General features: G+C 35.5%; 1 protein-coding gene across 1 annotated transcript; it reads left to right on the top strand.

Moving 5' to 3' along the window:
- Positions 1-12,792: 12,792 nt before the first annotated feature.
- Positions 12,793-55,856, top strand: LOC131032574 (O-fucosyltransferase 14). The gene is made up of 3 exons (XM_057963583.2): positions 12,793-14,726; positions 39,040-39,289; positions 55,521-55,856. The coding sequence occupies exons 1-3, from the start codon at positions 13,321-13,323 to the stop codon at positions 55,695-55,697; spliced, it is 1,833 nt and encodes a 610-aa protein (XP_057819566.1). The 5' UTR covers positions 12,793-13,320; the 3' UTR covers positions 55,698-55,856.
- The last annotated feature ends 16,233 nt before the right edge of the window (positions 55,857-72,089 follow it).

Genomic DNA, 72,089 nt, shown 5'->3' with positions numbered 1-72,089 from the left:
TTATCAATCGACAATCCATCCTTATCAAGTGATCATTATCTTGTCTTAAATAGAAGAGGATACACTTGAAACCTGACAGATCAGTCTTAAACGGGGTTCGCAACTTTTTGAAACCAGACATTCTCAACTATCACATCAAACAAATCAAAGTAAAGGCACAGTCAGTTTAGTTGTTGAGTTTTGTCTAGTTTGATCTTATCTTTTATCGATTGACGAAGATCATGTTTCTAGCCACTCAAGGATGTCCACAGAAGACTAGAGGAGCCATGATGGACATGATTCTTTTCTTTGTTTGTTGTTTGTGGTATTAACCGATGAAGTTCTGGGGCAATTATTCTAGGGGGTGTCTATGATAAGAGCTTTCAACTTGTGAATGTCGTACGTACCTCGACTCCCAGTATAATTCCCAGAATGAAGGGTTCATTCCTTGTCTGCTATGTGTTTGTTTCTTTGCAATGAGATATATATGCATCGTGGTTCCTTATACCTTGGTGTGCAAAAATTCATTGTTACATAATAAGGCTCAATGATGAATATATGTTGCACTATAAATAAAGACAAGAAGACTATTCATCAATCAAATCTTCATCTCATTTGTTTTTTATCTCATTGTGCTAATTGTATCAACATACTCATTTTCAATTCAGTATCAGTTTGCAAAGATTGAACTATTCTTTCTCTTCCATTCATCATCATCTTTCTATCAATCTCTTACTAATCTTCTTAGTCAAAGGGAAAACAAAAAGAAAACAACTTTTTTAGCACATGGTTATCACAAAAACATGTTAGTTGCATCATAAGTTACGATATACATTATATTATAGCTGCATCACAATTGCATTACATAGTTGCATTCATAATAGTTACATCGTAATCATTACACAATCATTCTCAGTTTCATTTAATCTAGTTGCATGATCATTAAAATCATACACACACACATCATATAGAAAACGTAACATCATATATTAAGCATGAGCACATAGAAATCATCACATCATATAGACTGCACCACATATAAAGCATAAATATCATTAACTAGGATACATGCATAGAACACACACATATAGATCACCACCAAATGCATCTCATATATAAATAAAAAATGATAACATGTCTAAAAATACAACAAATAGTTCAATGACTCTATATCAATAAAAGAGTGTTAGCCAACATTGCCCATATCTTCAAGAGGATCTTGTATGCTCGATCCTGCCCCAGGTGCTCAAGGTGGACCCATAACTCTCGCGGTGCTAGTATCACTACTAGTAGACCTGTTGGATCTCCTACCCGAGATGTATCTCCTATAACTCAGAGCTCTCTGCCCCTCTGACACAACATCCTTGTACTTGTGATGCCAGTATGCGCACTCTTGAGCTAGATGAATCAATCTATCATCCCTCAACCTTGTAGTAGGATCAAGGTACTGCTCCTGAGCATTTTGAATCAACTTAGACCAATGCACGACCACATCTCTATCCTACTAGAGACTATCTCTCTCTTGTTGTAGATGATCCGTCCTTGCTACAATCTGATCCCTCTCAGTGGATAAGGTGGCATAAGATCTCCTAAACTCCTCTCTATCATTCACCCGTCGCTGTCGTATCCTGGCTAGCGCATCCTCCAGACTCCTAAGTCACGCTCTGAGTGCTGGTGGATCCTCTCCATCTCCACCCTCCTCTACAATAACTGCACCTCCTACCTCTGTCATCGCAATATCCTGACCTCCATCACCTCCACCATCCTCATCATTGCTAGATGATCTTGTCTCAGAATCATCTCTCCCGCTCTCACCCTCCTCTAAGTTGCTGAGTGACTCGGTATCGCCACTAATGTCCACATCCTCATCCTCCTCTCCGACCTCTATGGCCACCATATCAGTGATCAGAAAAATCCCCCCTCCATATCGTCCTCCACCTCATCCCCTCCCTCTCCCCCTCTATGCTCTCCTATGCCAGATCTGCTGAGGAGAGATAGGGATAGTAGGATCAGTCAAAGGAACTGGTAACTGATCTACCCACCAAGCATCATATTATGATGTCGTACCAGGATCGACAACCCCCGCAAACCATCCCCACTACACAGGCCAAAGTGAATCAAACTTTTCTATAGCAACATGAAGCTGTATACAAGCCCCCCAATCGGCGATCTCTTGAGTAATTTGACAAAAGTAGGCAGTCACCTCGATAACACCCTGTACCTCTCAGAACTGTCAAAGTACATGACTAGGAAGATGAATATCAATAATCTCATGAGTACCAATATCTCTACCAATTAAATATCTCTGTTGGCAGCAAAATGGCAAATGATGTGCATCATCAGCCCAACCAAGGCAATCAAGATATGGTCTCCAAGTGAAATACTATGAAATTTCAATCTGGTGTCTCCAGTAAAGAGTGTTCCTTGATGCTCTATGTCTAATACCAGTTGTATATATGTAAGCATAAGGATCCTCAGCACCAAGATCACCATGGATAACGGGTTGGAAGATAGCTATGTGTTCCCAAGCCCATACCTGGAGCAAAGTAATACCGCATCCAATGGACTTCTATCCAAGGTACACAATATCATGCATCTGATGATAAAGAGTGGCTAATATGCACGGAACCCAAGTAAATACTCGTCTATGCACTATCATATCATGGATCACATGACCCCATCCAACTAGAAATCCATGTGATCATCTATCAGGAATCAAAGGACAAACAACAATGTTGCACAATACTACAATCAGATCATTATAATCGAATGCATCCCAAGGGATATCATACCTATCCCGTATCTGTAAATTTGACTCTGTACACTCGAACAAATCACGTAAAGCCTAGATTTCATCTTTGCAACCGAATGCCACTCTATCACCATGAATCAGAATATGCAAAATACGCCACATATCCTCCAAGGTGATAGATGCCTCACCAGTAGGAAAATGGAATGAACATGTCTTTGAATGCCACCGCTTTACTAAGGCAGTGACCATGGCCTTGTTGGTCGTAACCTCAGGAAGATGCAATATATAGAAAAGTCCAAAATGTCTAATCAGGACAACCTCCTCAAGTAACAATTCATTACGTTGATCGAGACCATCTGGCCTTGTCTGTTTGCCAATCAATACTCAAAAATTCTCCTGCAACTGAAACATGGAAAAATATTAGATAATATATTCGCATGACAAAAAAATCATATCAAAAACTTGGAAAAATACCAATATCAACAAATGCAAATTGGTTTCTAGCAATTGCGCATTCATAACAATCAAATGCGCACTAAAATTTTCAATTGCATATCATTTATGTCAATTACGCATAAAAATTATCAAATGTGAATTATTAATTACAATTGCACATTCATAAATCAATTGTGTATCAATAAAAGAAAATGCGCATACATATTAGCAATTGCGCACAAATCGATAATCAATTGCGCATTGAATAAAAATTTTGTAGATAGACACAATTTGGAAAAATTGGACAAAACAGGCAAAAATGAGCGAGTTTTTTGAAACATGTATCATGCCTCTAGAGCCAAGTGGTCTCTGATATGACCGAACTTGATCAGACATGTGCAACTTAGCTTTATGACCTGCCATAGTGCTCCAAACTCACAGGAAAGCACAAAGATCTTCAAGAGCTCCAGAAAACCAAATGAACACAAATGAGCAAATGAAAAGGGCTAATTCACTATTTATAGCCAAAATTAGGGTTTTTACCACTCCAACGATCGTGCTTCCCCTGAACTTCAAAACAGTTGTACACCAGTCAAATGGACTCGAAATCGCATGAAACTTCACACGATTTCTCACTAACATTGTATCGAAAAAATGGTCCCAGTTTCATAATTTTTCGACCACTTTTTTCGAGGGGCCATATTTACACTATATAGTGTCACCGGGGCATACTGGGGCATAAATTATTTCATTTTCTTTGAAACAATGTCTTTTCAACATTGTCTCAAAGAGGGGCAAATGTAGACACCTAAAAATGTCTCTTTAATAGTATACTAATTATTCGTCTAATTAATTAAGTAATTCTTTAATTATTTGATTAAACTAACTATTTCTTCTAATCATCACCCTTTAACACTTCTAATTATTCTATTTCTATTCTCAAATCATTTTAATCAGTTAACCCTATTTCAAATATTAATTAAATATTAATTATTTAATTAATTATGATTTATTCCTTAGTTAAATAATCTTTATTATTTGATTAAGCTCATTTCTAATGTTTCAATTATTTTATTTAAATTATTTAAATCAACTAAATTATTCTTCCAAATCCCCAAATTCTAATTCCAATTAATTCCAATTAATTTAATTTATCTCAAATTCACATTCTCCCAAATTCTAATTTCATCACATTTCATCTAATTTCACAAAATTTGAGTTCCAACAAATTTCAATTAATTTCATGTGCATCTCAACATTCCAAAATCTAAATTCAAATCCAAATTGAAAATGAAAATAAAATTCAACTTCAAAATCCTACAACACATGTTGAAAATTAGACTGATTGATCAAATCAGTTAACTAGTTAATTAGTTAGTTAACTCAGTTAACTCTTCAATCACCCATTTTCACTCAAAATTAACTTTTTCTGACTAATCAATCAATTTAGTCTTCTAATCCATCTAATCAGTCATCTCCCCAATCAGCCCAGTCAACTGGCTAATCAATTGAGTTCACTCTTCAATCAATCTGAGTTAAAAGACCAATCAATTGAGTTCACTGATCAATCAAACTTAGTTATCTATCAATCAACACTTGAGTTATATTTCTCACGTCATTTGTGTGGAAAATCTATAAATTCAACCTCTTTTCTCAATTCAATCTAGAATCATAGTCTTCAAAATTGTTGTCTATCTTATGTAGAAAATCCCAGTGCAACATCTGAGAGCCACCTACATCGGCAATATGGAGAAGAACAATGGAAGCCGCAATACTATTGAGGGAGTTTTTAGTTGATTTGTTGTTTAATTCTCTTGATTAGTAATCTATTTCATTGGTTTGTGTTTGAATCTGCTAATTAGTTAAGAATTGGTGATTCATTCTTACTTCCTAATTAGCATAGATTTAATGATTTCAGGCATGAAAACAATGGTTTCAACCCGACGCGAAACATGAATTTTGACCCCTTTTTTTTTTTAGAGTTGTTGGGTTGTACAGGAAATCTGGTGCATAATTGACTACACATAAATTCGTAATTGCAAATTTTGATGCGCAATTGACCGCATTTTGAATCGCAATTGATCTGATCTTGATGCACAATTGCTCTAACTAATGCGTGATTGCAGGCTTAACCTAGATTTCTGATTTTTTATGCCATTTTGGTTTTATATTCATTTGCGAGATTAACCCATTAATGTTTTCAAATTCTAGAAAAAATATCCTTTTTTGCATGAAATGTCTTTAATTTAATGGTAGGTAAGGTGACTTTCAAAATTTCAGGTGCTAGGAGTAAAAGACAACATAGAAGACAATAAAGAGCACACCAAAGGCTTCTAAAGGGGGAGAGAAAACTTCGTGAACTTGAAGAGGGAGAGGCAATCGCTCAATACCACAGAAACATTCATCGATTCCTTGCCAAATTCAATTTTTATGATGATATTGAAGTAATGGCTTGCATAATCTGGAGTGATATCATCGTAGAGTAACTTCTCTCTTCTATCTTTTCATCCTGTTAACTTTCTAAAAAAATTCTAGTTTATTTAGTGCGCAATTGATCTGTCAGTAATTTGCAATTGCTCAATAATTAGTTCGCAATTGCTTAGTTGTTTGTTCACATTTGATTAGTATTTAGTTCACATCTACAGGACTAGGAGAAAGTGTTTCTGTTTAGTTTGCTTTCTGTTCTATGTCAGTAATTACATCTGTTTCTACAAATAGAGAGGTCAAAGCTAAAACCTATAGAGTCAATCTATATGACAAAATTGTAATGAATCCCAAATTTGAGAGCAATCTAAAGGTAGTGAAGGATCCTCTTAGCTACTTTCTAGTGTAACTCTTGAGGCTTTTGTAGGAATCTTGAAACCATGTGTATTGCATATAAAAATTTAGGTCTTGATAAGTCAAATAGATGATATTGCCAACAAAACATCAATTCAAGCTAGCATAGACTAATGGTGTAAAACAATTAGCTTCAAGCTTGACTCTAGATAAATAAGGAGTAAAAAATGACTTATAGCTAGTCATGTGAAACTAAGTAGATGAAGAATGTAGCTCAAATTTGCAAGATTAATCCTTGAGTTAGATTATGAAATGTCAATATCAAAGAAGTAATACAAGAAACCCAAGCTTTTCATGTCAAATATGTCCTATAGAGTTGAATTTAGTACTAGAATAGTAGAAGAAGAGTTTTTGGTAATGAAAAGATGATCAACATAAATCACTTCTATATATAGTGAATCATCCATCATAAAAGACACATTAAGATTTGAATGATATTGAGTGAAACTTGAAGCAAGGATGAAGGAATCCATCTTGGCATACCAAGTGACCTGTTTGAGGCTATAGATGAATTTATTGTCTACAAACTAAATATGGATATTGAACAAACCATGGTGGTTGTAGTACTGTGTACATCTCCTCCTCAAGGTATTTATAAAGAAAATAAACTTCCACATCCATCTAATGCACATTCCAACCATGTGTAGTGAAAATAAAAAAGTGTGAGCTAGATTGATTTCATCTTGGCCATAGGTGCAAAGGCATCTGTGTAGTAAATGCTAGCAACATGTGAAAAAATCTTATAACCAAACATGTCTTGTACTTAACAACTGACCCATTTGTAACAAACTTGGTCTAATATATCCACCTACATTAGATCATCATCCTTCCCTTAGAAAGTGGTTTCAAGTCCCAACCATGATTTCTCATTGTGAAATTCTATTCCTCGTGCATAACACTATACCTATGTACTTACACTATCAAATATTGTCTAACCCAAAGAGGGTGAGAACTAGGCAAGTCAAGTGTTGAAACATCATCTTGCAAAACATGTATAGAATAAATTTAAGATAAATCCCCATTGCTATCCTCACTATCAAAAGTGAAAGAAGAATAATAATCTACCTCAAGAATATAATGATTTGAGCCATCAAAAGAATAATCAAATCTAAATGAGTCTATAATAGAATGAGTATTATTGAGTGTAGAGTCAACAAGGCTCTACTAAAACTTAAAAATCCTCTTAATGAACAACTTTTTGTTGCCAAGTAGAGTAGGTGATAATCTTTCACACCATTTGGATAACCTACAAAGATGAAATGATTGAACTGTGGTTCCATAACATTGTTATTTTTCTTAGGCATACATATAATGAATATAGATATAAAGACCCTAAGGTGCTTAATTAATGGATTTTCTACCCATCCAAGCTTGAAAGGGAGCGATTCCCTGCATGGATATATGAGGAACACTATTCTAAATGTTAAAAGCATAGTTTATTACTTTTGGGCCCAATACTCTAGTGTAAGGCCCTTGGAGTTTATTATACAATTAGCCATTTATTTTAAGAATATTGTTTTATGTTATATAACAACATTTTATCGGGAGTGTAAGGAACATATATTGCATGTATATCCCCTATGATGTGAAAAACTACTTGAACCTATTGTTAACATACCCCAATTATCTATATAAGAGGCTTGATGACTTTTCCTAAAGTTAATTTTGGTAAGATACATGAAGCATAAAAAAAGTTAAAGACTTCATATTTCTACTAAAGGACGTAGACCCATGTGAATTTGGAGAAATATGTGAAAGTGAGAACATATCTATCCATAATAAAATATGGATTGGGAAAATATCTTAATACATCAGAGTAAACAAGATCCAAAACCTACGTAGCCCTCCATGATTCACCTTTTTCAAATTTATATTCAAAATTCTTTTTAATGTTACAATCCTCTCAAAGACCCTTAGAGAATATAACTCTAGGTAACCTTGCAACCATATATTATTGTCTAAGCCACTCAAGAGAGTGATAGTTAAGGTGGACAAACCACTCATGCCATAATTTGATAACTCCAACAAAATGAGTAAGAAATGTTGTAGGAGAAACATAAGTGTAAAGTGCGATAAAGTGTATAACTTGGATTGGTGATATGCCATTTCCAATGCTAACAAATTATTGTTTTGCAAATATCTAATATCAACTGAGTCTGGAGAAAAGTGAACTATAATAGCCTTTCTCTATGTGTGTAATTTGAAAAACTAATATAAGATTAGTTGAAAGCGAAGGTACACTTAGAATGTTTGTGATGTTTCACCATCAAATTTAATATATCATCTCCCTGCAATTGTTGTTGGAGTGTCATCACCTAAAGTGATATAGGACATGTTACAAGGCTATAAGGATAAAAAATCAACTAGTTAAGAAACCATGTGGTGCAAAGCACCCTAGTCAATGATCCAAGATAGATATGATGATTATGATGCAATGGCAGTTAAATCTTTGCTCTTAAATTTTTCTTTTCAACTTTTTCCTTTGCATTAGTAGATTATTGAGTTGATGAAGACTATTTGATAGGTTTAAAACACCCATGTTGTGCTTCTTAAGAATATGGGAGAGGTGGTCAATTTTATTCTTCATACATCTATGCTCATCATGTCCAAGTTTCTTACAATAGGAACACTTAACTTTTCCTTCTCAAGTCTCCCTTTATTAGAAGAAGTTTTAGTGTTGGTTTTGGAATATTTTTATAATATTATTTCTTAGTCTCTTTGTCCTTCCAAGCATTCTATTTCTTCCCTTTGTGTATATAGCCTATTGTTTTCCATTCCCCAAAATGAGGGCTTGTGGTTTTAAGAATTCAATTCGTCTATCTGAATTGACTTATCTTGCTCCCTAGTCAAGTGTGCAATGACTTTATCTAGAGAAGGTATCTTCCACGTAGTTCTAAGATCCCTTTTGGTGGAGTAAAAGGTATATACCAACACAAAATAGTAAGGATCAAATTCAGAGAGCATAGAAAGCACAAGTTGATCCTCTTTTTTCTCTATTCTACATGCTTTCATTACAACTTAATTGTTTTTGAACTTAGTGACAAAGTCCTCTAGGGTGTTAAAGGAACTTGATATCAAACTTATGAGCTCATTTTCTAACTTACACCCTTTCATTTCATATACCTTCCCAAATTGTTTTTCTAATGCAAGCCAAAATTCACTAGGTGTATTCTATTACTCCACATGAAAGAGAAGTTTAGGTTACACGATAAGGCACAATAATCCAAAGGCTTGATCACAATTGTTAAACCGCTTTTCTTTAGCTTCCTCAACAACATCTTCTTTCTTAATTTTCATTGTTTACCTATACAACCCTTCATTCTTTAACACAAGTTATACTTTTAGTTTCCAATCATAATAATTAAAGGATGGTAATTGTGGGACAACTTGATTTGAATATATGTTATAGACTTAATTGTTCTAAAAATAAAGATGCAAAAAAGGAAGCAAAGTAGAAAGTTCAAAAGACACAACACCCCCTTTGATTCACAATTTGATCCCTTTTGATTTTGGTATTTCTTATGTTTAGTGCTTAGACAAATCTAAAAGAAAAAAAACACACTTTATTGTTTTAGTGCAATAACATTTCCAATGGATCAAACATAAAAATATCAACTTTAAAAAAAATGACACTTTTGCTAGTTTAAAGTTATAACAATTTTAATTTTTCTTATGTTGCCTAATATGCACTTCACAATTTTAATTTTACAAAATGTATTTGATAACATAAATTAAAGAGAGATAGAAATGGGGTTTGGTATAATCCCTTGCTATTAGGAATCATGACATTTTAGCTCTCATGCGACTCTACGATATGGCCAAGGGCTAATCCTATTGGTGTGTAACCCTCCCCCTCTTCTTTTACTAATGTAATGATAATTTTTTGTTGATGTAATGAGAGTGCGTTCACTGATTTTAAAAACTTTCAACTAGCTCCCACAAACTATGTTAATTTTGATGACTTATATTGTGTTGACCTTGCCCTTTGTGATCAATCATGGGTCACTTTGCTCATTGGTCTATAATAAGCATGGAAATATACCTTCACAACCCACTAAATTAAGTGTTTTCCTTTTACTTTCATGCCCAAATCAAAGTGTGGTTGTTGACTTCACAAACTTTCAACTAGCTATGAATAGTCACCCTACAAACTATGTTAACTTTGATGTCTTGTATTGTAATAAGCCTACCCTTCATGGTCAATCATGAGTCACTTTGCTTGTTGGCCTACAATAAGAATTTAAACACACTTTCACAACCCACTAAATTGAGCGTTGCCCTACTAATTTTCATGCCCATGCCCAATCAAAATGTGTTTGCTAATTTCATAAACATTCACCCATCCGTGAATAGTCACCCCACAAAGTATGCTAATTTTGATGGCTTGTATTTTATTAAGCCTACCCTTTATGATCAATCATGGGTCGCTTTGCTTGTTGGTCTATAATAAGCATGTAAACATACCTCCACAAGCCACTAAATTGAGAATTGCCCTACTAGGTTTCATGTCCATGCCAACAAGTGGCTTCATGAATATCAACGCCTAAATAGAGATCAATTATCACATCTAAACAAAGATACATATCACACTTGAACAAAGATTAATATTATGCCTAAATGGACATCATAGATCATGTTTGAATGGAGATCTACACACTTGTGTAGAATATGGCATGCATAAACACAAAATAAACTATGTATACACAAAAAACTGAAAAGCTTGCAATTATTATTTACAAAAGATAAACTCAACAAATATTGATTTGGACATTTGAAAACCAATCTACTTGATACCATGTATAATTATGACAATGATTAAAATGAATGCCTATATCGACGGGCCACACAAATTAAAGAAATACACTCTCCTATCTATGAGAATAGAAATCTAGAATGTAATCAAACAATAAACACAAAAATAGATAGAACCAAAATATGAATGAATTCATAAATTAAATGTACAAATAAGAGATATAAGAGAAATTACCTTGTTGAATAATATAACAAATTGGATAGTTGACTCCCGCTAATTCAAACAAGTGGCAATTTAACTCCCTCAAGACTCGCAAGAGACGACAACATAACTCTCACTATCATGGACATCTAACTAGGCTTTTGGCCATGTGTATAATGCATAAATAATATAAACACCAATAAATCAAAATATACAAGGAGAAAAAGAAGGAGAGAGAGAACATGATTGAGGGTGATAACCACTCTGCCACGAAAAATTAAGCTTCCTCATGCTACTTCATTGAAAAATCTTGACCCATCATAAAGCATATAGCAATATGTGGTCAACATACATGATGTAATTGGGCACAATGGGGATTATTGACAACCTAGCATACCTAAATGCTTATGTAACATATATCCAATGCACATGTCTATTGATCACATAAGGCATGTAATTCAATAATAGTCAATGTTTACAACATAAAAAAGTCCCAATCATAACACTATGATATCTTGACATTTAATAAGATAGATAAAACAATATCCAGAAGACAAAGTTGATGATTGACATTTAGTCTTTTAAGTTTAATTTGAATAATATATTCCTAAAATAATAATGTCTATTGCTTATTCCATCAAGGAAAAACTACTCACTACTAGGTGATATAGGTATTGTTGGTCTTACTTCCTCATTCACTAAATTCCAAATTTGGAGCCCTTCTCTAGATTCCAGTGTAAGGATAGTAAATAAATTCACCCATATATATAATAATATTGGATTAGTGAACAAAGGTTTGTAATGAATGACTTTTAAGTAATCTGGATATTTGGATGAGATTACTCTTGGATCTAGCCTTCTTGATGTAATTATGTCATGTACACATTATTTTGCGCTTTGGTAAATTTACATTGTAAAACTTGTTTTGACACTAAGTATACTAGCATTTGAGGAAAAAACATCCAATTAGGGGAGAACTATGCACAAAGGAAAGAGTATCTAACTTTTTTTTACTATAGTAAATATCATAGGTTGTTTTGACAAAATTAGAATAAAAAAAAATTGAGAATGGAATTGTGAGTTGATTATTTATTAATGCTCTTAATCAACAACGAACATAGCCTAGAATAATATCCTTAAACACATAACTATAAGCACACAATTCAAAACTTTTGACTTATACATTTTCAAACAATGAACATATTTAAAATTGTTAATCTTAAAAGAAAATTTTGAATTTTGAGTGAGGAAGATTGAATAATGCCCACAATTTTATTTAAAAATATAATTATAAATACGATCTAATCTAAAAAGACAAAAATATTTACTAAAACTAATAATATTTTAGATCTTATAATATAATATAGTAGAATTTTAATTTTAATTTTAAAATTTTACCTACATTAAGAAAATTAATTTTAAATCTTAAAATATACTCTAAGTTGTTTTTTTTATGTGGGGTCCTTGTGATTTGCTTGTTTTTGGTGACTAGTCTTTTGTTATTTATGGGTTAATGGTTTAATCTGCTATGGACCAAAAACATCCACATATGAAACATGAAAATATGAAATACCCACTCTTAAAAAAGAGAAGCGGGTGTTTATTGAGTCATATACCTATTTTGCTTATCACATAAATTATTTTTCAAAAAATTAAGTGTCTTCTTAATATGATTTGTTAAGTATATGACTAAATAGATGTCGCCCTCTTTTCCTCCCCTTCACAAATAAATCACTTGCTAAAGTGGGTCCAAAAATTTAAACTTCACTTTGAAGGGAGAATCTCAACCAACGAATTCACCTAACTAAATAAATAAATAAAGTGATAATTCATGAAAACCTTTGCGAAGCGACTGAACAGTTGAGGCAAATACTGCACTGTGGAGCCAATCTGTAAAATAATAATATTTCATTTGGAAAATTGCCTGCGGAGGATCGGCACGGACTGCGTAATGAGCAGCTAGCAGGTAAACAGATGACATCATTTAAATTGTACGAGAGGAGGCTTTCTCAAGTGAAAGAGGCTCAAAATCCAACCGAACCCCAATTGTTTACATATAAATAACATATAAATCTTGTTTCAGACATAAAAGAGTTCTCATAAATTCCTCAGGCTCCACATCCAAGCCCACAAAGTGGTCCCCATATTCAGTAAAGAGCAATTTGGAGCGCGACACTGTAATTGATTTCTGAATTTCTACATACATTTGTCTCTCTTTTAGAGCATCAACAGACGAGCTTATAACACAGATCTTGAAATTCAGATCTCGGAGAAAATAGATATCAAGTGAGAGGTATTGACATAAAATGTGAAGATCTGAACTCAGTTTTAGGCTTTGGCATTGTATTCTACTCCTACTCAAATGGACGAGGAAGAAGAAAGAGAGAACTTTTTGGAGCAACAACAAAATAATGAGAATAAAGATAATGCAGCTCAGATCAAGGCAGAAAGGGCCAGTTTTGAGATGGGCAAAGAATTGCAGGGCATACGTGGAAGCAGAACCAGTAGAAGAAGAAGAATAGACTTGGCGTCCATTGATAAGAGGTATTGGTATGCATTAGCTCTCCCAGCGTTGTTCCTTACTATATATTTTTCCACCAATTTAAACACCTGGTTTGGTTCCACATCTGATCTCAAGGTCCAGTTTGCCCCTGACCAACCTAAAGAGGCGGAATTGAGGGCCCTGTATTTGTTGCACAAACAGCAGCAGGGCCTTCTAAAGCTTTGGAATTATTATAACAACGCGACTTTTAAGACACCCAATTCCACGCATGTGATAACCAATGCCTCTTCTAGTAACTCCTCAAATGGGTTTTCTAATACCACATCCCCTCCTCCAATACCGCCTTTCAATGCCACTTCCAATGTGCCTTCTTCCCCTGATGTCGGCTCTGAGAATACTGCTGCATTGAACCCAAGCTTTTTATCCGGAGCTTTTGCTACGGAATTACTAGCACAGATTAAGCTAAACCAGGTGCTTCAGCAGACTTTATTGTCACCATATCGGTCTGGGAATGGATCAGATTCAGAGCAATCCGGTGTTGATTCAGCTCTCAATTACTACGGTGATAACAATAACAGATGCAAGCCACTAAGCCTCAATCCAGAAAGGAAGACAATTAAGTGGAAACCACGAAAGGATCGGTATCTCGTAGCAATTTGCTTATCTGGCCAAATGTCAAACCATCTGATTTGCCTGGAGAAGCACATGTTCTTTGCAGCCTTGCTCGGTCGAATTCTTGTTCTCCCTAGCTCTAAATTTGATTACCAGTACGAACGTGTCTTGGATATTCAGCACATGACCGACTGTTTGGGAAGCAATACCGTGATCACATTTGAGGAGTTCTCTAACAGAAAGAAGGAGCATTTACATATTAATAGATTGATTTGCTACATGGCTACACCACCTTGTTTTATGGATGAAGATCACGTGAAGAAATTTAAAGCAGTAGGGTGGACTGTTTTAAAAACAGAGGTTGCTTGGCCTGCTGATGCTCATCGGAAAGGCTATCCCTCTCATCCGCATGCCGAGGAAATTGTGAAAAGGTTTTCTGTTGATGATGAAGTTATTGGAATTGGTGATGTTTTCTTTGCAGATGTTGAGGAGAAATGGGTAATGCAGCCAGGTGGTCCCCTTGCACACCATTGCAAGACAATTATCAGGCCGAACCATTACATCGTTTTGACTGCCCAGCGATTTGTGCAAACTTTTCTAGGAGGAAATTTTATAGCTCTGCATTTTCGCCGATACGGGTTTCTACAATTCTGGTCAGTAACTCAATTTTTGAGTATTTTTTAATTGAAAACTAAGCTTTATATCTAGTGTTAGACGAGAATCAGCACCATATGATAATTAGATCCTGATCTTCTTGTAGACAATGAATTCATTTTATTGGTGGGTGCCTTAGCATCGAAATCTTGAATATCCGAACACTTCCAATCTTGCTTAATGGGCATTGTAAACTATCCTCTGTTGTTTCTAGTTCTACTACACCATAAAGTAAGAATATTTTCATCGATTTGTTTACATAAGCATTTCTGGTAGTATTTTACTAAGCTGTATATTTTCCTTGAATAAGAATATCCAAATGTTGCATTTTTAATATTCTTATCCATTTTTTTTTTGTGTTAGATTGAACGAAGATGCTTTAATTTTTGGCTTGCAAGCACCTTTTACTATAAAGTTCACAGGCAAAAACAGTTGATTGAAGCCATAACCACAATAGATTTGTTTATTGGAGACAAATTTGGCCCGAAATGGAATGTCCTTAAATTTTAAGGGGCAGGCATTTGAAAAGCAAAGGAAGTGCAAGACGAATTCACATGTATTGCCATTTAAAATCATATGCTTGTCATTTTATTCCATTTTGTTTTGATTAATTAGCTGTGGGTTCTATAGGGGTCCACAGCCAGAAGATAAAGCTAAGCAAAGGCTAAAAGTATATGACCAACACAAAGCTGGATAAAGTTACCCCATCTATCTGTTAGGCTTCTTACCACCAGATCTCCGAAGCATATAAGAACAAATATTTCTATTGCCTGATTTGATTTCTGATTCAAAACCAAAGTTAAATCCATCCCTGCTGATATTTCTATATCATTTCACTCCAGTGACCTAAGAATCTGTTGATGTTCCCCACAAGGGAGCCTTACCTTATTCAGCCTAACGTGGGGATTGAAGGATACATTTGCAGCAAACACTGGAGGTTGGCTCGGAGCTTCCACAGCACTAGTTGAAGGGATGAAGGGAAAATTTAATTCATCGAAGGAGTCACCCGAGTTAATTTCTCAGTAGGAATCAAAGAGGGAATAGGAGATTTACTCAAAGAACCCAGGAGAAGTAAATGGTGGTTTGAACATTTCTCCACCATGATGCTTGGCTAGAAGAATTATGTTTAAGGCTAAAACAATGAGCAGCAACATGGCCTGTTTCATAGCACTTGCAACAATGAAAAGCAAGACCCGCATGATCCAAAATTCAAATGCTACTTCCACATGCGGTCCTCCACTTTCAACATGATATTTATTGCGAGTTCTTTCAAATTATCCATCTCAACTTGTATATGGGGGCAAACACTGTATGGGAGAAATTAGAAGTCTCCATATCTATAGATATAAATTTCTTGAGCGAGTTACCTATTGCCTCCAAGCAAGAATCAATCCAAAGCTGCAGAGGGAGGTTTGGAAGCCCTAGCCATCACCTTGAAAGATTCTGTCAGGGGCTTGATATCTGAATACCAAGGCTTCATGAGGAGTAAATGCTTCCTCCAGATTAATCCCTGATCATTAAGAATAAAATCTGTATGCTTGGAGGATTCATTTACTGCAATAAAAAAAGTTAGCACACATTGGGGTAAGTTTCTAGATTGCTTTCCATGTGAGGCTGCTAGTTGCTTGACATCCATTTATGCATTTCAGGGACATTGGGCCACAAGCAGTTGAATTACATACCAAACAATTTTTAGAGTATTTGAGGGGTATTAGTACTTCCCTGTTTTTAACCTACAAGTCCTTTATCTCTTAGATTATTCTCAGTAATGCTGTATCTCTAGACACAACAGCCTCCGTCTGCAATCCCACAGCAATATAAGAAAATTACTTATTTTAAAGAGATCTAGCAGGCAAATACCTTGCCAGAATTAGCTCTAACTTCGTTTTTTGCCTGTGCCGCCACAAGAGAAAAGAGGGTAGGGAACCATGACATCTAATGGGTTTATGTCTGACTCTGAACCAGAGGAAATGGCTCCGTTGCAGCGAGAAAATTACATAGTTGCTGTATGACTCCGGTAATGGGAGCAATGTAACAAGCGACCTGAACATGCTTGCAGATGTATCTGATGGGAACCTTGCTTCTTTTGCAAATTAGGGTTCGAAGCACTATGATTATGGGAAAGACCTATAGATATTGGGGGGGGGTTACTTTTTTGTAAAGTGGTAGGCCATCACTCTATATGATTTTATTTGCATCGGCATTGTGGATTTGATCCGTTCCCTGTTTGGGACCTTTGGGACAAGGACAAAATTTCTTCCTCTTGTCCCAAAAAATGATATTTTTGGAAAGGTCCCAGAACCTAGGACATCTACCCAATTAAGAGAATGTTTTAGAGGATGGTCCTTTTTTTCACCATCATTTGGGGAGAGCCTGCTGTTTCCAGCATCCCGCAACCTTCCTAGGGATGTCAAATTGTCCCTTTGCTCTACCTTATTTCTAACTTAAAAAAAGAAGCTCACAACAAAAAACTAAAACCCTAAACCCTTGCCCACAAAGGCCTCCCAATTGTAAGATACAAACCTAATATACTCAAAAACTCTAGTCCATTTGCATTTTATGATTTCACACTTTGTACTCTGCAATTTTACAATTTATCTTTGCAAGCAAGGATGTTTTTGTTTTCTTTTTGTGCATGTAGTGCAAACTAGTCATGCATATCTTGTTTTGGCATTTTCACTTTGTAATTTTTATTGAGAGAAAATGGAAAAAAAATCTAAAAAAAATCTTATTATGTTATGATTGTCAGATGGATTATTGGATCAGTTGGTATATCGTTGCAAATTCAGCAGAATTGTATACATTTTAAAAATTATTGGCTTCTTTTTTCATACATAACTTTAAAATTTTTTATTTATTTATTTATTTGTATTTTGAAAGTGTAAATATTGATCTTTAATATTATCTAAGTTACCAGTTTGGGTTTGGGCTTGGGCTCGAGCACACCCGGTTTGTCGGTTTGGGCAAATTTTTTTTTGCCCTTTCAGTTCGTCTGTACATGTATACATATAAATATTATATACAAAAACTTAAAGAAATAAACAAAATTATAAAACTAAATACATTTGATAGTATGATACTTCATTATTAATCAATGCCAAATGCCAATTGATAGTTCAGAATTGAATTGGAAGACGGAACAATGCAAAATGGCAGAAGAAAACATTTAATAGTATGCTACTTCATCATTGATTAATGCGTGAGGAAAACCCAACGATAGAAGGGGTGCTTTTAGGGACATTTTAGAGTTTTTGGATGCAAAAAAAGGTCAAAAATGTCCGTTTTTGTTATGTTTTACAATCTCATACATGTTTTAACTTCTATTATTCAGTCTGTTTAATGCACAAACTGTTTTCTATGTGATCTTCATCCACTTCAGGATTTCCTTTAGCACAAAATCTTGTATGTGCACCATTTGTCTCTTCATGCTCTATCAGATTTGTATAAGGTTGCTATTTATCTAGAACTGTGTCTGGATTATCTTATTTTTGTCCTGTAACCCTGCCAATTTGGAAATAGGAAATACTGGATCTCTTGTACTTTGATTTGAGGGCTGAATGCACTTGTATTCAATCACATGACATTATCTAAAGCCTTAAGGCATAATTTGCAAACTCCGACTTGGCAAAAACTCAGCAAAACTTGGCAACTTAAGAAAAACTTAGATTCCTTTAAAAAACAGTTACATGTTTTTGCAGTTGAGGGCACATTTTTGAGTCAAGTCTATGGTCATGTCTTTGAGCACAGTGAATATTCCAGTTATGATTTGCAAAGGAAGGCCGAGTCGTGAGTTTTTGATGCTCTGGCCGAGTGGTGAGTTAAAACTTGAGCTACTCATTTTGTAATTTCACTTGTGAATACTTGCTGAGTAGGTATACTATCATCCAAGGTACTATTTGCACTAAATGCAGTTATGTTTGTTTGTTTCATTCTTGGAAGTTGGTGCAGGTTAAACAACTGTTTTTTGTTAATCTGTTTCTGCAGAAAATTTCAAAGAATGCAATTGAAGACTATCTTTTTATTAATTTTCCATCTAATTGATTAGTACTGGGTTGCACTGTGCACAATGTATTGAACTGTCATGAGTACCATATCCCAATTGTTTTAGTCACCCCAAGTTTATAACAGCACTGCTTTTAACTGTGCAATAGCTTCATTCTGTTTCCAGAAAGGCATATCCTTTGAGATTCATTCTCTTTGTTCACATGCACATATCCAGTCTGAGATTTTGCAACTTTATAGCTCATTCTCATTTATACAAAGACTTGGACATGCAGTGAATGATTCATTTCACATACAATCTTTGGGTGGTCTACTCTAATAAGGTTTTGTTCTAAAAGTTGATCCATAACTTCACTGAAATTTGGAAAGGTACCAGTAAAAACTAAAAAGCAATGGACAAGCATGCAGATATCCTTTTCCCTACTTCCACTTTGTTTTTCAGGGTTTGTTGTCTAAAATTTTTCATACAGGGCATGCAAAGTACAAAAAACATAGTTTGTTTTTGTCGTGGCCAGCACTCAGGGTGGGATAAAGATGACATGGATAATCCACCTTTAGGAAGGGCCATTCTTGGATTTTTTGATTTCGCTAACCTAGATAGAATTCTTTGAAGACTGCACACTGGCCTTTCACAAACCAAAACTTTGCTCATTTCATATGTGGCACTATCTTTGAATTACGGGGTGCAGCTCTTCGGGATTTTGAAACAAAGAAAAGAAAATTAAGAATTAGGCAGTTTGTTTGAGCTTTTGAATTTGTTATTATTAATTAAATGTATAAAGTTTATGTAGAATTATAAACGAAAAGCTTCATTATATGAGAAAGTGTCAGTTTCCAGTTCTTTGTTCATCATGTGAAAAGGAGGAGAGAGAGATTGAAAGATATAATATTTTGTGACAGCCTTCGATGTTGATCTGGATGCTAAATGATTGTTCTGCAAACAGTTGATATAAAAACAGAAAGAATGTTATGTTGGTGTTGGAAATAAGCCACACCCGGACCGACGATGGACTGGTCCAAGAGGGGCCAGTAGCTCAGTGGTAGAGCACTCCAGCAGCGTATGGAAGGTCCTAGGTTCGAGTCCTAGCTGGTCCCTGTCTCAACATGGTATCAGAGCCAGGTCCAGGCTAGGAGCCCCAAGCACACGAGAGGTGTGGCTTAAGGGGGGGTGTTGGTGTTGGAAATAAGCCACACCCGGAGCGACAATGGACTGGTCCAAGAGGGGCCAGTAGCTCAGTGGTAGAGCATTCCAGCAGTGTATGGAAGGTCCTAGGTTCGAGTCCTAGCTGGTCCCTGTCTCAACATGTTAGTTGTCAATAGCTGTTCTGCTAGCCTTATATCTGATGGCTTAGATTGTTGGAGGGATTTTGAAATTGGTTTTCAATTCTTTGTTTGCATTCTGTGCATGCCTATCTTCTTTATTGACTCTGTGTCAAGTAAATACCACATGCGTGTTGGTATCTTTCCAAACTTTTTTGGGTATGGAGCCCTTTAACTTCTGGTACTAATCTCAATAAAATAAAACAATCAAAACCTTCAAGATCACAATCTGGAATTAGAGAGGGACTAATTATCTCAAATTAGGAGGTCATATTGATTTTTAAAATTTCTTTTATAAACCCAACAAGGCCATGCCATTTGGTGTGGAAGCCTTATGTGTTCGGTGGTAAACCTTTGCATAAGGGTTGGGTGTTAAATGTATATAATTAGTTATAGTGGGAACTTCTAAAGGATTTTTTGAGAATACAGAGCACGTGTTGTTAGAATAATGGCTATCACATATAGATCTGAAATTTAGGGATTCAATGCTCAAAATTTGAGTTATAGAAGTTGAAAGTAGAAGTCCATTTGGGGGAGAGAGATCAGTGAACACTGGTATCTTCTTAGGTGAAACCTACAAGTATATTTGATGAGGACTAGAATAAATTGGATAAATGGACAACGGCATTTTCTTTGGTGAAACCTATAAGTATGTTTGATGAGGACTGGAACAAATTGGATAAGTGGATAATGGTATTGTCTTCTGTGAAATCTAGAGGTATGTCTATTGAGGCCTAGAATAAGTTGGATAAGAAAGCCATAAGGACTATCAGATTTTGAATTGATTAATGAACCAATTGCATATATATTATTGAAGAAGATAGGAACCCTATGTTAGTCCAGGAGTTTGGTCAGTAAATTGCTCTTGAAAAGAAAGTTGTACTCTTTGAAGACAAAAGAGAGAGACTTTGTAAATGATCATCTCGATGCTTTCAATATAATTTGAGTCTGTTAATACCAATTGCAGTCAAATTAGAAGAAGATGATAAGGGCATGATATTACTTTGTTCTTTACCTCATTCACATGATAATCTGATTGTGGCAATCAATGGTAACTATTCTCCACCAAAACTGGAAGACATTCTAGGTGTCTTTAAGTGAAGAAATGAAGAGAAAGTCCATGGATGATTCCTTCAATGATGTTGTGGTTGTAAGGGGTCGGACAAAGGATAGAAGGTGTAAGAAGGTTGGAGTCAAGAAGGCCAAAGGAAAAGGGCAAGTTTAAATCTGCTATCAAATATAATGTAAATTGTTTGAATTGTGGTAGGAGAGGTCATATAAAGGAATGCAATTTTCTTTGATAAATCTTAGAAAATGATGAGTGTAGTATTGATGCCTTTATTTTTGCTAACTTCATTGGTGATAATTCTTGGTTGATTGACTCAAGTGCATCATATCACATGACTCCAATAAAGTTTCTTACTCAAGACTATACTCAATAGGCAATGGTGAAAATGTGAAAGACTATAAGCTTTGGAGTTTGGTGACACTAAAGTTTCTCTACTCAAGAAATATCATATTTAGGGAATTTAGAGTTTTAATCTTGGGAGGAACACCTAAGGGTAAATGATAGCCAAATGATACATTTTGGTTACAAAATAGCACAGAACAAAACAATGTGAATGGAGAGGAACAAGGAATATCAAGTGCATATTTTGAATAAGAATAAACATTGGATGTGGTACGATCACCAATTGTAACTATGAGAAGGTCTACAAGGTAGTGGAAATTACCTGACATGTATAGTCCACCAAATTTTTGTCGTGTTTTTGCTCTACTTGTACTACTGATGAATCAAAATCTACAATACAAACCCTCTCTTCTAAGGAAAGAAAGACTTGGAGAAATGCTATGAAAGAGGAGTGAGTAATGAAGACTTGGGACTTGGTTGATCTTCTTGATGGAAGTCTATTGGCTACAAGGGAGTGTTTAAGAAGTTCAGCACAAATGGTATGCTTGAAAGGTGCAATACAAGATTGATGGCAAAAGGCTATTCCTAAATTGAGTAAATAGACTTAGGCAAAACCTTTTTTTCTTGTAGTTAAGTTAAATTCCATTTGAGCATTATTATTTGTTGTTGCAACATGTGATTTTGAAGTACAACAAATGGATGTCAAGATTTCATTCTTGCATAGAGATTTAGAGGAGGAAGTCTCTATGAGTCTGCTTGAAGAATTCAAGGTGAAGGGAAAAGAAGATTGGTTTGTAAATTGAAAATTTCTTTGCATGGGTTGAAGTATTCATTGTGTAAGTGGCATCAAAAGTTTGATACATACGTGTTAGAATTAAGTATTCCTAGGAGTAATGTTGATCATTGTGTGTACCTACGAACATGATGGTGATATACTAGTCATTGGAAACAACTAGACATTAATTAAAGAACTCAAGGCTTAGTTGTCTAGGAGGTTTGATATGAAGGAATTGGGGGTTGGTAAGGTTCATACTTGGTACAAAGGTTCAAAGAGATAAGGATAACATGGAATTGTGGTTGAACTGGAGGAAATATCTTGAAATTAATTTTTGGAGATTTGGAATAGATGATAGCAAACTTGTAAATATACCTTTATTGGTAGGTACTAAATTGAGTTTGGAATAGTGTATTAAGTTTGTGGAGGCTTTGAAGGGCATGTACAATGTACCATATGCAATATTTGTAGGAAGCATACATATGGCCTTTATTAGGGCAAACATTGCACTAGAAATGGGACTTCTTAGTAGCTTCATGTTAAATCTTGGTAGAGAATACTAGGTTCAAGTGGAAAGAGTTTTTAAGTATTTGAGAGGAACTCTAGATTATTGTTTTTGTTGTTATGGTATTAATGATGTTGGCAAGGTGTCTAATATAAAGGCATTTATTGATTTTGATTGGATTGGAGATCTAGATGGTTGGAGACCAATTAGTGGTTATGTGTTTACTTTGTCTGGAAATAGTAGACAATTGCTTTATCGAGTATTTGGAGTATGTGGCTTCGACATATGCTTGCAAAGAAGCAATGTGGCTACAAAGACTTTGTGATGATATAGTTCTTAAGCATAGTTCCATGGAGTTTCAACTAGGGAATGGGGGACCAAGAGTCTACATTTGGGGACAATGGGGGCATGGTGATTGACAATGCAAATATAGATTGCCAAAATGGGGGTTTGGGGGTAGAGCTCTCAATGGAGCTGAGGGGTAGTGACCCCCATGGGGGTAGTACCCCTGGTGAGGTTTAGGGTATCACTCTTGGTGTATTCCCTATTGTTGTACAAGGTTTGGTTGGGGGTTAAAGTCCCCACCACCAAGCCCAAATTAAGGCCTTCAAAACCACACAAACGTTCATGGTGTAGACCATATTTCATAATTTTATCACTATGATTTCAACTTTTCTCCAACACAAAGTCCTCACTATTTCTAACAAAATCTTCATTCTTTAAAGAACTAATGATGAAGCTAGAGTATTGGACTTGTCTAAATGATGAGAGCTACGTATTTGAAGAGAGGAATGTTGTCAATCTTGAATCTTTTTCAAATATTTGGACAACATCCTAAAGCTAAGATAAGACAACATGAATCTTAGGAAACAAAATCAATAAAAACTATTGTAATTTTCTATATGTATGTATTCTTTCTTTCTTCTAGGTCAACTATTTGTATATGACATTGTGTTGTTTGTTCATTTAAAGCTTTGATACACACCAAAGTTGTTATCAGGATATAGATATTGTTGAGATGAATAACATTTTTAGGGATGTTTGAGAGATCCAACATTGTCGTCAAGGGGTACATCCTAGAAATGTCCACTCTTTGAGGGAAGCGTCTTGGAGAGTTCTCCTTGCTTGTTTTTGCAGGGGGGGGTCATAGGGAGACGTTTTCGTGATGTCCCTATGTCATCTATGTCATGAAAATGAGAGGTTCTAGGGGGGATATGTCATTATGGAACACTTGGTTTAAGAGTCATATAGTGTTGAATTGTGATGGTTAGAGTGCAATTTTTTCGGCTATGAATCTTGTTTAGCACTCTTGGATTAAACATGACTTGTGATGGTTAGAGTGCATTTTTTTTGGCTATGATTCTTGTTTAACACTCTAGGATTAAACATGAATTGTGATGGTTAGAGTGCAATTTTTTCTTGGCTACGAATCTCATTTAACACTCTTGGATTAACATGTTGATGTGCAATATCATTTGGTAGGGAGATGGTAGAGCCAAGGAAAGTTAAGATGGAGAAAATTGACACTTAGGTGAATGTTGCTGATTCTTTGAAAAAACTTGTGATTATTACTAGTTTTTTGTGGTGTAGGGATGTAATGTGTTTATCCCTTTCCCATGCATGAATTATCTTTTTGGTGAACTCCACAAACTTTCTTGTGGTTTTTATTGAGTTGGATAGTGTCGTAACTGTTGTAAATATTGAGTGGGATAGTGTTGGCACTTTTCTGTGCTATTCACTTGTAGAGAATTTCTAGGTGAGAGAATAAATTTGAATTGTTCAAGATCTTGTTGAAGTGTTTGATTGCAAACTAGTATAAGGGTTCAGAAGCCTATTTAGTAAGAATGTTGTAGAGTTAGATCTTGTCGCATGGCATGAGGTATGTTATAGTTTAGTTTTTCCATGATAAGGATTGCAAGATGTTTGATGAACTTGTTACTGCATCATGAATTGAGTAAGTTGTTGGAGCATGTAAAGCAATGTAGGTACACTTTTGGCAGTGCTAGAGTGCATGCTGTGACAATTCAGGACATGTATATGTATTAGATTTTAGAGGCACCACACGTATGACAAATAATTAGGAAGTTTGTCAATGCCACATCAAGCCATGGTTTGGTTTTGGTTGTTGTGTAGGAAGACATTATCATGCTCAAGTGTGTTTTGGTCCACATCCTTTTACCAAGTATGTGCAGTGGTATCTAATCACTTGAGATGGTTATCTATTAGGGGAAGTTCCATTTGAGATGATGTGCAATACGCTAATGTCATGTTATGGTCATGATATTGTTTTGCGACTGTTGGTATGTTGTCCTCATTTTTGTTTTCAAAAATGAAGGACCATTGCATGAATTTTTTGCGAAAAAATAAAAATTTTACTCTATGGCACGCTTCCCGAGGCAAAATTTTGACTAATTCTTAGACTGGTTTAATCCTCAGTCCATCCTCGAACCATGTTTCGAATTTCGTCGCATTCTGGATTCGTTTGCTATGTCTTTCCTTCAATTTCGGGTTTTTTCTCCCTGACTGCAGGTGGAAAATTTCCTTGAATTGCAAGTTTTAATGATTTCCTTTGTTTTGGTCTTTGTAGGGAAATTTTTATCTAATTACAAGTGCACTTTATTGAAAAAAGAACTTGTAACTTACTTTTTATTTCCCCCTTGATGCTTTTTGGCTTTTTGAGTTAAAATAGGGATTTTTTGGATAAGTTACAAGTAAACTTGTAATTCTTTTCTAAAACCCCTACTTTAATGTCTTTTGCTTGTAATAGGGATTTTAAACCTCTATTACAGATGTGCAAGTTATTAAAACTTGTTGTACGGATTTTATTTTCCCTTTACAAGTAATTTGTAACTTGCACATCTCTCTCCAAAACCCGATTTTGCCTAGAATTGAAATAAAGTGACATTTTAAACTTGCTATTTTGCCCAAAAAACCCGATTTTCTCCATAAAGTGCAAGTTGGGGAATTTTAAACTTCTAATTGCATTTTTAAAACCCGATTTTGCCTTGTTGATGGAAAAAGTGAAATTTTAAACTTGCAATTGGATTTTTAAAACCCGATTTTGCCTTGTTGAGAGAAAAGTAACATTTTAAACTTGTTGTTTGCTCTCAAAAACCCGATTTTCCTTATTGCATGCAATTTTAAACTTCTTGTTCTTTCCCAAAAACCCGACCAACAATATTTGAGGATTTTGTTGAAGATTTCCAATGATTTTTGTGGAGAAATTCAAGGAGGAGGAAGGCGTTTTGGATTCCTTGCTATTTTCATGCATTTTCCAACTCTCTTCATGCCATTTGGAAGACATTATCTTTGGTTTTATGGGGTTTTAACAGCAAAAACGTTTTTGAAAAATGCCACGATTTGCCTTATTCAAGTGCCACGAATCTTGTCTTTCCTAAATCATTTTGGCTTGTCTTGCCTAGGCGCGGAGGTTGGGTGCTTTACTTGACCGATTCTTCATGCTTTTAATGGGCGTTTTGATACATATGGCATTTTAAAAAAAACGTGGCTAGGGTTTGAATCTTCTTCTTTTTTCTATAAAAGATTCTTTCTCTTCATGATAGTTGATAGTTTTGTTTTGCTCTTTCCTAAAATCGGTTTTTGTGAGAGAGATTTTCCCCTTTGATAGCAATTTGTGAATTGCATTGTTCTTCCCCATTTTCCCTCTTTACTTGTATTCGGGATTTTAAATCCCGATTACAAGTAGGATGAAAATAATTGATCTTCCCCTTTGGCTGGAATATTTTAATCATCTTTTGGTGAAACTACAAGTTTCTAAATTGGAAAATACCCATTCTTTCAAAATCGGGTTTTTAGAACCGGATTACATGTTGAAAGTTCTTCCCGTTTTCTTGAAGACGATCTTCCCAAAATCTTTTCATTTTCACTCATATTCATTTCCATCATCCGTACATACCTTTTCATCCACTCATTTCACACCTTCATTCATTTTCCCCATTTAAAGTCTACCTGCAGTTAGCCATCCAAAACCCGAAATTGGTCCAAAATGCACTCAAAAAACACTTGAAAGTGAGTTTTAAAGGTCCAATTACAAGTGCAAACTTGTAGTTACCCATTACACATATGAAGTTGCATGTTTGTTCCCCACAATTGCAAGTTAATGCTCTTGTTTTTCCCACACATGTAATGCAACTTCCAAAACCCGAAATTCACTTGTGAGCCCATTTTTGCATCAATTTATCCCTTCCCTTGTCAGTTTGGTTTGCACACACGATCTACCAAATCAATGGATTAAGGCATGGGCCTTATTTTGCAAGAAGATTTCAAGAATGGAGGATGATACAAATAAGAGATACAACAACAATTCATGGTTGAGAGCATGGAATGCTTTCAAGACAAAGATGGTCATGACATGAAAAGAGGAAGGCAGCCCTTTCCCTCTTGAAAAGCTAGTACTACCCCAAGCAAGAAGATAAGGATGCAAGTTCCCGTTCCCGTTCCGGTTCAAGATATCTTTACCAATCCAGAATACTTCAAGTTCTAGCATCCTAAAGCAACATGAAGATCATCACAGACAAAGGATGATGCAGTTAGAGTCGTGTCTTTAGACACATGAAATAGTTTTAGTTATGCATTTGTAATTTCGTTTCGACAAGTTACATGTAAAAAAATAACTTTGTAATTGCAAGTTAACTTATTACTTGCACTTTTGTAATTACATGTAAAGCAACTACAAGTAGTGTTCAATTAGGACTGTAGTTCCAAGTCTTAGTTAGTTATTGAAGTCTTAGTTAGTTATTGAATAAGTCTTGGTGGTTGAGAGAATCTCTCAAGTTAGTTAGGATCCTCCCACCTTTTTCTCAAGGCTCCTCTTCTATAAATACTTGAGGGGTCTATTGTAATATTTATCTTTTGGAAAGCAAGCAAAAACTTTGCCAAATTTACAACAAAGAAGTCTTTGAGCTTTCATGTGTAAATTCAAGATTGAAAGGAATAGAAGAAAATTGCTCAAGCTTTGAGTCTTTGTGCTACATACTTGAGTTTATGTTCTATATTATCTTTCTTGCAAGTGTTTCTTAAAGAGCTTAATCACATCTGATTTGCAGTCTTTGTGTTGCAAGTAGTTGAGGTTAATATAGATTAAAGTAAATATTTTGTTGAAAGAAGTTGTAAGTCTTTGTGCTTTCACTTGTTCTTAGGAGAATTTAGGAGTAGATTTTGTGAGAAATAGCTGTGAGTCTTTGAGCTTATACTACTTCCCATTGTTTTAAGTAGAAAAGAATAAGATATTGCAGTCTTTGAGCTGTTATAATTTGTTTTAGATAGCATTAGTATAAAAAAGGGTAGATAGGACTTCACATAATCAAGTCTTTGAGCTTGATATTGTTGTCCCTGTTAATTTTAGCACTTTCAGATTAGACGATACTCAGAAAATCAGAATTTGTTTCCAACTAGGTTAATTAGGTTTTCAGATTTAAGCATGATAAGAAATGAATGCAAAAGAGACAAGACAAAGTTACCCTGGGAAAACCTCCTAGGAGGAAAAACCCAGCCAGAAAAGATCCTCAGATCTGATTATGGTTTTAGATTCAATTGACAATTACACACTTATCTGGAGTATAGAAGTTGCAGTCACAAGGAAGATGGTATGGAAGACTACACAACTAGTTCGTTGACAGTGATCATGTTTTACAGTCCTTCTAACTTGTCTTGCTGTGTATGCACCTTTCAACTAGTTGCAGTCCTTTGCTTGAGCCTTCAATGGAGATTCATGGAATTCGTAATCACCAATTAGATTTGCTGTTCATTTGGTTCGCTGTGATCACTAATTGGATCTGCTGTTCATTCATTAAGTTCGCTGTGATCACTAATTGGATCTGCACATATATGGAATTTGCTGTGAGCACCACTTAGATCTGCACATATATGTAGTTTGCTGTGACCTACTGCTTGTAAGGGAGTTCGCTGCACAAGGAGGATATATTTCGCATTTGCTTGCAGACTACATGAATAATATTGTGAGAGGTATATGACTTATTTATAGGAGAGCAACCACTCCTAATCAAGTCGGCTTATGATGAATTAATAACCTTTAATTTATTTGTATCACTTTAACCGAAACCCTTTATTAGATAGGGTCGGCCCTATTCATGTAAGCATGTTATCTTGCACGTAGCGTGGTATTAAGGAATGCGAGATGTATAGGGCCCAGCCCTAAGAGTGGCGTGTGGGATGAGAAGGGCCCAGCCCTAAGAGTAGCGTGTGAGAGGAGAAGGGCCCAGCCCTTGGTGGATTCCAATGTTGCCTTAAGGCAATTGGAATCCGCATTCTACCTAGTTACAATCAACACTCCCTCTTAACTAGGGAGAAAGATAATCTTACAACCTGGTTACAAGATTAGGGCCCAACCCTAAGTAATACATACAATGTTTAAATTGTAATTTGAACTTAGCTGTCAACTTCAAATATCCCTGAGAGAGGATCACAACAAGTAGCCACAATAGTAGCCCATAGTATCCATCTTGTATTGCCCGTGGAGAGTGGATGCACACTTGCAAGTCATGAATACATACACAATTATTCATGCACATCATGGAGTCTTTCCATGCCATCAATCGCATATATCCATCATATATTGTCTTTACCCCAATCTTCTCCCAAAGAAGAATGTAACATCATAATCTTCCATCTTGCACCCAAGCATAGAGTGGAGATACATAATCATTGCTCTCCATAAGCATGGAATGAAAACATAGTCCTCCATCTTGCACACAAGCAAAGAATGGAATAAACATAATCGAAATATTTTAGTCTTCCATCTTGCACACAAGCATAGAATGGAACTACATAACATAATCTTCCAGCTCGCACACAAGCATAGACTGGATCCACCTTACATTGCCCGCAGAGGGTGGAGAGGATCTTTTCTACCATCTTACATTGCCTGCAGAGGATGGTTAACAATTATACTTCTCTCTGAGAAGATTACAATACCATCTTACATTGCCCGCAGAGGATGGTTACCAGTTACACTTCTCCTTGAGAAGATTACAATACCATCTTATATTGCTCGCAGAGGATGCTTTAGCATTTACAATACATTCTTACATTGCCCGCAGAGGATGGTTTAGCATTTACAATACCATCTTACATTGCCCGCAGAGGATGGTTACTAATTACACTTCTCCCTGAGAAGTTTACAATACCACCTTACATTGCCCGCAGAGGGTGGTTGATACAACACAATGTATCACAGAGGTTGAGACTCCCTCTCAACCAAGGCTGTTTTCTCCATAGCTCCAAATCTATCTCAAGCTTCAAGAGACTTGGTGAGAACATCTGCAACACAGGATTGTCCTGCCATAAAACACTGAATTGTTAGGTATCACTATACAATTTTGATAATAAATCAAAACAGCATAACAAGAATTTTGAGAAACCACATTGCTTCTCTTGATGCAACACTTGCAACAATGTATTTAGCTACAATATTACTTAATGCAGCTGAGGACTGTCCCTGTAGGTCCAAGAGATCGCAGTGGGTGAATGCTTGAAGTGTTTTCCTTGTCCGTAACAATTCTTGACCAATCCGAACCTAAGCAGCTTCAGCCCATAATCAATTGTGTCTTGCAAACATCAAAATATGCTTGCTTGCAACAATATGCTTAGCTAAAGCACTCGCCAATCAACCTGCCTCTATTCAGATAAATCTGCAAGGTCATAGTTGGTTGCAGACATACTCAACTTTTTCAAGTTAGTTTCCATATAAGTTTATAATCCATAATTCTAACACAACAATAGAAAACTTGACTTAGAATAATTTCATTAGATCCTTGCCACACTTCTAACTTAGAAGTAATGCATTTTAGGTTTAGATCTTCTATCTCAATTCTGAGCTAATTCTTTCTTATATTAAATCATGAGACTATCTTTATGTCAGAGTTTGATCATCAGAATTAACATTTCAAATACTTTAAGGAACAGGTTAGAATCTTTACAAAAACCCTAGGCTTATCAAATACTCTTTCATACCAAGAGTTTTATTGAAAGTCGTAGGGCTCCCTCTTAATCCTCAATATCAGACTGATAGCCAAGCATCATAGATCATAATTATTCATAAACAAGGATGAGAAATGCCAACTTCACCTTTTATGAATTGGACCTATGGGGCAATTATGATCAGGACATATCCTCGAATTTCTTCTTATTGAGTGAGAAGATCTTTATGCCTTACTTCAAAGCTTCCTTTGAAGTCACATCAATCCAAGCTTATGGATTTCTGATGTCAGTAAGGCCTTGCTTCTCGACATACATCACCTCCTATATGAGGTTATATAAAAATGACCTTAGGTGAGGATCACAACATTCATGATAAATTAGATGCGTTCTTTTAACAGTATAACCAATGATCCATAGAATGCTGAGACAATACTTATATGACACAAATTAAAAGAGCCAGCCTGTAACACATAACCTTGAAAACTTGTACATCACCATACTTCACACTTCATGATAGTAAATACTCAACTGAAAAGTCAGTTTTATGTAACTATTATAGAATCATTCAATTGATAGTCAAAAAACTCAATCAGATCATAGGTGAGGAAGTACTGATAGAGTGTTTACAAGAAGTATACTTACCAATGAAGATACTAACCAAGCAATGATAGTGAGAGCCTATACTTCTATGAGACAATAGCAATTAGTAAGCTACAGTATATAATAAAATAATTTTGATAAAGGATTTCAGATCAACCTCTAGATATCCAACAGCAAATACAAGCATTTGAATAATAAATTCCTAACTCACTTATTTATGGCATTAATGAATACTTCATTTACTCAATTAGCAACGATACTTATGTAACTGGCTTATTTTCCCTTACGCACATAGATAAAGGCACACACAAATTAAACGAAGTTCAAAACAGAGAGGAAATATTCAAGTTCGCAATGTCTTTACAAATATATGAAGTTCAACTTTTCTTTTTTTTGTTTTGATCTCACTCATTGGAACAATTAAGCACTAGATATTTAACGTGGGCATACTTCCATATTTAATTTTAGTATTTAATTGATCAGGTCACAGACATGCACGTACACAAAATTTCCCTTACTAGGTTTAGGTCTGTTTTAACCATAATTTAATCTATTTCAAAATACTTATGACTTCAATTAATTTATCAATTATTGACAAGTAAATTGTTCATTTACCATACTAGAGAAATTTTATCATCCATAATTCTTAATGCAGGTGACAACCTACGTTACCACTTCAGTTCTAGGAAAGAAGGGGATGGCTATGTTACCAAAGCGCTCAGAGACCAAGATTCAATAGGCTCCCTCAAGGTTTACAGTTCCAAGCCCTTACACTATCTTGGGATCATACCTTCAAGGTTTACGGGACGCTGATCCTTACCCTATCTTGGGAATCATCCTATTGATTGGATTTAGACTGCCCCTCTTTGGAAACAACTCCATTCTCAACTTTCTTAAATACTGACGGTAGTAACAAGTATTAGGCTGTAAGTATACTAACTTGTCATGTATTATGAATATATATGAAATTAAGTACAACTGTCATACATTTTGCAGTCCATATTAATATTATTATTAAATTCTGCATAAGATCATTATTAGGTATCATATATTAAGCATGCACTAAGCACATACCCATGCATACCACCTAGAACAAAGATGTTACTACCTGTAATTTAAAAATAGTTATGATCCGATCCAATCCGAGGTGATATCACTGGATGCTTTGATTTCTTTCCTTTATGTCTCTCAATATGAGGGAGAGGTCACACCTCCTCATCATGTATGTTCTTTGGCAAGAGACACACCCTTTCACAATCAGATTTGCAACTCTTATTTAAATTAGATCTTAACCACTACACAAAGTTGCAACCAAAAAATAATAAGCCCTTAACAACAATCTTAATTAACCAAGCATCCTCTTATAATATTTGGTTTAACAAGAACTAAAATAGAAGATTCGTTCATTTAGCATTTAATGTTTTTATTGTTATCAAAGTCGTCTTTGAGAGATCCTTATATTTACAAACATGTCACCAAAGAAGGAAAGGACAAGAGACTGATATTACATGATTAAATCTGATTGCTGGTTAGTACGAACCTATCTCTGATATTTCCATCAAGCCTATCTTCAACTTCCCGCCTCATTAGCCTGACCTGTGAATGAGACAACAATCTGGAAATAAAGGAGTACTAATTCTGAAAATTGAAAGTTGATCTAGCCTATAGCTTTGATACCATGTTAATTTTAGCACTTTCAGATTAGATGATACTCAGAAAATCAGAATTTGTTTCCAACTAGGTTAATTAGGTTTTCAGATTTGAGCATGATAAGAAATGAATGCAAAAGAGACAAGACAAAGTTACCCTGGGAAAACCTCCTAGGAGGAAAAACCCAGCCAGAAAAGATCCTCAGATTTGATTATGGTTTTAGATTCAATTGACAATTACACACTTATCTGGAGTATAGAAGTTGCAGTCACAAGGAAGATGGTATGGAAGACTACACAGCTAGTTCGTTGACAGTGATCATGTTTTACAGTCCTTCTAACTTGTCTTGCTGTGTATGCACCTTTCAACTAGTTGCAGTCCTTTGCTTGAGCCTTCAATGGAGATTCATGGAATTCGTAATCACCAATTAGATTTGCTGTTCATTTGGGTCGCTGTGATCACTAATTGGATCTGCTGTTCATTCATTAAGTTCGCTGTGATCACTAATTGGATCTGCACATATATGGAATTCGTTGTGAGCACCACTTAGATCTGCACATATATGTAGTTTGCTGTGACCTATTGCTTGTAAGGGAGTTCACTGCACAAGGAGGATATATTTCGCATTTGCTTGCAGACTACATGAATAATATTGTGAGAGGTATATGACTTATTTATAGGAGAGCAACCACTCCTAATCAAGTCGGCTTATGATGAATTAATAACCTTTAATTTATTTGTATCACTTTAACCAAAACCCTTTATTAGATAGGGTCGGCCCTATTCATGTAAGCATGTTATCTTGCACGTAGCGTGGTATTAAGGAATGCGAGATGTATAGGGCCCAGCCCTAAGAGTGGCGTGTGGGATGAGAAGGGCCCAGCCCTAAGAGTAGCATGTGAGAAGAGAAGGGCCCAGCCCTTGGCAGATTCTAATGTCGCCTTAAGGTAATTGGAATCCGCATTCTACCTAGTTACAATCAACAGTCCCGTCCCAAAGGAAGTGACGGAAGTCTTTGAGCTTTCAGGAAACTTCATTTCCTTTCTCTTATTTCATTTTGAAAGTGGTTACTGCTGTTTATATCAAATCGCTATCCTTTTTTGTGAAGAGAAAAGGATATTATCTTTCTTGAAAGAAGAAGAAAGATTGCTATCCCATCCTATTTTATTTTCAAAGTTGTAGTTAGATAGGGGGGGCCTTCCCTTAATTAGGAGAGTTTTACTCACACGTTGTGGTTGAAACCACAATTTTGTATATTTCCCCAAGAGTACAAAATTTTCAACCAACATGGTATTCCATGAATGTTTAAAATATTGAGACGGTTGGGAATCGAAGGAAGGCTCAGTGTTTTTCCTTGTCTGTTGTGTAAATGGAATAGATTGATGATACATTGTTACTTGAAGGTGTGTAATATTGTCAAGCATGATTTCAGAGGTTTTACATTGTTGTTTGTAGAGTTAGAAAGGTGTAAAGAGACTAATTGTATTTGGAGTGTGTTTCAGATTAATACAATTGTAAATCTCTTTTGTGGGTATTTTTTTTCAAAGGGTTTCCCACATGGATACTTGTATCTTATGTGTATGGTTTGCATATGATTCATTTTCTTTTCTAATTAATGTCAATTGAATTGCTACAACAAACATAGCTGTGTTTAGCTGTGTTTAGATCACATAGCTTGAAGGTTTCTAATAACTTATTTTATTTGTCGTCTTGAGGATTAATTTCTTAATTTTTTAATATTTTAAAAACATTTTTAGTGGTTATTTCTGTGAATTGTTAATCATTTATATTGCTCTAAAACATATTGCAGAATTGTATTGCTTGCTTTTTTCCTGAATTGATGCTTCAAATTTTTAATTTCCTTATGTTAGGAATCCAAAAAGAATGACTGTTAGTTATAGTTTTTTTGGCCCAAGGACATGTAGTCCATTGAAATGTTAGGGTTTTCTTCGGCATTGTAGTTAGTGCCGCAATGAGTATAAGAGCTTGCATGGTTGAGTGAAAGCTCAACTGTATACTATGATTGGGCACAAAATTAGCTTTTGTCAAGGGCCAAATGAAAGGGTTTCAAAGAAACAAATCGTCTTATATACCAAAGAACAAGATGGTAATATTGTAAGTGAGCAAAATTAAGATCTTCTCCTTCAGAAAAGAAAGACTCATGCAAGCCACCTACAAGGGCATTTGCAATAATGGCTGTTTCCCATACTTTCTTTTTGACACCCTCGTTTCAAATAGATGATCACTCACTTTCTTGCAAAAGAGGCCAATTGTATAAGGCATTTTAAAATGGCAAAGAGACATTGTACGTTAACACATTGTGTGCTGCATTTGCATCGATGGGATTCCTTTCAACTTAGTGAGATCGCTATTTTGGTGGGAAATGGTGACAACAATCAATCAAACACCCTCAAGTTACATAGTTCGTAGGTATGAGAAAGTGTGCATTGCCTTATTGTCGAAAGAAAAACATTTTGTAGGGGCATTACTACAACCAATTAGGGATTCATGTGCTAAAATAGGAGTTACCATTACTTTTTATGAATAGAAAGATTGTAAAAATCGGCTCTTAATTAATGTCATCTAGTGTGCATTAAAGGCATAATGTTTTTGAAGGTGGTTGATTGTGAGGGACAAGTATAGGATGCAAACTTCATTTCCCAAAGTCTTAAGAGTCAATAGAGATGGTGGGTGTTAAAAAAGTTGACCAAGTCATAATAGGCACCTCTAAAATTGCATTGAGTGCCATGGTCATTAGCAAACTTAGTAGCAAGCGGAGGCAGACAAATGGAAGAGGGCTTAAAAGGTCAAATCATTGATCTTGGATGATGATTGGTGGGCTTCTATGGATGAAATTTTGAGTTTCACTAAGACTATTATGAGTATGATTAGGTTTGCTACATAGATTGGTTGTGTTTTGGAGAAATATATGATGGCATAGATTCCATGATAAAAAAAAATGTCGTGATAATAGTGAAGGAAAATAAGGAAAATGACCCTGCATTAGTATTTCTCAAAAGGGTGCAAAGAATCATTGTTGATCATTAGAACAAGATGATCACAGTCTTTTATCTCCTTGCATTTTCCTTGTCTCCCAAATATTATAGCACAAAGATGCTTTCTTTGCCTATAAGAGGGTGGAACTACATAGAGATGTTGAAGTTGTTGATAGGTACAAGATTGCATTTGAAAGAATCATCTCAAATCTAGACATGCAGAATACTGTTATGAGTTTGGTGGCATCAACATGTTAGAGAATCATATCCTTAGTGCTTTTTGAGACAAGCACAAAAGACACTCATACATGGTGTACCGCCATGGGTGAAGTTAGATTTTCCTTTAAGTTCTTGTAATCAAAACTCTATCACAAATAATCATTTTTGTTTTTTTTTAATATTTTGTATATTCTTTTGTAGCTGTATATTTATAGTTTATAATTACAAATGTGGTATTGATTTTGTCTCCAATTTCAAAAGTTGCAAGTTCTTCGGTTGAGCAAAACTGGATTACATACTCCTTCATCCACTTAGTCAAGCACAATTGGTTTGCTACAAAAAACAACAAAAGATTGGTTATGGCATTCCGCTTCATTTCACATGAGTAAGCGATCATAGGCTATGGGCAAATGACGAATTGGGATGTAACCCTTGAGTGTGCCAACTTGGGTGCATTTGATGCATGGCTTGCCATAGTCACTTTAGAGGATGAAGAGGCTCCTACACAAGATGGAGCTATTGGGAGTGGCATTGTGTTTGGTTGTTCAAGTGAACCAAAATGATGTCTTTGATGCTCTTAATGAAGAGCGAGATGAAGATTATTGATTGTTTTCTATATGGGTATGATATTTAATATTGAGTTATCAATTATCTTTATCACTATTGATTGTGTTTTCAATTCTGTATTTTTTCTGGGTTGTAAATTATATATATATCAACCAGGTTTCCAATTTTTTATTTCTTCTTTTTTGCAAATTATGATTGTAGTAGCTCGCACACACACACATGTATATGTTGTGCAGCTGTACTCATCCATGCTGAAACTGTGAAAAAAATATACCTGAGCCAGTGATTTAAGTTCATTTTCCCGAGTCTCTGCTGCAGCGTTATTAAAAGGGTCTGTTTTTTATGATGTTAAGGGCTGATTTGTGGTTATACAATAGTTTGCTTTAGGCAACTTCTTACATCAATTTCACGTGTTAAATATGCAGGCTTTTTGTTGTTGTCAAATGCTTAGTTGACAGTTATTTTCACCAATGAATTCCTTTGTATAATTAGTATTTTGTATTTTCAATATGTTTCCATGCCATAGCATATAATATGTTCCAATCATGATCATGGATATAATGGCGACTCTACAGCTTAGTCACAATTCACCAAATTTCATGGTTGAAGTTCGAAATTTGGCGAACATTTAAAAAGTGTATGAAATTCGCTCAAATTCGTACAGAACACTTTTTATTAGGTTTTTTTAAAGCACAATTCTTCGTGCTTGCGGCTAGGGCACAACATATCTCTTTGTGCGACAGGCCACGATGGGTGAGAGATGCTTTGTGCGATAGGCCACGCCACCATGGTATCGCATGGAAACCAGCAGATTGGGCTGAGTCACAGTACCATGATGACTGACTATTCCTTCTCCCTGGCGTCAAATGGAAACCTGCGGATTGTGCTATTTCTCCCTGGCGGACAACACTTTTGTTGCAGTCTGCTCAAAGTTTGGATGGCCTCACAACTTCATCTGGAGCTTTTATGTTTTTTATATATAGTTGTTTTAAATTTTAAATCTTTTCTATAGTTTAAATTTTCAAGCTTTTCTATAGTTTAAATTTTCTTAAAACATAATTTTGTATTTTAATAATTTATGATTATTAAAAAATTAATATTATTTTATTTATATTTACATTTAATGTATTTAAACTGAACATTATTTTAGTTTTTTTTTATTTATAATATTAATATTTAATAATTAAACATTTTTATTATCAACTTAGTATAATATTAGTTTAGACTTTATTATTAATAAATTATAATTTTGTGAATTTATTACTTATATTTAAAATAAAATAAAAATTATATAAGCGAATTTAATGCCGATTTTTTTTTCCGAATTTTTACCCTTGCCAAACTTCATCCGAATTTTATGGTTGCTGAATTCGAATTCGGATTTGAACTTGGTGACTTAGCTCTACACTATAGTAGTATGACACTCCTGTGGCAATTATGTATGTTTCCTGTGTTAAATGATGTAATACATTTTTTTAATTGCATACGGGCTTTGATCTAGTGATTGCTGGGTTTGACTGGCATTTGGAGAGGTGTGTTCAACATGTTTTATAAGCAGAATATGTTTAGAATGCATGCTATGCCATTTCTGTAAATGTAAGCTGCACATTCTATTTTCTATTGTCAATACTATTTGTGTAATAATTAGTTCTTTTGAATGCATACTTGTTGTTTGGAGTTGGCCTCTATTGTGTTATAATTAAGTGTTTCATCGTGGGCATGTTACAGAGGGCAGATAAACATAGGAAATGGGGAGTATATGAATAATCAATAAAGGCATTGTAGAGAGAATTAGTGAGGTTACTCACATGAGTTGCCTCTTGCTGGTGCTTAAATCAAATTCAAGTCTATCTTGTGCCAGTGTTACTGACCATTAGACAAGGTCTGTGGTGGGGGGTCGGAAAAGGTTACATTGAAAAGGTGCAAAGTTTAGATACATTTGGAGAATCTATGGTCCCCAATTCCCAACCCCATATTATTCTTAGAACTTTTCCTGCAGCCTTCTTATCTTTACTTCTCATAAGAATTCCAGATTACATTTGCAATAGTGTATGATCAAATGTGTTTGTCATGTTTTTGAATAAGTAATGTTTTAACTAAATGATTAAACTTTATGTGGTTGGAGGAATATTTTGATGTTTTATGTATTTTGAAGTGTACTTCTAGTTTTAGCAATAAATTGGTCTTAGTTTAGTTGGTGTCCATGTCAGCTTGTGGGTGTGTTTCTTTCTATTTATTTTTTAGAACAGGAATCAGAAAGCTTGTTAGCAATCACTAATATCATGCTGCTGCTGGCCTTTAATGACAGTAATTCGAAAGAAGAGAGTTGCTTTTTTCCAATTCCACAGGCTGCATCTTGCATTCTTCGTAAAGTCCAGATGTCCAATGCACCTGTGATTTATCTCTCGACTGATGCAGCGGCAAGTGAAACTGATCTTTTACAATCATTTATGGTGTCAAATGGTCAGACAATTCCACTAGTCAAAAGACCTGGTCATGATGGGAAGATAAAATGGGATGCACTTCTTTATCGACATCATCTTCATTCTGATGATCAGGTTTGTGTTTCTTGTATACCTATCATATAGCTAGTTGTGCAGTACGCTGAGGAACAAATTTTTTGGGGATGATACTGAAATCATTAAGTGTAATTTTGTTGTATTTTACACTGGCTATATATTTTTGGTATGATTTGCAAATACTTACATCTTTGCTACATATGATATTGATATCTGTGACTCATTTGGCAATTGTTCACTGGTTAAATTTCAAGCTCTACACATCTTATGGGACAAAAAATATATCACAAACAGGGCTCTTTTTTCACAGATATTTGTTTCTTCTCCAATTGTGATGATGTTTTATAGGCTTATAGAGTTGCATCTGTGTACTGTCCCCTTTCAGGTTCTGCCCTAATTCTTGTTTTAAGCCTGCTACTGCAATATAGATAGATCTGATTTGATACTGTTTCCCTCTTCGATGCTGATTGCTGCTCCTTTGAACGAATACTTTTGCTGAATGATTCCATCTATCAATTGGTTCATTGAATTTTGTCTACTTTCTTATGATGTTCAATGTCCCTTTGAGAATGATTCCGTAATGATATTTTTTGAGATGACTTCTTCAAGTTTGATCGTTTGTGCTGTATTTTCTGTTCACACGATCTTTGCCTGATTTGGAGGACTGCTGTAGATGTTCGAACCTGTGGATGTTCTTCTCCGCAATGATTGCTTGATATAATATATCTGGACCTGCTTCCTCTAATTGTTCATTGTATGTATTAAATCTTTATTTATGATCTTCCAGGCTTTTTCTGTTCCCCTTTCCTCTCCACCGTGGTCCTTTCTATTATATCTTGATCTCTCATCTCTCCATAGAGGGGTGTCTTTTGGAAGTTGCTGTCCCTTCAAAAGTGGACACAGCCCCTTTGTTAATCACAAACTTTCACTGCTGTCTCCTTAATCTTATTTCCCACTAATCATTAGTTTACTTATTGCTGCGATTATGTGAGCCTTTAATTAAGGTCGCTGCCTCTGGTATTTTAGTCACTGTTAGTTTAAATGCTGCGATCACTTGATATCTTCAGTCAATGTTCCTTGTAGATCGCTGGTTTTGAAATCATGCATCTTTGGAACAATTGTGAAGTCTTGAGGCAAGATGATTTTTCTAAGGCATTGATATCCTTCATGGCGGGGCATGACAATCTGATCCTAGGAATTAACAAACCACTTCTAAGAAGCCTAGCGGTAAAAATGTTCCACCTGTTTACCAAATAGCTGGAAAGAGTACAGATCATGCCATCAGCTTCCTTCTGAGTATAATCTTTCATTGTTAGGGCACTTTGCAAACTAACATAAGATAGTGTGTGTGCAGCCTTCAAACTGGCTCAGTGATAATACATACTAGACACCAAAGCTTTAAAACAGTTTTCATTACAGAATGCACAATGATGCCATATTTTTAAGATAGATTATGGGTGTTCAATTAATACCCCTCTCCCCCCACCTCCCAACCTAGCAAAGAGGAATATTCAACAAAACTATAAAAAGCCATTGCATTAACAACGCAAAGAATGGGTGTAGCAGGGAAGACCAAAGCAATGTTCAGCATATAACATGAAATAAAAACTAGCCAGGACTATAGCCCTAAAACAAGAACCTTTAACCATGTAATAGAAACACACATGCAAGGAATTAGGGTATAATTCTGTAATGACCACCCCTATTTTCATTTTGAAAGAGACTTGCAAACTACTATGCGATATCAATTAAATTGCTTAATGATCAACATGACATTTTATCAAACACTTGACAAACATACAACAATATATGCAAAACCCGAAACTTCTTATTTGTTGTTAAATACTGATTTGCAATATAAATGTGCACATTCAACTGCCTTATGAGCTGCGACAATTATTCAGGTTTGTATTCAACAATTACAATGCTTAGTTATGAAAATATGATAGAAAAAACCTGAAATTGAATGTTGTAGTGGTCTGCAGATGTAATGGTAGCCTTCCAAACTTCTAATCAGCAGGAAAAACAAATAAACTTCATACCAACATTGTTCATGCACTATAGCAGCACTATTCATGGCACTGTAGCATTTTTACTATTCATGCAGCACTGTAGCAAAAACACTATTCATGCGGTATTGTAGCAAAAACACTATTCATGCGGTACTATAGCAAAAACTTCATGCGAGAGCACCAGATGAAGCCCAATGTGTTTCCTGAATGAAAACACCATTAATCCTCCTGACTGTGTCTTTCAACAACGAAGAGAATGTTAGCAAAGAGGGATTCCGTCCTCCAAGCCCAATAATCAGATCTCTACGAAATCCAACAGCATAACATTAATCTCATCCAAGCATACCCCAAGAGAGAGCTCTCAACCTCAATTTATATCTTCTTCCTGGATGCAAACACTTCATTTCCTAAATGTGGGATAATACATTTTAGAATAAAATATTATTTCCCACAATGTACACATTAAAGGGAACTTTTAATATTTTAAACATTACTTTATATTCCCAACCTTATAATATAATGATAAAGTTAAATATTTAATTTAACTTTACAGTTTATCGTTAAATATTAAAACATTGTTGATAATCCCTTTAAATCATTATCGCCTTCAAATATTTTTTACTAATAATTATGCCAACCAGGTAAACACTAAAAATTTGAAGTCACTGCTTGGAGACTAACTTACTATAAATAGTAAGTGTCTAGAAACCCTGTCAGAGCAGCACCGATTGGCCTAAAACTGAAAACACCTAGGCTAAAACACCTCAGGATCCCACCAATGTCCTTGTTAGCCCTCGGGATCATGTCAGAATAGGCTAACGACACCCCATATCATGTTGCGCTAAAAAGGGGACATTATAGTCCGCCCCCCTTGAAATTGCTTGTCCTCAAGCAAATTCGGTCCTGAATGTTGCAATACCTGCTCATTCTCCCATGTAGCATCCTCATCTGGCAGGTCTCTCCATTTCACCAAGTTTTCCTTAACGATTCTGTTCCTGAGTGTCCTTTCCCTGACATCCAGAATAGCTGTAGGGATCAACACTAGTCTCCCTTCCTCGTCTAACGGAGGTAAATCTGCTGAAGGCACCACACCCTGACCAATGGCTTTCTTAAGCCTCGATACATGGAACACATTGTGCACACGGTTACCCTCTGAAAGCTCTATCTCGTAGGCAACCTCACCTACCCTGCGAATGACTCTATAGGGGCCATAAAACCGGGGTCTCAACTTCTCTGCTTCGCTCTTCTTGAGTGATGACTGTCTATATTGCTGTAACTTCAAATACACCATGTCACCAACCTCAAAACTGCGCTCCACCCTATGTTGATCGGCATACAACTTTTGCTGATTCTGTGCCTGCTGTATATTCTCCTTGAGTGCCCTCAGGATGTCCTGACTATCCTGCAATGAGTCTCGGGCTTTGGGTACTCTGCTATCCCCCAAGACTATGTCAACAAAGCTCGGCGCCTCGTAGCCATCAAGTGCCATGAAGGGTGTCATCCTGATAGACATATGATATGGCGGGTTGTAACAATATTCCCCCATGTGTAACCATCTCACCCAGGCCCTCTGTTGTGCAGTCACATAATTTCGCAGATAACCCTCAACCCACTTATTCACAATCTCTGTCTGACCATCCGTCTGTGGATGATAACTAGTGCTGGGTGTGAGCTCCGTACCACACAACCGAAAGAGCTTCTGCCAAAAAGCACTCAAAAATCTACTATCCCGATCACTCACTATAAACCTGGGCAACCCATGCAATCTGAATATCTCCTTGTAAAAGAGGTCTGCCACCTGCGCTGCTGTGTAAGTAGATGGTATAGCGAAGAAATGGGCAAACTTTGTCAAGCGGTCTACCACAACATATATACAATCTCGCCCTTGCACTCTAGGTAGTCCGGTGATGAAGTCCATGGATATGCTTTCCCACTTCCTATCTGGAATGGGCAAAGGCTGAAGCAACCCTGCAGGGAAAGTGTGCTCTCCCTTATTCTGCTGACATACTGCACACTCCTTCACATATCTCTGCACATCATCCTTAAGTCCCCTCCAAGTAAACCTTTCACGGATCTGCCTGTAAGTTTTGAAGATCCCAGGATGTCCAGCTGTAGGCGCATCATGGAACGCCCTTAAAATTTCCCCCTTGAACAGTGATGTAGGAATCAAATAAATCCTATCCTGAAATTTGATCAACCCATCCAACACCATATACCTATCATCCTGTATGGTACCTGCAACTATCCCAGAAGCCCAAGTATCCCCTACATACTCTGCTATAATCCGATCTCTCCAATCCCCTGAAACCTCAACTAGAGCGCAAACATGCGGTCTCCTAGATAAAGCATCGACCACCACATTCTTCTTCCCTTTGACAAACTCTATGTCAAAATCATAAGCCTGCAATTTAGTGATCCATTTTTACTACCTGTCATTAAGATCACGCTGGCTTATGAAATATTTTATGCTATTGTGATCAGTTTTGATCACAAACCGTCCACCTAATAAGTATGATCGGAATTTGGCCAATGCATGCATTATGGCCAACATCTCCCTGTCATAGATAGAATAGCTCCTCTCAACACTTTGGAGCTTCCTACTCTCAAATGCAATGGGATGTTTCTCCTGCATCAATACTGCCCCTATCCCATCACCCGAAGCATCACACTGAAGTTCAAATGGCTTCGTGAAATCTGGTAGAGCTAAAACCGGACAAGATGACATCACTTGTTTGAAGTGGTCAAAACATCGCTGCACTGCTTCTGTCCATACGAAGGCTCCCTTTTTAGTGAGGTCTGTCAAAGGTGCTGCAGTCTGTGAAAACCCCTTAACAAACCTCTTGTAAAACCCGCATAAACCAAAGAACCCCTTAAGCTGTGTGAGGTTTGTGGGAGTAGGCCAATCTACTATAGCTCTAATCTTTTCGGGATCAACCCGAACACCATCTGTACTAATGATATGCCCAAGGTAGAGAAGCTCGGTCATGCCAAACTCGCATTTCGATTCCTTGGCATACAATGACTCCCTCTTTAGAATGAACAACACCTCCTCAAGATGCTGCAGATGCTCTTCCCAAGTCCTACTGAAGATCAAGATGTCATCAAAGAAAATCAAGACGAATCTTCTCAACTGTCCCCGGAATGCCTGATTCATACAACTCTAAAAAGTAGCAGGTGCATTGGTTAGCTCAAATGGCATAACCAGAAACTCAAAGTGACCATAATGACACCGGAAAGCAGTTTTCTCAATGTCCTCTGCCCTCATCCTGATCTGATGGTATCCAGACCGTAAGTCTATTTTGGTGAAAAAGCATGCTCCATGCAATTCATCAGTCAACTCATCAATCCGAGGAATGGGATATCTGTTTTTTATTGTTTTCTTATTCAATGCCCTATAATCGATGCACATGCACATTGTCCCATCCTTCTTCTTTACCAAGACTACAGCTGAAGCAAAGGGGCTTTTGCTAGGCCTGATGTGCCCCATTTCCAACAACTCCTTAATTGCCTTCTCTATCTCATCTTTATGTTTCTTAGGATGACGATAGGGAGTGATCATCACTGGTTTGGCTCCCTCCTCGAGCTCAATAACATGCTCTGCACCCCTGTTAGGAGGAACCCCATGAGGAATATCACTGAATACCTTGGCATGTCTGTCAAGAATCTCCTGTATATCTGGTGGATGACTCTTCACCCGAGGCTCCGGTGAAGATGGCATAACTAAGCACTCTGTTGCCCACTCTGTCATTATGCCGAAAAAGTCTCTCCATTCTCCTCAAAGAGACTACCCTGCAACTCCCATCTGAAAGTCCCCTGAGAACAACAGTCCTACCCTCATGCTGAAACCTCATTTCCAACTTCGCTAGGTTGAAAGTGAACTCAACCAGCGATGCCATCCATGTCATACCGAGGATGACGTCGTAATCTCCCATGTCCACAACATAGAAATCATCCTCCAACTCATAGCCATCTCCAAATCTAATGTGAAGATTTGAAACCTTCTGAGTACATAATAACTTTTGGCCATTAGCCACCATGACTCTAAAACCATCATGCTCCTCTATCTGTAAGCCTCTCCTGGCTACCAACTGTGTATCTATAAAGTTATGTGTAGCCCCAGTGTCAATGAGAGATATCACTTTCTGCCCTTGGATAGTACCCCTGACCTTAAATGTGATTGCCTTTTGGGCCCCTGTCAAGCGTGCCAACGATCTATCATCCTTAGGAATGCTGCTCTCCTCTATCGTGTTACCCTCATCTGAATCGGAGTGCTGATCCTCCCCCTCTGACTCTGACTCCTCTGCTGAAAAATACTCCATTTGATTTGCCTTAGCCTTGAGAGGGCATTTATGAGATAAGTCCCAAGGCTCTCTACACTGGAAGCACAGTTTCTTCTTTCGAAGTTCATTCAAGGTTTCACTGTCTAGTCCTTTTGATCCTTCTTTGGGTTTGTTATACTCTTTCTAAAATGGTTTTTGTCTTTGTCCTTGCGGTAGGAAGAATCTGTTGAATGGTATTTTCCTTTGTATACCGAAGGGGCTAAATCTCGTGCCTTTTTAGTTGCTTTTACTAAGGTGAGTGGATCATGTCCCTTCACCCAACCATGTAATGGATCGGCAAGCCCATCACAAAATAACACCACCAATCTCCTAGGAGAGATATCAGTAACAAGTACAGACAAACGCTGAAACTCGGCGATGTAAGCATCCACAGAACCTAACTGTTTTAACTGTGCTAGCTCCTTGAAATGTAACTTAGGATCCCTAGTGTCAAATCTCTCAATCAATCTTTCTGTGAATTCCTCATAGGATGTAATCTGATTATTCCCCAGAGTCACCATGCCATGATGCCACCATTCATGTGCAACGCTGTCCAAATGCATAGCTGCATACTTGATAGCCTCCTCCTCAGGCATAGGATTTAGCTGCAAGTATGTATCTACCTTCTGCACCCAAGCTCGTGCGGTCATCTTCCCTGAAGCATCATAATAAGGCAAGGAAAGTTTTCCAACTTTCATTCTCAGCTCAAAATTCTGATTCCTCCCTCCTGCTCTAGGCATATGTCTCATCCTCAGGTCCATATAATCTCTGAGGGAAATATCTGCCTGAAACTCGGGTCCACTAGCCTCCCAGTCCCTCCTGATCTAACCCTGTAACTCAGTAATCTGCGGTTCGTTCACTGGTTGAACCGGATCCCTAGGTGGGAAGGTGGGTAGAAGAGGTCTCGAGCTCGCTGTTCGAGCTGGGCGTGCATCGTGTCTAAAGTTATCCGCCTCATTCCCATTGTTGCCATGTCCATTATTACCATTAATGTTATTCTCAAGGCCATTGTTGTTGCCTTGGCCTCCATTATTATCATTGCCCCTATTGTTATCGTTTCCCCCATTGTTATCGTTTCCATTGTTGGCATCACCTGGATTAATATTGACGCCCATTTGTCTAGCCATAAGCTGCAACATCATGTCCATTCGCCTATTCTGCTCCTGCTGCATACGCTACCCTTGCTCTAACGTACCCAGTAACTGTTTGAACATTACCTCCCCCTGATCTGGACCGGTATTCCTATCATCTCGGTCACCCATACTGCTGTCCTGATCAAAGAATATCTCCTCTATGTCTGTATGACTGGATTCTATGTCCACCTGCACGGATGAACTAGACTACTCGCTCTGTGAGTTCAAATTTCTGTTTTGTCTTGCTTTGGTATGGCGGAAGTTATAAGGCCCCTGTTGCATGCTTAAACATACGTGCTTAGCATGTTTTTTTAATTCATTAATTTCTGATTTTAGTGTTTTGATATTTCGTCAAACACTTTTCCCTCTATCCGGCTGTTCCAAAGTCTCTGTAAGACCTCCACAGGATGGCAGGACTTATAGCTCTGATACCATTGTAATGACCACCCCTATTTTCATTTTGAAAGAGACTTGCAAACTACTATGTGATCAATTAAATTGCTTAATGATCAACATGGCATTTTATCAAACACTTGACAAACATACAACAATATATGCAAAACCCGAAACTTCTTATTTGTTGTTAAATACTGATTTGCAATATAAATGTGCACATTCAACTGCCTTATGGGCTGCAACAATTATTCAGGTTTGTATTCATCAATTACAATGCTTAGTTATGAAAATATGATAGGAAAAACCTGGAATTGAATGTTGTAGTGGTCTGCAGATGTAATGGTAGCCTTCCAAACTTCTAATCAGCAGGAAAAACAAGTAAACTTCATACCAACATTGTTCATGCACTATAGCAGCACTATTCATGGCACTGTAGCAAAAACACTATTCACGTCGTACTGTAGCAAAAACACTATTCATGCGGTACTGTAGCAAAACACTATTCACGTGCTACTGTAGCAAAAACACTATTCATGTGGTACTGTAGCAAAAACTTCATGCGAGAGCACCAGATGAAGCCCAATGTGTTTCCTGAATGAAAACACCATTAATCCTCTTGATTGTGTCATTCAACAGTGAAAAGAATGTTAGCAAGGAGGGATTCCGTCCTCTAAGCCCAATAATCAGATCTTTATGAAATCCAACAGCATAACATTAATCTCATCCAAGCATACCCCAAGAGAGAGCTCTCAACCTCAATTTATATCTTCTTCCTGGATGCAAACACTTCATTTCCTAAATGTGGGATAATACATTTTAGAATAAAATATTATTTCCCACAATGTACACATTAAAGGGAACTTTTAATATTTTAAACATTACTTTATATTCCCAACCTTATAATATAACGATACAGTTAAATATTTAATTTAACTTTACAGTTTATCGTTAAATATTAAAACATTGTTGATAATCCCTTTAAATCATTATCGCCTTCAAATATTTTTTACTGATAATTATGCCAACCAGGGAAACACTAAAAATTTCAAGTCACTGCTTGGAGACTGACTAACTATAAATAGTAAGTGTCTAGAAACCCTGTCAGAGCAGCACCGATTGGCCTGAAACTGAAAACACCTAAGCCAAAACACCTCAGGATCCCACCACTGTCCTTGTTAGCCCTCGGGATCGTGTCAGAATAGGCTAACGACACCTCGTATCATGTTGCGCTAAAAAGGGGACATTACAAATTCTGAGAACCCCCAATGTGCCATACTAGTACTTGGTGGGGCCATCTTCTAACAATCAAAGGCTGGACTTTATACACTATTGGTAGAGATATTGACCTGTTCCAACATAGGCATAACTGAGCCAGTGGCATTCCCAATACCTTGAATCTTAATGCTTTATTAACTTGGCTCTTCTGACTACACAAATAATCTGCTCATCCTACTGTTTGGGCATGGTATGCCCACTTGAGTCCTTTAAAAAATGTTTACTGATAAATGATGATGGCAAGAAAGAGTCCACTTGATTCTGACTTCAAAAAGAAGTGAAAATTGACCACTAGAAAATAAGCATTTATGAATATTAGAATTTATATTATTAATTATTTCTTATGTCATTCATAATGGTAAAATAAAAACCATGCAAACTGCAAAGGCTGTATTTCATAATGTCTTCCTGCCTAAATGACTTGGATACCCTTTATGCTAAAATAAAATAAACAGATCTTTAATTAGAATCATAAAAGGGGTACAGAATTAGCATAGCCCTAAGAAAGAGATCTTATAATTTATTGTATATCCAATGTGTGGCTTTTGTTGCCATTTAAGACCCAGGATGACGACCTGGTCACAATATCTAAAGGAAGGTGCATATGAGTAAGAGCAAGCTTGAATCTGCACTGAAGTTTGCCTAGGGAAGATAAGATTAGCAAGTCCATTGAGATGGCCAGAACTGAATTCCTCTAAAACACTTTCCATTAAATCTGCCATGGAAAATGTTGCCCCCTTTGAATTTTCTAGTTATTGGTAGTGGTTGGGTTTTGGGTGGGTGGGGGAGTGGTGCGGTGTTGGGGGGTTGTAGGGGAATAGAGCATTGGGGGACTACCTTTAGCAGCACAGCTCAGGCTTGGAATGTAAGGGTGAAATTTTATATTAAGAATCTTAAAATCATTAAGTACATCTCATTAAGGTATCCATCAAATCTTAAAGAAGTTGAAACATCTCCAGTAGATCCTAATTGAAGAAAATGTGAAGGGCATTGTTTCAACTTCTATAAGAATAAAGAAGGCCCTATCTCAACCATAAAAAGCTAAAAACCCTAGGAATCTTAAACTGCCATTTAAAGTCATTTAAGGACACCCTTTATCATATCTTGCTGCTGTCAACTACAGAAATTATATTACTAATACAAAAATAAAAAATAAACAAAGAGTTTATACGAGGAATGATTGTATGAGAATATCATATTTGATGCTTTGCATCAAGGTAGCGTTCAAACTTCAGTTACACAAAGCACTACAGGGAAGACCTTGTATGAATCAGCAGCCCTTCCCTGATTGTGGAAGTTCTTTTTAAAAGGCCAGCTGTTGTCACTTAGGCCATGGGCATCCAATTGTTTATAACCAGTTGTTCACTGTTGTGTGGAGAGTCTGAATGTGATATTCTGAAGAAGCAACCTTTGGAATGTGATATTCAGAGCAGCAGCTCGCTTAGATGACCAGGTTCAAAATTTTCAGTTCTTATAGATTTGATTGTCAATTGTGCCAACTGCCATTGAGGTTTCATCAAGTCATGCTTACTTCTTTGGCGTATTCTTGTTAATGTTCCACTTGTCCTGGTCTGTTGAGAGCACACCTGCTTTTGGCTTTGATTGTTTTTCAAATCTCCATTTTTTTGGTTGATAGTGCTGTGATTTGGAGTGAATTATCCCTGCGATTCCTATTGAGGTCATCCTTCAGAAAATTGAGGAGGTAGCAGCTATTCCATTAATTTGGGAGTCAAGGTTGATTGCCACTGGATAGGGAAATTTAGAGTGCCAACATTCTTAGATGGGAACCAATATAGAGATCATGACAATTCTCCGGATGGATTTTGAATGACACTTGTTATTTGGGAAGCCATAGAGCCAATATCTCTACACCACATGGTAGGTAGAGCTCATCACTACAATGGTGCTTATATATTGCTTTGCTGTCTTGTATCTTTTGAAGTCACGATCATCATTGGATCTTTTTAGATCAACAATTTTCAGGGTATCTTCCTATGTCAGAATTATGTCAAGACCAGAAGCTTTGAAGTAACCATTTGTACCTTGAAAGGGATTCACTGTTATTTTTCTTTGCACACTTGACCCTTTTTGGTTTCGATTAATGATTCCATGTCAGCCTTTGAGATCTGCAGAACTGGTGGTATGGGTTAGGATGATGAAGAAGAGGAAAATATTGGTGAATCGGAGGTAGGAGCAGGTGAGATAGAAGCATTGGAAACGTATATAAGCAAACAGGTGAGTCATTCAGCAAAGTGGAAGGTGGAAATGAATGATGGTTGTTAGATTAGATGAGATCAATGGTTTACAGAGGTTTTCATTGTTGTGAGGTAAAGTGTTAGGGCCAGCCTTCTGAGGGTATGCTGCTTGTACACTGAAGGGATCCAATGCCATCTTCTTCATTAAGTCTAATTTAATTGATCGCTTCTGGATGTCCTCACTGTTGTTAGGTAGATGTCAGACCCAAATGCTCTGAAAAGCTGCCACGTCTATCTCCTTTCCATTCTGGCCTCTCTTTTGGGATTGATTAAGGATTTACTGTTGGCAATGTTGTCATTGATGTCAAAGGTACAAAGACGAAGTTGTCATTGATGTCAAAGTCATGTCATGAAGGGTTTTGTTGTCTAAGCATATTATAATTGATGTGTGGATGAGATTGTCAGAAGGTTGTCATTGATGTCAAAGGGAAGATTGTTGGTAAGCTTATTGCAATTAGTTAACAAAGGAGGTTTCCCTTGAAGAATTGTCTTTCTATATGAATGAGATGGTTCTTTTCATAAGACCATGCAATGGTATGAATAGAAGATGAATGGGAAATAAAATAAGTTTTTTCTTTTTGCAATGAAAATTATTCAAATTCAAGAAGATATAAAATCAGACTGATTTGAAGATAAATAAAAGCATTTTAAAAGGTAATCAACATAAAGAATTGTTAACAAAAGGTGATGTCTTCTCAAAAGGTCACCTCTATTCAAAGAGATGTCTCTTTTCATGAAGATGCATAAGGATATGTAGATTAGACAGGTTATAGTGAAATGTGGAGAAGAAGATGAGTGAGTAGCAAGAAAAGAATATCATTCAAATTTTAAGAACAGACCCTTGAAAAGGAATAAGAGGAAAATTATGAAAAATATTGCAGATCCAGATGAAAGAATATTGCAGATCTAGAAGGACATGCAGATTTGTGAAGTATATATGGCAGATTTATAAAGAAGAGTTTATGAAGATTTGTGAAGCATTTATGGCAGATTTATAAAGAGGAGTTTATGCAGATTTAAAAGAAGAGAAAATGAAAAATAAGTTCATTTAATAAGAGCAGGTTTTCTGACTATAACAGCAGGTTCAAGCACATGAAGAGCTGATCTTGAGGAGTATATGTGCATATTATATAAAGGAATTGTGAGGAGTGTTAGAGTGAATTTAAAGGGAGACATTATAGCAGACTTATGGGCAATATTATAGCAAATTTGTGAACAGATTTATAGCAGAATTTTAAGGAGAAGTCATGACTATTCAAGTGGTCATCTCCTTTAAGAAGGATTGCATCTCTTCATAGGAATATGAAGATATATATTGGCATAAGAAATATGTGAAGTGGGTGATAAAAAATAAAAATACATATAAATATCACAGTAAATATTTGAAGATTGTTAAAATCTTCGTAGGCAGTGATTGGTTTTTAGAAGGTTTTTTTTGATCTAAGAACATACCCGTTCAAAGGGTTGTCTCTGTTGGCAACAATGCAACAAATTGAGGCGGTGGGGGGGTGTGTGTGAATCAGTTTGCTCACAAATTCTACACAACTCAAACTTAAATTCAGATTTGATAATTAACAATGAAAGCACAAATCAACACCACATCAATAACACACATAACACCAAGATTTTTGACGTGGAAAACCCGGTTAAGGGAAAAACCACGGTGGGAATCTACCCACAATGAGATGATACCTTGTTAGGAGTAAGTGAAAATATTACAATGGGGAATGCACATGCATTTAGGCACATTGCTTAGAGCTCACTGCTGAAATCACAAAACAAGAAGGGCTACAACCTTGGGGAAGGCTCATTGCCTTACATCCAGAGAATCATGAACTAATAAAATAGCATCTTCTCATGCTTGGTTATAGTTCTGGTTAAGCACATAACACAAACACTGTTCTTTCACACTTCTTCACATTTCTTCACACTTCTCCTCTGGTATTGAAAGATCAAATCAATGTTCGCACTCGCAGATACATCTCTCAAATGAATATTACATGTATTTATACAAATCATCAACCTATATTTCAAGGTCGGCTCAACCCTCATCACAGATTATAAAGCAATAACCTCACATGCTACAACAATACATGCGGACCAAAACAATGTCGGCTAAGACATAGTTTGGACCTAAACCAATATCGCAAACGCGCAACACCTCCAACAATTGCGCCTCAAACATCTGCAACATGCTACAATCATCATGAATTTCGCATAACACGAAGAATGCCACCGGATCAAGAAAATGATCAATAACGCGCACAACGATAAATATGGACCATCAACACGGATAAAACACAATCTAGAAACATTCACAAGCAAATGAATCACCACAACAACAACCACAACATCACCACTTACTAGAATCTTCATCATCATTATACCGAACCTTAAGAACACCAACTAAACTGACTGTCAAACTGAAAGATTCGCTCGCGGATCTTCAAATCACAAACCATCTGAATTGAGGACACATATGAATGTCCCAAACACTCTACCAAGTCCGCAAACCAAGATATTGCAATTTTGAAGCAATGCGGAGCAGAATCCAGAATATTGAATAACACAAACAATTGAATATCAACCACAATACCGGATCTCACAACTCGATCAGATAATGATGCGAATCTTTGAAACTTCTGCTGAATCAACTAGAGATACTTATCTCGAAACCCATTAAACCGCAACAACTCATTTGCAATACACTGGCCAAACCAGCTTATTCAATCTGACTGCAACTCTGGACACAAGAATATGTTGACATCAATGACAACACATCATTCCAACAAACTTCTCAACAATATCCAACAGTCTCTTTCCTAGAGTTGCATCTTTTCATGAAGACATAGAGATTCAAGATGTGGGTATGAATTGTGAAGAAGAATAGAGTGTGGAGTTTAGAATACTATATCCTATGCACACCAACATCCTTGTATGTACATATATTTATGGCAGAATTGTAAGCAAAGTATATGCAGATATAAAAGAGGATGTATGTGCAGATATAAAAGAGATTTATATGCAGATTTAAAAGAATGAAGTGAATTGAATATTTGGTTACGAATAGTCAAAAGACATGTTGAAGTGGTATGACCATTGCAGAATTAGTAAAGATCATTCAAGGAGGAGAAATCAATAGAAGAAATATCAAATCATGGAGAAGATTTTTATGGAGCTAGATAGATTCATCTGTTGAAGGTGCAACATCCAAGAAGGTGGAACCTAGTTTTTTTGTGGAAGTTGGTGCTTCCTAAAGGAGATATTGGTGTCTCTAGCTAAGCTGGTTCTTAGCTGTGGGGATGGTGCCTCTAGTAGGTTGGTGCCTACGAATTGAGGGGATTGGTGCCACTTGTGGGTTGGTGCTTACAAAGTTGTAAGGGATTTCTATATATAAAGTGTTATTTTGCTGTGGTTTCCTCATAAATCATGTGTTCTCCTTGTGTTGTGTAATTGTTGCATCTTATGTTGTTGTTATTGAGCAATTGATATGCTAATGGTATTAAGTTTGAAAAAGTAAAGACTGTTCTTATGCTGATTGCCCCCTGCCCCCCCCCGTCCACCTCTCTCAGTATAATTGTGTTTGCGATATTGGCTGAGTATGGAAAATAAGTCATAATAAGTATAGACCATATGCTTATGGTATTAAGTTTGAAAAAGTAAAGATTGTTTTTATGCTGATTCACACCCCCCATCCCCTCTCAGTATAACTGTGTGCTCATCATTTATGATATTGGCTGAGTATGTAAAGAAGTCGTAAGAAGTATAGACCTTTGAAACATTTTGTAGCAGTGCCATTCTTCTATAAAATTCCTGTCATCTTTGCAAGTCTGTTCCCTATTGATTCTTTTGAGCATTCAGGGATCCCTTGGTCAATTTGGGCCCGAAGTCTGACTAATATTAGCTTCTAAAATATATTCAACCCAATTTTCATTTCTGCTGCCTTGAGAAAAATCGTCTGTCATAGTCAAGTATCTTCTGGATTTCTCAGGGTAACTGGTAAGGCACAAAGATTCATAAGGATATTTGGTTGTTGCAAATTTACTTCCTATTCGCTGATCAAGTGTCCTCTGCATCTTGTTATGGTCTAGAACCTTTATTTCTATGCTAGTTTACTGCCTTTATGCAGCTATTAAATAACAAAATAAGTCAGCCTCACAAATTTTAATGTAACATAAAATTATACCGTGTACAATTGCTTCCAATCGAATAAAGTGCATATTGCTAAGTTTCTAGCCATAAAACGGTTACTTATTCAGGGCCATCCTTGGACATGGGATTCTTCATGGTTCTTATACAAGTCACTCTAACAGAACAGAATTTAGTAATTCACCGATTTGAGAAAGGCTGGAGAATTAATCCTTATCTTCAATCTCAAAAAGGTCTCTTTTTGAATCTCTATTGGTTTTGAAAAAAAATTATTCTGATGGTTTGGAGTAAGTTTAAAAGTTCTTTATTAATTGGTGTCCAGTCAATGGCATGTTTTCATGTTTACTAATCTTCTTTTTGCATTCAAAATTTCAAACCAAATAGATTCATTTCCCACTTTATGTTGGCCACAATGTGATATGAATACCTGTATCCTTTTCAAACCCCTAAATACTTGATGTTCTAGTTGCTTTCAGCTGATCCGCTTTTCTTTTTACTTTTGTATTTTTCCCACATTCAAATGTTGGAGAATTAATATAGATTGCATTAAATGAACACTTGTGCATGGATCTATTCATGTTTTTTATTTTTAATAAAGATAGTTTAACTTCTAATCAGTTGCATGCCCACACTTGTTCTTCTTATCTTTTGTAGATTATGATTTTCCTTTTATGCCTTTTCATGTCATAACAAACTTTGGACTGATATCTATGCATATGTAAATCATGAAGGTATTCGCCATGCTTGATAAAACCATTTGTGCACTAGCAAGTGTATTCATTGGGACATCTGGATCCACTTTTACTGATGATATATTAAGACTGAGGAGAGATTGGGGAACTGCCTCAGCTTGTGACGAGTTTCTGTGCCAAGGTGAGAAACCAAATTTCCAAGCAGATTTGCACTGAAAAGGAAAACCATACACTGGGGTAACCCGTATTGTGGGCATTTGTATGAATCATTGATCTCCTTGGTTTGAATTGTGTGTGTTCACTTGGCTTCTGCTTGTGAGGTTGTAAAGTATATTTCAGTATTATTCAGAAATGCTATTTTCTGCTTTTGTTGTATATTATTCTTTTTGCCTTTATTACATTAGCAGTAAAAAAAGTATCCATTATTTTTATGAGGTGAACAACATTGTTGGTTCGTGAAGAAGTCAGAGCAAAATATTACATTCTGCTTCAGCAAACAATGAAATGATTATCACAGCTGGTTCACAAATTTAAAAAAGGATATCTTCATTAGCATTAGCACGTCATTTACAAGTATGCTAACTGCCAATTCTACCAAGCCAAATTGTAAAACAGTTATGAATTGAAATTTGGAATCAGGATGCTTCTTGTCAGTAAAGGTCTAAAGCTTTTTGCAGAACTATCTTAAACTTTAAAGTTTATAAACTCAATGCGAACAAATATATTTCAATTTTTTTTGTTAAATTGACACTACATATTTTTTTCATTTTTCACTTATGTCCAATTCCATATAACAAGTGAGCTATTGAAACTGCTATGGGTGTGAGAAAAAACATGTCCTGACTTGGATTGAAGTTTAATCTGTATTCCAGTGGAAACAAAATAAAATAGGCAATTAACTGCAGAAGATTTTGCTAGCTTTTATATTCTAAATCTTTGACAATATTTCTGAAGATAAATATGTGAACTCAAGTAATATGGTTATGCCTAAATGAGTTTTCTTTTAGACACGTCGCATTTTTTGCAGATAACCGCATTTCATCTTTGTGCATATTTTTGTATTGCAAGTGCATGGATGTTGGATTGTGATTTTTGTTTTGTTCTGATTAGCACCGTTCCCTTTTTGTTTCTAGTGGCAATACTTACAGGCCTAGACTTTGTGGTCAATCGAAATCATTTCTTTGATCTTTTAATTAGCTCTGAAATCTGTATTCAGAATACCAGGAACGATTGCTTATTTTTTCAGTTAGCATTTCTGATTTTCATTTTCACTTGGCAGTATTTCTCCTCCATGTCCTTTATTTGAAATATCCAATCATTGTTAGCTTGTGATGTTCTAGGTTCATTGTCATTGTTTCATGTTAATCTTAAGAATATCAGTGACATCTTTGTATGCTTTCTAGCTGTTTTCTATATAATCCGTAATATTAGGCATTCTTCCATTAGGAAGGCAAAGTCAATTATACAGAAACTCTCTCTGTATGATTTCTTCATCTCTATATGAGCTGATAGTTGCAGATCTATTTCTTTCTGTTGTGAAGTATTAATCTTGTGTTTTAAGACATGTTAGAATTCCATAACCGTTTATGCTGATTTGGATTTCTGCAAGATGTCTACTGCAGAAGTTTCCATGAAAAATATCCAAAGCTAAGATTATCCCTAAGTTGTGCCCTCTAACGAGGCCTGATTTTGTGATGGTTTGCAATAAAGATTTTTGTTTGGCTTGTCACCGTAGTAGTTTATAATTGATGTCATGAGCTCTGGTCCATTCATGTCACAAAAAAGTCATGCAATCCATTCTAATGAGGCCTGATTTTGTGATGGTTTGCAATAAAGATTTTTGTTTGGCTTGTCACCGTAGTAGTTTATAATTGATGTCATGAGCTCTGGTCCATTCATGTCACAAAAAAGTCATGCAATCCATTCTAATGAGGCCTGATTTTGTGATGGTTTGCAATAAAGATTTTTGTTTGGCTTGTCACCGTAGTAGTTTATAATTGATGTCATGAGCTCTGGTCCATTCATGTCACAAAAAAGTCATGCAATCCATTCCAAGAACTGTGTTATCACCCTTGAATTTTCATATTCGAGCTATGCTGTTTGAGCAAAGCTTAATATTGACGTCAGTCCATTACATCGATACTTGTCTTACAGTTTGAATGTAGTTTTTAAATATAATACAACTACTATAATTTCATGAGACTGACATAAGAGAGATATATCGCCCTTCAGAAATTAATTCTTTTCCCAGCATTTTACAAATCAAAATTTTTAATCATGTTTTGGGTTTACAGTGTCATGGTTTCTACTGTTTTAGCTCTTCACTGGAGTTTTCAATGCCTTGGAAGTATACCCAAACTGGAGAAGATTAACAACATTTAGCTCCATTTTCAAAATTTCTTGAATTCCAAGGATTTATATTATAATTATTAACAGTTTAGGTCTGTCAAGAACCACTAACTAGTCATTTATTCATTTCTAATTCCCAAATGCTATGATCTTCAAAATCTAACCTTTTATGCACATACATGGCTTTCGAATACGTCTGGCTGCTAGTTTTAATTTTTGAGATAAGTTTGGATGAACGAATTTTGTAGTTTTGGACTTTTTTATTCTTCAAGAGTTGTTGCACTCATTTTTGGTTTTCATTAAAAATGTCCTTCAATGAATGTTGGGATTGAATATTTGAAAAGTGAATTTTGAGTTTAATCCTTTATTATTTTAAAGTTGTAATGCTCCACTTTGAAATATAAATGCAAATAAACAAGAGTACAAGTTTCTATTCAAATCAATACAAAACCTCTGATAGAGATTATAATGAATTTCAAAACAAGATAATGCAAAATCACGAGTAATTGAACCAATGTTATCATGAAAAATGCAAAATATGATTTGATTTGTTCCATTGATTGGTATGTAGATGCTCCTTTGTTTCAAGATTACCCATTTTCAGAGTATGTATTAAGCTCAAAGTGATGATAAAATGGATGAGAAGCTACCTCAATTTATAGAATTTTTGGAGAGGCAATTGGACAGTTGAGATGTGTTGGAGAGAGCAATAGTGGAGGATGAATGAGAGAATTTCCATAGGGTTGAGGAGAGGATGGAGGGGTTGAGATGAAGATTATTGGATGTGAAGGGCTATGATGCATTTACCAAATTTAGTAAGTAGTTGCAACCATAAGAGATATAAGGAACAAGTGTATTTAGGACTCTTTTATTCTTGGAATTGTGGAGAGAATTGGAATCATGTGGACAAGTGTTCTTAGGCGCCTTTTATTTTTCGGATTGGTGGATGGAATATAGCAATACTTATCTATAATTAGAATATTTAATTATTTGAGCTCTGAGGTGGAAAATATGTAAATAATAATAAATTAATTTTTTATGTGATGTGAGATGGAAAAGAGATTGATTAAGTAATAATAATATTATTTAATTATAAAATATAGCAATACTTAAATAATAATAATATTTAATTATTTAGCTATGTGCGAGGTGGAAAATGTGTAAATAATAATAAATTTATTTATTCATGTGATGTGAGATGGAAAAGAGACTTATTAAATAATAATATTATTATTTAATTAGATGGGGATTATAGGGTGAAGGAGACTTGAGCAGGTTATGTATTGGGTCGATTACAATAAGGGTATATTAGGGAAATATTTTGATTACATTTCTCCCCTCTTTGATACATTGTGAAGACATAAAAATTAGGATGGGATGAAGCTTCGATGATAGGTTGCCTTGGTTGCTCAAGGATGATGATGGAAGTGAGGACCTCTTAAGAGATTTGTTAGGTGAAATGGAGCCCAAGAGGTCTCTTGAAAAGACAAATGATGATAAGATGTGGCATGATTAATTAAAAAACACTTAAGAGAAATAATAATAGGATGATGTACATGCTATGGATATATATTTGATGATGGATGAGGATTGGACAAATTGACTGATGTTGCTTAGATGATTTGTATGATATGATTCTAGATTGCACGGTTGTACATGTTGGATGATGATGCCTCACAAGGATGTAACACAACTAAAATGACATGATTTTGGGGGAAAGAGAACGGATGAAGGATGATAAGATGGTACATGGTAAAAAAGGATGATGGATAAATATCAAAATAATTATTTGCATAGAGCAACTTATGTACCATGATATAATGGATCATGATGATGACGTGTTATGTGCATATGAACTAACACAAACAAAAATGTTGCAAATACTATAGTGATCCAAGGGACATGTCCATGCATGCCATCATATGAAGGATGGGGGCAATTGTGATGCCGTTATGGATGGAGCACTAAGACTATAGGAAGAAAACAACTACAAAGTCAAAAATAAATACATACAAACGCAAAGAAGTTGCAAATAGCATAGTGATTCAAGAGACATCTTATCAAGGCATGTCATCATATGAAAGATGAAGGTGATCGTGATGGTGTGATATAGGAGGCACTAGGACTATAAGCAACACATGAAATCAAAGAGACACACAAAAGCAAACAAATACAAGCACTAACATATATAGACAATGAACCAAAACATGCAAAAAAACATAACATGGTACCTGATGAAATGTTGAAGTGAGGAGGTATGAGATGATAAGTGGGATGGAAGGATACAAGAGTTGGGATGGAAAGGATTTCAAGCAAGGATTGAATCAAGGGGTGAGGAGTGTGACATTAGTTGGAAGTGGAAAGGTCATGCCCTAGTGGGGATATATGAGGTAATGATTCTCTTGGAAGCATTAGCAAGGAGATTCCCCCATATAAATGGAAAATCAAGGAAGGGGTGTGAAATGAATAAGTAGTAACATGTAATTGTTGAACAATTTAATGGAGGATGAAACAGATAGGTAATGTATGCAAACGTGATTATTGAAGAGGATAAGATGAATGACGGAAGAAGGGAAACAAATGAACTTGAATGAATAATTGAGTGTAATGCCCCTACCCTAGTCGACCTTGTAAAACCCGTTTGACCTTGGTTGACTTCCTAGGTGGCATTCTGGAATGGTTGATTTACCGTTATGCAATGTGGTAGAATAGATAATATAAATAATTGTGCATACCTATTATTGTGCTTTTGCATCGATTCTTGTGTAAATGTAATTATTTCCCTAATTCTTGTTATAAATCTCGAGCTAACGCTTTCATTGAATATGTATATATGCTTGCGTGACTCATGGTTGCAGGAGATTGCAGGCACTATACTGCCTAGGTGCGAGGTTCGTCTCTATCAGGATTCGCAGGGTTGAGTATACCTCCTTCATCCTTAGAATTTGGATTAGGTGGTCATAAAACTCTCGTCTTGCCTTAGCCATGATCAGGTGAGCGTTGTGTGTGGACCGTCGGGCTCCTTTTTCCTTTGGGTTGCGTGTCGTGTGATTGGTGGACTTTCTTGGTTTGCGTGCCTTGCGTGTGGTGGAATGGAGTATTCTATCCTAAGCATTTAATTTAATTTAATGTGTTCATTTACGCATTAGTAATTGAGAAATCAAATAAATAGGTTTCTTTTAGGAGATTAATCATTAATTAAAAAGATCGCTTTATTTATATTGTAGCGAATTTAATTTAATGGTTAATTTTAAATAATGAATTTAATTAGTTTATGCGTTTAAAAAAAAAAGGAAATATGTAAAGTTATTTAAAATATAATTAATTTAACCTCTTTTTGCATTTTGAAAAAAAAGAGGTTAATTTTACCTATTTAAGAAAATCATATTTATTAGAAAAGCAAATTTAATTTATAAGTAAATTTGATATAGTGTTGATTTTGGAAATTAATTTACTTAAATATTTACCCTTGACAATATTGCGAAAATATAAATGTTGGCTTAATTAATATTGAGAAATTAAAATTTAATAAGAGAGAAGCAGTTTAATTAGAAAATCAAGTTAAATTAATTAAATAGTTGAAAAGAATTATTATTTCTTTTTTATTAAAAAAATGCTTAAATTCGAAATTAGAAATTACATGAGAGAGATAAAAGTATTTTTGATTTAGTTAAAACAAAATAAAAACAAAATGCTCTTTTATTTAATATTTTATTATTGGAAAATATTTTTGGGGGAAAACCTAAAAAAGTTTAGGTTTCATATATATTTAAAAAAAATTGTTTTATTTGGGGGTTCACGGGAAGGAGGCGGCATTATGCATGTTGAGGAAACAAGAATCTGGAGCTTGGAGATTTGGCTCTGCAACAAAACTCTTCCAGGATTGCCTATGGAGGTAGGTTTTGATTTATCTCCTTGCTTGCCAAAGAATCTTACTGTTTGGCTTTGAAAGAACAGTGCTGGTTATTGAAAGATCTTACAAATTAATTCCAGATTTAGGTAGGATTTGGGATTTTAAAACTATGCATTTTGTTTGGAAAAAGTTTTGATTATTTGAATGGTTGTTTATATTAGTTTTGTTAAATTATTGATCCATGGGGTTTCAAAATTTAAAATGGGAGTATTTCAGCCTCTGAGTGTGATTGTGGGAATTATACAGATTTAAGTTTAATTTTTGTTTTCATTTCAGCCACTGGGTGCAACTGTGGAAAATATACAGCCTCTCTCTGAGACTGCATCTCTTTATTTTGGGATTTATATTTTATTTTAAGAGATTTCATAAACCTCTGTGTTCATTTATATTTCTTTAAAAAAAATTAAATAATCTCTATTTTATTTTAAGAGATTTCATAAACCTCTGTGTTCATTTCTATTTCTTTTAAAAAATAAAATAATGCAGGAGATGAGATTTTAAATAATCTCTATTTTATTTTAAGAGATTACATAAATCTCTTTGTTCATTTCTATTTCTTTTTAAAAAAAATAAATAATGCTGGAGATGTGATTTTAAATAATCTTTATTTTATTTTAAGAGATTTCATAAATCTCTGTGTTCATTTCTATTTCTTTTAAAAAATAAAATAATGCAGAGTGCTGGAGATGAGATTTTAATAATCTCTGTTTTATTTTAAGAGATTTCATAAATCTCTGTGTTCATTTCTATTTTTTTAAAAAATAAATAAAATAAATAAAATAAATAAAATAAATAAAATAATGATATGTTATTAAATTAAAAAGTAATTTTAAAGGGAGTTTTAATTATTTAAATCCAGTTTTTATTTTATATTATTTAATTTTAGTATTAAATAATATTTGGATTTTAGATAATTGTGGAGTTTTAATTATTTAAAATTCAGTTTTTATTTTATATTATTTAATTTTAGTATTAAATAATATTTGGATTTTAGATAATTGTGGAGTTTTAATTATTTAAAATTCAATTTTTATTTTATATTATTTAATTCTAGTATTAAATAATATTTGGATTTTAGATAATTGTGGAGTTTTTAATTATTTAAATTTAGTTTTTATTTTATATTATTTAATTCTAGTATTAAATAATATTTGGATTTTAGATAATTGATATTTAGGCAATCCATACTTTAATACATGTTATTAAATAGATATTTGGTGCTCAGATGTTAATTTTATTTAGTTAGATATAAATTGAGATACATGTATACTTGCTTTATATATACGCCAAAGAATTATAATTCTTTGGGGAGTGTTTCAAAGATTCCTTTTAAAGTATATTTTCTTTTGTAAAGGGTATATTTGTGTTGCTAGAGAGGGGACTAGTGTATTGTTCTAAACCAGTATGTCAATGGCGATTATCTAAGGATTAAATAACATATTTAGACGAGTGACGCTTACATTCATGTGAACTTGGTTGGAAAACTTGTAGAGATGTATTTACTGACTGAAGTGGTTGTTTGTATTTTGGTTGTGTTCGCCTAAAAGGCAGAAATGTATATGACACGAAACTTATGTAACCTTAAACTAATTTTATTGTTAGAAGGGTCTTGCAGTTGAGCAGACCCGGAGATGTAGCCCTCTAGGGGTGAACTCCGAGATCATATCTGTGTTATGCGATGCTTTTGTCTCTCATGTTTTATACTTAGAGTTAGCATGTATGGTTGCATTTTGTAAGTGTATAATGGGGATTTAATGGAGTTGTTTCTTGAATGTATGAATAAAGTCCTCTTGTTAAATGTAGTAATTAGGGTCATAAAAGACTGTTAATATGATTATGGAAGTATTTTGTTAATGTTAATGAAAAGAAATAAGCATGGAAAGAAACTCACTTGGTTACAACTATTGGATTAACTTGTCATAAAGCTTGAAATTTGAATGTAATGAATGGATAACAAATATTGGATTAACTGTCATAATATCTAAAATGAAAATCTAATGGAAGAACCTCATTTAGTTATTTACCTTTTTATCTTAATAAATGAACATCGTCATATTCGTTTTATTTCACTAAATTAGATGAATTCATTTAGTTATTATTTTATTCAACCTTATTAAATGAATCTCATCATAATAGTTATAATTGATCTAAAGGGGGAGAACTCATTTAGTTTGTTATATCTTAATCTTAGCAAATGTATTTATTCATATTAACATTATTTTAACTAAAAAGAGTGAACGATTCGAGTTAGTTATATTTCAACCCTAATGGATGATCTTCATTATGATACTTACATTTTAAATCCTTAATGAATGAACTTCATCTCTTAGCAATATTTTAACTACAATGGATGAACTCAAATTGTTAATTACATTTTAACCCCTATAAATTAACTTCGATATATTAGTTATATTGTATCTAAAATGGATGGTCTCGCCAAGTTAACCATATTTAAACCTTAATGGGAGAATTCTTAAGTTGCCTACGTTTAAAATACATTGAGTAAATATCCTCATGTTAGCCTCATCTCCAATCATAATAGATGAACGCTTCCTAAATCCTAAAATGTCTATTCACCGAACATACCATATCCAAGTCTTAAGTATTAACTTGTAATTAAGAAATCCAGCTTAATTGGATCTAATGCCGTGAGTTGAGTTAGATGTTAAGTTACGTAATCACGTTGGGAAACTCCTTAGGTTCGTTTAGTCTTCCGTTGTGTTATCTAAGCGTAGATAACTTCAATGTATCATCATGTTGTGTCTTATTAATATATTATTAAAAAAAAAATTATTTGCACTCCATTTGAATGTTTTAGCCTTATCCCTTCGGGGTTTCCTGGCGGGGCATTACATTGAGGCAAGGAGGAAAATGGGATGAGTGGAATGTGATGACTGAGATAATATGGAATGACTCATGCTAATAGACTAGAGTGGTTGCTTGCTACACATGACTTTTGTTTGCATGTTTTCATCATGTTTCTTGCCCAGGACACAAGGAGTGGTTTTCTCTGTTGGACACATTTATTTCTCTTCACTATTTTTTAATTTCTTTCAAGTTTATTAAATTTTTGAATTTTTTATAATTTTTAATTTTTGAGAGACTAGTGCTAATAGATAATCATAGAAGTGCTTGAGATGAATAATGTTCACAAGCTTATATAGTTCATGGCCTTTCAAAGTAGCTAAATTATACACTCTCGATCCAGGCTTAGTAGTGATAACATAGGGACCTAACCAATTTGGCTTAAACTTTCCTTTTTCTCTTTGTCATGTGTAGTATTCTTCTAATTTTCCTTCAGGACAAGGTTCCCAACTTCAAACTCTCTAGTGTAGATGTGTTTGTTATAGCCACAAAACAACCTATATTGGTATGCTTTGAGGTGACTGAGAACAATGAGACAATGCTCCTCAAGAGGTTCAAGCTCATGTAACTATGCCACTCGATAATCCTCTTTTGAGATGAGGTTGTGCAAAGAGACATGCGAAGATAGTAGCTTGACCTCTATTGGGAATATTGCTCAAATACTATAAGCAAGGGAATATGGATTTGTGCTTGTGGGAGTGCAAATGGATGTATGGTAGTCCTAAAGGGCAAGATTGAGCAAAAGGTGCCAATCATGGCTAGTGCATATATGATTTTCTTAAGGATTTTTATGATGGTTTAATTATATGTCTTAGCTTGGTCATTGCCTTGTGGTTAATATGGGGTGGACCACTTGTGGTTGATATGTAATTTATCACATAGGGATTGCACTTTGTGGTTTTTGAAATATTTTTTCGTTGTTTGCGATGATGATGGATGGATTCCCAAATCGACAAATGAGATTGTTGAGGTAAATTTGGAAATTTGGATGCCAATAGTAAAAGAGTTAAATTCTTCGACCCATTTGGTGATATATTTGGTAGTGAATGGGGTGGACCACTTGTGGTTGATATGTAATTTATCACATAGGGATTGCACTTCGTGGTTTTTGAATTATTTTTTCATTGTTTGTGATGATGGTGGATGGAATCCCAAATTGACAAATGAGATTGTTGAGGTAAATTTGGAAATTTGGATGCTAATAGTAAAAGAGTTAAATTCTTCGACCCATTTGGTGATATATTTTGTAGTGGTAATAATGAATTTATGACCATTAGAAGAGTGGAGTTTAATCTTCCAATGAGGTTGAGGCCTCATGTATAAAAGGACCATGGAGTGGTAATAGGTTAGAGAGCTTGTGAGTGGCATGAATATGACTCCCATGTTTTTGACAAGCAAGACACTTTTTAACATATTGATAGACATCTGGTTCCATGGTCGCCCAATAGTTTCTTTTGTGAAGGGACTTTTTAGGTAGGATCATGTTGTTTGTATAAGCACCACAAATTCCATTATGGGCTTCTTAAATGGCTAAGTTAGCCTAATTTTAGCCAAGACATCTAAGGAAAGTACCATTACAACATAGTAGAGTGTAACACGAGGTGTGTTGAATAACAAATTTGCGTTCAATGAATGCCATGTTTTAGGGAATGGTTTGGTTTGGAGATATGCATAGAAGTCACTGTACCGTTAGGACCAACAAACATATCATGTCAAAGTCAGAGAGATCATAAGAAGGCATGAGGAGTTGTTCTACAAGAAAGTGATACTCATGAGCTTCATTAGGCGTATCTAGAAGAGATCCAATAACGATCACTGCATTGACAACTTTGTTGTTGATATTAGAAACTTGCACAAAAACTTGTTCATTAGGGAATTTAAGATTTTTGTCCCACTTAAGTAGTTGAGGCACGTATTCACCTATTGAGGCACTTGGTTCATGCACACTTGATACATGCTCACATACTTGTCACTTGATCTTAGATGTGTTGCACCTTTGGAGGGTAGTCAAAGTTCTACTCCTACCTTCTCGCCTCCTCATTCGTGCCTACATATGAAAAACTAACAGTACATTCACAACACTCTTCATCTTATATGATAGACATCCTATTGTGATTATTCTTATTTTGCTAATAGACGGTTGATTTGTTCTTTCAAATCTTGGCTTCTCGAACATATTTCACAATATCTTTATCAAGTTGGGTAAGAAAAATATCAGGTACTTAAGGTAAGTCCTACAAAACTTGTATCCCGAATTAGTGCAAACTAATGTTGATGTTGGATATGTTAATCTATAATTTTTTACTACTAATTATTTAACCTAAGGGGGAAAGGTTATTTGTAGCGACTACTCATGCCAAAATACCCACTAGCTCCCTAATAGAAATAAATGAATCAAATATTGTTAAGGTATCACAACATGTTACTCTCCCTTTTAGTGGTACCCTTGTCCTATCGATTCAAGCACTTGATCAAACTCATCCTAGATATTCCATAACAAAAAGTAGCCACTACATAGAAGATGAATAATGGAAAATGACAAAGTCAAGTGAGAAATTTAAGAATTAATTTAGAAGGGGCATACTCCACGAAACATCTCACCCTATAAAATATTTATTGTTCTCATTAAGAAGGATAGAATGTGGCATTTCTAAGTATTGATATGTGAATACAGATCAATTTAAATAATAGGCATTTCCTCACATTGATGAACTTCCACACTAGTTAATAGAGTGCAAGTTTTTCACAAAATTGATTTGAAGTTTAGATGCCACCAAGTTCCCATTGATTCATTAGATCTATGAAAGTCTACCTTCAAATCCAAAAGGGTTTATTTGAGTGGTTAGTCATGCCTTTTGGATTGACTAATATGCCTACCACCTTCATGAAAATGATGAAAAATTACTTAGGTCTTTCACTAATCCCTTTTTTTTTTTTGTCTATTTAGATGATGATAATGTTTCACAAAACATGGGAGGACCATTTGCAACATGTTCAGGTCATACTCTTAACTTGGCGATAGCACACGTTTTATGCTAATATAGCAAAGTGTTCCTGTAGCATGCAGATTAAATTTAGTATCTTGGATGAATTGTGGATAGGTCATTGAAGATATCCACCTCCAAGAAATTTATCCAAATTAGATTGGAACCTATAAGAATATAGGTCATAAAAGATTGTCTACCTCCTATAAATTTTATAGACCACCATAGTTTTCTAGAGTATTTTATTTTCTAATATATGCTTGTGCTTGGATTATCACACTTAGCATGTGTTACTTAAGGGAGAAGTAAAAAAACAAATCATCTGGATACACACAATAGTATTCACACAATTGAAGTAGAGATTGTATATTACACTAATATTAGCTCTTTAAGATCTATACTAGTCTAAAAAAATGAGATGGATGGATCTAAATTTGTACTTAGGGAAGTTTCATTTTAATATGAGTGTCTATTTGCCTACCAAACTATGACAACCTTTGATTTTCCATAGGTACCCTACACATGCTAAGGAATTATATCCCATTGTTCAAGTCTACTAATATATCCCATTGTTTAAGGCATATTTGTGCTCTTATTAGGGAATGACAAAAGATGGTTTGGGAAGCACACTAAAGTTGCATCTTAAAATATGTTAGGACAAAGAAGATATTTCTTGTAATATATATTAGGAATTTGAGCAAAACCAAACAAAAAATATATATTTTTTGATTAGTAAGGGGCATTAGCCGACATATTTATATATTAATATAAGCAAGATATACATAGAATAGTAAATAGTATGAAGTTTGTGTGTATGAGACACAATCAAAAAATAATTACAAAATGCCAAAGATAATATGGGGCAGAGCCAAAAACTCGAAGTTCAAGAACTGGATAAAACTACTTGATCTAACTTGACGAGCTATCAAAAAGGAACAATGAAAATCAAAACAACTGCATAAGAAATTATCCAGTCGAGGATGGGAGACCTAGAGTGAGTGATGGAGCATTCACAAAGCCGATTAGGATGGTTGGAATGCATTTGCCCCAATCTATCTGCTTCGACTCAGGAAAACATTCCACCTCTTGGTCCGGTTCTTCTCCACAACTTTCCCAAATGTCAGATAGCTCTTCTGCCCAATCCTTCAATCTCTCCTTAGAAGCAAACTCTGAAAACCCGTGAAACTCAAGGAAATTTGCAATCCAATCTTCTCTATCAATTTTGGTCTTCTTGAAGAGGCCCCATAAGAAATTAGCATTCTTCTCCACGATGAACCTCTTGTAGTTGAAAGTTCGCATGTCCTTAATATATAAAATTAGGAACCTAGGCGGTTTTTTCCTATTCTTAAATGTGACCCTAAAGTCTATTGGTAGCAGGATTGTCAATTCTTCATCAATGTTCCAGAGGGCTTGGTCTAGACCCCTCAAAAGGTCGGATTTGATGATGTTCTTGTAGAGAATCTCTGATTTTCTCTTTGAAAGGCCGAAATAGAGCCACGTTGCTAGAAAGACCACTAGGATGTCAATGTTCACTCTATATTCATGGTTGATTCTCAAGGAAAGATCACCCAAGATTTGTTTAACCACCCTAGACATGACAAAATGGTAATGCAATAGGACCTCTTGTATTCTTTTTTTTACTGACTTGTCCTATAAATGCCATTTGCCTTTTAGAGGATTTCAGACAAATTGGAGAATCCATTGCCACAACACCCGAACCAGACTTGCAATCAACCAAAAACCAAAAGAGAGAGACAATCACGAGATAAAACAAAATGATCAAAGAAGAGTGGAGAAAGAATGATAGAAACCTTACTGGAGATGGAAGTTTCCTGAAACCGAGAGAAAGGATGCCCTTTACTCCATCCATCAAATCAATTAAATGCTAATTCTTGAAAAGTAAACTCCACCATCTTTATCAGCCACTAATTACTTCTTTGCCAACTCTTGTCAGTTTAGCCAACCATTTAACAATAAATTCCTCTATACTCGACAAACTAAAAATCCACTCTAAATAGTCTAATCATTACCAGCGAAGGGACAAGCTAGCAAGTTGTCACTGCCGAGAAAGGAGGGGGTGAAATGATAGATAAGATGGTCCAGTAATGAGACCACTTACCAAGAATCAACTTTCGCAAGAAGAGTGAGTCATCCACCGTGAAAAAAAAATGCATAACCAAATTCAAAATTTCTAGCTTTTTAGGATTAATTGAATCAACCCCTAGCAGTCGGTCACCTAAGATTGAGTGTTGGATAAGAAAGACTTGATTGAATAGAACCCATCCAAATTTTGAAATACAAGTTGACACAATGAAACTTTTGAATTTCTAAGTGATCAATGCCAATAAATGCTCATTGGAGGCATTAGATGCCTCAATCTTGTCAAAGTCTTAACATGAAGAAGCCAACCCCCGTACTACAATGCTTCGAACTTGCCTTGGTTAAGAGCAATGTGAATTGGAACAAAAAGACTGTTAGAATTTGATTACTAGAAAATTTGAAAATTCAAAATAATTCCTTATCCTTATCATCCTCAAAGACTTATGCCTTCATGATGTTTTATATGCTTCTCAGAGAATCCATTTGCTACTCTGTTTGCCAAAGAATTCGCCAGAATATTGACTTCTCTGGAAACATGATTAATAGTGAATGCTTCAAAGGGCTTGGGAAGCTTGATGGCTCTGCTTAGAAAAACATTGAGTTTCCAATTTGGGGTCAAACCAAACCTAAGGGCATTAATTATTATTGCAGAATATCCTTCTATCTGAAATCTTCTTTAAGTCCATTTCTTTGCATAGAGAAAGACCTTCTATGACTGCTTGAATCTCTGCCACATTGTTAGTGTTGATTGGTAATGGTTTGAATAATTTAGCTAAGTTTATACCTTCTGAGGAATGAATTATGCAACCTACCCCAGAAACACCTAGATTGCCTCTAGAGGCGCCATCAAAATTAAGTTTACACCAACCTACTATTGAAGGACTCCAAACTGCTGTCTTTCTTTGTTTGAAAGTCTCCCCCCCAACCCTACAAAGGTGGGAATCTTTAGCCCACACCAATTTGAAGTCATCTTGCTATCCCACCAAGAGAATTGAGAGTTTTTTCCTTGATGTTTGGGGAGACGACTATTAATTACTTCCACTATAGAAACTTCTAGTCTATTAATCATCCTTTCCCATGAGAGTTTTTCCCCTCTAAATACTCTTCTATTCCTTTCCTTCCATATTTTCCAAATTGTTATGGAGGGTGAAGAAATCTATAAGGAATGGAAGAGACTTGAAGAATGTAGTTTTGGCTAGCTCTTAAAAACACTCAAAATGTCATTTGGGAGAGCAATTAGCCAACCTAATTTGGCGCATAGCCATTACCAATACTTAGCTCCAATGGGGCATGATAGGAGGATGTGATTGATTGATTCTTCTTTCTCACAAAGGATGCATTTTGAGGGCCCTGCAAATCCAATTTTTTTGAACCATTCTGCTGTTAAAATTCTACCTTCAAGAGCTACCCATGTGAAAAAGCCCGCTTTTGGGAGACAACTTTTATCCCAACATAAAAAAACAGGGATCTTGGTTTCTTCAAGCTTCTGATTTTGGACCATGGTTTTATAACCATCATTTGAGTTATAATTGCTTGAATTTGCCCCAAGCTAGAAGAAGGAATCTAATGCTTTTTAAAAGTTAATGATCTCTATTTGAGTATATCCTTTAGAGTTGATGTTTCCTTCTTATTAGCTTGTAATTAATCAAAGTCTTTCCATTTCCAGTCTAATGCTAAATTCTCCTCATCCTTGAGAATATAATCTTTAAGATGAACACCCTGACTATTTTTTGAGACACCTTTTAGGTTGGATGGGCCCAAACTTGAGACTAGAGTTGGATATCCACCCCAAGAATCTGACCAAAACCTCACTTTACTCCCTTCTCTAACATTCCAGGAGAGATTTTTCGAGATCAAATTTCTATAGCTTAGAATGAAGTTCCAAACTCTAGATCCTTTTGGAGGATTGATTGTTCCAAATATTCCTTCTGGGCTCATATCTTCCAAGTATTTTCCTTTCAGGATCCTAACCCATTTCCTACTAGGATCACTATAAATTTTCCTACTAGTATCACTATAAATTTTCCATGAAAGTTTTTCTCCTAGAACTTTATTCTGCCTTAGTTGATTCCTTAGATCTACTCCACCTAGATTTTTGGGTTTGCAAATTTTGTCCGATGCTATCAAAACCATTTTCCTTTTTTCAGCCACTCCTTGGCATAATAAAGATCTCATTTTCTTAACAAGATTGTCATTTGCTCCAATTGACAATGATAAACATGACATTAGATAGATCGAAATAGCTAATAGGACGGTTTTCAACATAATGATTCTACCCGCCCATGGTAGCCATTTAGATTTCTGTGAGTCTATTTTCTTATCCATCTTTTGACCCAATGATCCCAAACTTTTGTGGATATGATACCTTTGTTTATAGGTAAACCAAGATAAATGCAA

Source organism: Cryptomeria japonica, chromosome 2 (genome assembly GCF_030272615.1).
Source record: "Cryptomeria japonica chromosome 2, Sugi_1.0, whole genome shotgun sequence".
Classification (NCBI taxonomy): Eukaryota; Viridiplantae; Streptophyta; class Pinopsida; order Cupressales; family Cupressaceae; genus Cryptomeria; species Cryptomeria japonica.
The sequence above is the reverse complement of the archived record's forward strand: the minus strand, read 5'-3'. Positions and strand labels throughout refer to the sequence as shown.

Coding starts and splice junctions, on each gene's coding strand:
- LOC131032574 (XM_057963583.2), top strand. CDS start 13,321: ATGGACGAGGAAGAAGAAAGAGAGAACTTTTTGGAGCAACAACAAAAT. Junction 14,727..39,039: donor TACGGGTTTCTACAATTCTG/GTCAGTAACTCA, acceptor CTTTAATGACAG/TAATTCGAAAGAAGAGAGTT. Junction 39,290..55,520: donor ATCTTCATTCTGATGATCAG/GTTTGTGTTTCT, acceptor TAAATCATGAAG/GTATTCGCCATGCTTGATAA.